Here is a 72089-nt window from a genome sequence, read left to right as displayed (position 1 = left end):
ACACATTCTTGAAAATAGTGCAACCATCTGTATAATAGAACTAAGACCAGCCCAAAGCACCAGCAGGATTCCATCTGTAGGCAGCCATGCTGGGAAGTGAAAATTGAGAAATACAGAGATGCATGTTTGAATCTGGAAGACTGTAGTAGACTAGATAGAAAGAAGGAAAGCAAGGCCAGCTTCAGTGGGTTTTGCTTCTCTCCAGCTGTCATCCAGCCAGGGCAGGGGGATGGGAATAACATGATAAACTTTTGTGGGGGGGATCTTATCCTTTTCCTTTCTTTATCACTTTTTCCTTTTGTGTCATGTCTTTTCAGACTGTAAATCATAGCGTAAAGGCTATTTTATATTTTTATATAAGCTACTCTATGAACCCCTTTAGCTGTACAACAGAGTAGACATTTTTGTTATTGTTGTTGAGTGCCTTCAATTCAATACCGATTTTTGGTGACCCTAAGGCACTGGGGTTTTCTTGGCAAGTTTCTTCAGAGGCGGTTTGCCATTGCCTTCCTCTGAGACTAAGAGAGTGTGACTTGCCGCAGTGCATGTTCATGGCTGAGGGGGGATTTGAACCCTGCTCTCCCGAGTCATAGTCCAGTGCTCAAACCACTACATCATGCTGGCTCAGACATATACTGTGGCAAAACTAATAAGAAAGAATATTCGAGCCAGAAAGCCCCATTGATCAGCAAGATCCTGTTCCCATACAGAAAGCTACTGGCTGCAATTCTTACTCAGCACTATGAAATAGAGACCACTCCTGGTGGCATACCCTCCAACATTTTGCAGATGAAAATGGGGGATATATGGCTAAGCAATATCAGAGCGTAGTTAAGATGGCAAAAGCAGATAATGAGAAAGGATAGAGTTCTTTCAATTCCCATACTTGAAAATCTTGCAAATTTAAAACAAAATTCTCACCCAACTGTCAACCACATGCAACTGCAACAGGTCACCAAAGCATTTGACTGCATCATATTGCCAATGATCCCCAGATGTCACCATTGCAAATCTTCAAAAAGAGATGTGTGTGTAGACTCAGTTAAAATTCATGATGGTGCTTTTGAAGCAGAGATCGGAGTGAGTGCCTACTCCTTCGACATGTTATCCTCCTGGAGAATGGCTCTGTAAAGTATTAATGGAGTATATCTGCTGTGGAGTGGAGTGTGTGCGTTTGTGAGAGGGAGGGAGGAAGAAAGAGAAGACCTTTAACCATAACAATTATCAAAGCAACATCTCTCTTTTATAAAGCCAGTATCTGCTGGATATTTCTCCTACTTTGTTAATTACAATGAAACAGTCAAACATCAGCCAGAAGCTGTGGTCTGACAATCATTGGCAGTTGTCATTGTAAACGCTTTTTAAATATAGTGAAGTAATAACATGGAACAGGAAGAGAAGGAAGAAAAACAACATTTTTGGGAAAGGTTTTGGGGGAGTGGGTAGGTTTGCTTGTTATTAGTGTGCCTTGCTGTGAATATCACTGGTAAAGGTTATTTGAATCCAGCAGTTCACTGCATTTTTGAACTGCTTGCTCCGATAAAGGCACCAGACTGTGGCAGGTGATAATAAGTTCCTCCTCCCATAAGATACTCATCTTCAGGTTAGACCCCTTGAGCCCAATGCGGGTACTATAATTTGCCCAGCAAGGATAACAGCAAAAGCTATCAACGGTTCTTCCAAACACAGTGCCAAATGATAGAACAGGGAAGGTTTTAACAATTACTCTAGAGAGAATACTGGTATGTCAGAAATGAAGGGCAGACAGCACAACCAGGAGGGGGAAATCCAGAGAAGCCTTCTGCATGACACATTTGAACACAAAGCTGTTAATATTTAATCTCTTGTGGCAGAGTTTGGTGGAAAGCAGGCAAACCATTTATACTACTCAGATAAAATAAAGATTTGTCTCTATTCTTTTAGACATGGGTGGTGTGTTTTTAAACACCTAATATTGTGCTAACGTTTTCAAAAGTAATGATTCCCAACCTTAACTAAAAGCGTGATCCCTTTATTGCCTGGAATAGGTTTCAAAATTTATTTGTACATAAATACAACATATGCAGTAGGAAAAAGGAAAGGCCACACTTACAGGTGAATTGACTCATGACTCCAGATTGCTTTCTGGGGTAAGCAAAATGAATAAACACACCTGGCAAAAAGCAGAAAAGGGGAAATCTTTGCCAGTTAAGATTACATTTTCTTGAGGAGAACTCCTTTGAATTACAGTCCCCCTGGTATTCTCTCAATTTCTCTTTCTCAGAGACACAGATGCCACCCCTACCTCTAATTTCTCTACAACATGATCAATATTACAGAATAATAATAATAATAATAATAATAATAATAATAATAATTTATCCCCCACTTCTCCAATGAGATTGATGCAATTTACAACATTAAAATATAAATACAATACAATAAAATCTCCCGTAAACCCACCAACCCATCCACCATAAACACCAAAATTAATAACAATAACTATAATAAATAATACAATTAAAATTGTTAAAACGAAGCAAACAAGGTAGTCAATGGGAGGTGACTGAGTCGTTAATCTGGGAAGGCCTGTCAGAAGAGATCCATCTTGACAGCTTTTTTTAAGCAGTCAAGATTAGTAATATACCAGATCTCCTCTGGCAGGCCATTCTATAACCTGGGAGCGGCAGACAAAAAGGCCCTCTGGGTAACCACAGCCAACCTAGTTTTTGCTGGCTGCAGTAAACTTTTCCCAGTGTTGCTGAGTGCACAAGGTGGATTGTATGGAAGAAGGCGATCCCGCAAATAAGCTGGGCCCAAGCCATGAAGGGCTTTAAAGGTCATAACCAACACATTGTATTGTGCCCAGAAACTAATAGCTAGCCAGTGGAGAGATTTTAAGTTCGATGTTATATGATCACTTCTAGATCCCCCAGTTATCAATCTGAAATGCGGCTCCTCGCTCTAGAAGGAGTGCCATAAGGGCTGCGGGATGGCTTTATGATGTCCCTTGTGTGCAGTGCCGTTTGGACACTACGCACAACAGACATCATCATGGTGCATGCCATCTGAACGGGTGCATGCAAAGATGGCAACTAGGGTTTCTGAGTATGTAAACGCTCAGTCCTTATCTTGCCCTAGTCCACGTACAGGCCAGCATAAAGTGCCAGTCTGTACATCCCCTCAGTTTGTAGCACTAAAGTAAGCCATAGACAAAGGGAGGAAGTGGGTGAAGGAGACAAAAACTGGGACATTTTAAAGTCAGTTGTAAAAATGGGATAGCACAGGATTAATCTGCACAGTCTCTGCCAAATGAGGACAGTTGAAGGATATGAAAGAGCTCTTCTCTGGTTCAGAGCTCAGAAAAGCTACTTTCCTGGACTCCAACTGGTAGAATTTCTTAGGCAGTTCTTGGAATCATAGCACCCAAAAGTATGATTTTGAATCTCTGCTCAGATTCCAATGCAAGCTAGAGAGAAACTGAGTGGATGCTTAGAATACCATAGCACATTCTCAGTGTTCCTCTATTTGTATTCTGAGCCAGGTAATTACAAATCTCAGGGGAAGCCATTGTTTCCCATTAGATCTTCCGCTCCATGAAGAACCCAGAGTCCCTCCTGAATTGTTCCTCCACCCTGCTCCACCTCTGCCGATGCCATTACCCTAACAAGGAATATATATTTAAAATTCCCCCCACATTGCTACACAGCAGGATATGGTATGCATTTTTCTTTATTACGGGAAAGAAAGGAAAATGGCCAATTTATTGTTGAAGTGGGAAAAGCTGACATTAGGCTGAGTTTACAAATGGGTGAACAATTCAATGAGAAAAGTAGGGCGTTGACAATTTTTTGATTCTGTTTTTTCATTGTTCTTCTTTGTTGTATTTTACTTTTTGCTGAGCATTACAATGCAAACCACTTTAGTTTTTAGAGGGGGGGGGGATGCTTTGATGGAAGCCAGTCACTGAAGTGCAGCTTTTGTGTTGGTAAGTATTTGGCACTTAGATATGACCTTTTATCTCCAAGCCAGAGTAATGAAACACTTCAGAAAACACACATATACACCAACACAATTGAAATTACTGACTCAGAGCTGTATTCAGTGGTTTAGTTTTTGCTTCCAAAGAGAGCTATGATGTTAGAATATCTATATTTGTCCAAAACAATGTCCTCAGTTATTCACTGCTTTATGTAACAACAGCTTGGAGGGGAATGTGAATTCAGGATGAAAGGCCAATTTGTTTAATGAAAAAGTAGCTCACACAATGGGGAGGGAGAAGTGGTTTAACTTGATAACAGTGATGGTTGGTGTCCTCTATCTCAGCAGGGCTGTAAATCTGTTCTGGATTTTATTCTGAATTTAAAAGGAGTTCTTTACTTTATGGGAAGCTACAGTTCAGCCCCCTGGCTGGCTCCATTACAGTATGGAAAACCCAGAACGGATTCACTGTCCCACTGACATGGAAGCAGCTAGCTGTCACTGGATAAAAATAGTAAGGCCCTCTCCAGACGGGCCCTTTGCGGTGCGTCGACGACATGCTAGGGTTGCCTCCGGGCGGCGCGTGCACACGCCCCACAACCATAGCACTTCATGCATGCACTGCCATTATGCATCGCCTTACACATGGCGCACGTAACCATTACGTTGCAGCTGTGCAGCTTCCATACAGAGCTGCGCAGCTGCGACGTATAGGTGCCGTCTTTGGTGCTTTGTGGCACAGGAAAAAGGAGCTGCTTTTTTGAGCTCCTTTTATGCTGCGTAGCTGCGACGCACAATTTGTATGATGCAGAGCAGCTGTGCAGCAGAGAGAGGCACCAAGGAGGCACCTCTTCTGGGTGGTCTGTACCCCGCCTAAATTATGCTTTTAATCCCAGTGTACAGATACCTTTTAATTAGGCTATTTTAATTGTTTTTAAAATGTTGTTTTATTGTGTTTTATATTGTGAGCCACCTTGAGTCCCTTTTTGGGAGAAAGGCAGGATAAAAATAAATAAAATAAAATAAATACAAAAATAAAAAGTTCTACACTTCAACCACTGCACCACACTGACTATACAAGGCATTTCCCCATTCACTCATAGTGCAGTGGCAGAGGAACATATTGCACACAGTGAACAGCCATTGGCTTCCAGAATGATGGGGAAGCTACCAGTCACTACTACGCCTATGATGGCTGCCCTTGCCTCTATCCACATGAGTCCAGTAGAGCTTTGTCTTCCTCCAGTGTTAAACTGAGTCTTTGGCTGAATGAGTGCAAAGGATGGAAAATAACCAAATCTGAAGTTCTCTGTTTCGCAAGCACAATAGAGATGCTTCCCCTTACATCAATTTCACCTCTTGCGGAGAAAGTTGGAAATCTATAGAAGTATTAATAGGTTTCTGTAGGATTAAATCCTACATCCAAAGAGTGCCATCTGATGGAGAATCACTATGTGTGATAGTGCAAATATTCAAAATCCATTACAAATACACTAGAGAGAATTAATATATCCATATATATGCACATGTAAATGTGTTCATGTTAGCAAATAGGAAGAAAAATGGCACTTATTTATGTAATGCTGCTGAGTAGAATATGTGTATAATATGCCAAACATTTTTAAAACTGATGTAAAATATTATATTCTTTTATCACCTAAGCATCTATCAAAGCACTATTCTGGGGAGACTAATGCTAACTAATAATTTAAGAAAGAACATGAAACAACACTTCTCCTGAAGAGATTCTTTGCACAAACTCAATAAGAGCTCATCTATACTGCAAAATTAAAGTAATTCTACATCATTCTAACTACAAAGGCTAAATGCTATAGATTTCTGGGATTTATAGTTTTATGAGCTAGTTAGAGCTCTGGTGCCACAACAAACTATAAATCCCAGGTTCTATAGTAGTGAGCCATGACAGCTAAAGTAGTGTCAAAGTGTATTCATTCTGCAGTGTGACAACAACCATAGTTGAGAATGGCAATATCCAGCAGATATTGCAGTGTTCTCTCCCTCCAAGGCCATGATGGTAGCAGTTAAGATGGAGGGAGGGCCTTTCATCTACATGCTTAATGTTACAAATAGGAGGACATTATTACATCACCAAGAGATGTGTTTTGTAACTTTATGAATCTGTAGGTACATTGCAGAAATGCAACAAAAGCTTGCTAGTAAACTGTGGATATATTCTTTCAGAGAGAAGGAAGTGTGTTCTGATGTGCTCTTGGTGTTTCTGATGTGCATCAGCTGCTCCTGGTGAGCATTGGGCACTTGTTACATGCATTGAGCACTTCTGATACACATTGGATGTATTTGATGTTCATCAGGAGCTTCTTATGTGCATTAAGCATTCTTGCTGCACTTTGGCACTTCCTAGTAGATGTAATACTGTCTGCTCCATTGGCAGTGGTGCTCTGGGTTCTCAGGAAGAGGTATTTCCCAGCAATATTACTCAAGATCCTGCATCTGCCAAGGACTTGATCTGAGATCTTATGAATATAGAGCATATGTTCTACTGCCAGGCTGCAGGAAATGTTCATCTGTCCACTGCCTGGCTGTCAATCCACTGTGCAGGCCCTTGGACATCTAAATCAGAGCTTGAAAAGTAATATACTTCAACCGAACCAGGACTTACAGTCTGAAGGGGCTTTAATTTTTCCCTTACAAGTCCTTATATTCTAATTCAGTTAAGGTTAATGACTTACTGATTAACAACAGAGGACATATTATTGTCGAATTATCTGTGGCAGCAGTGGTGATTTCAGGGGAACCTTTGAAGAGCATTTCTTAAGTGGATGAGCATCATCCTGAAGTCATATTTCTTAAATGTCTTGACAGGTGTGGCAGAATCAAAGTTATTCATCTCTAGAGTGCCTTTCAAGTAACTTTTTTTAAAAAGCATATGGTTGGTAGCATAGCACAGAGTCATCCTGAATCTACTTGGGCAGAGAAAGCTGTAATGGGAACATGTTTTGAGCCACTCTAAAAAGATATAAAGACCGACGTTGCAGCACTTATATAAGAGGAGTTTTTTATAAATGCTCATGAAAGTAGGGATGGTGGTTAGCTGATCATATTTATAATTACATGGTGGCAAGCTTGTTTTTATCCCTTTTCTTATACTGCTTTTAAAAAGTCAACCCATGAAGTGAAGGTGGAGCTTGTCTCAAAAATCAGCAGCCATACTACCTGCTATTGTGAAAACAAAGCATGCGGAGAGAAGCTGGGAGGGAGCCAGAGCATGGAGAGATTACTTTTTAGACCACAGTTCATAAAGCACTCTCATCAGTTTGCTGGCTGGGGGATTCTGGGAGTTGTAGTCCAAAAAAGGAATGCTTCCAATCTGGGAAGGGAATGACAGTATGTGATTTCAAATTGCCATTATCTTTCTCATTCTTTCTACATAATCCATTTTCAAATAGTAACTGCTGATCCATCAGACATGTTGCCTGGGATGAATAGTGTGCAAAATTAGGTAACTGGTCAGAAGGTGTCCTGCTCTCTTGTTAGTACTGCAGACAGTCACTCACAAACAACAAGGTTGTGAGTTCAGACCCAGCCAGGGGCTCAGGGTCGACAGCCTAGCATCTTTCCAAGGTCACTAAAATGGGTACGTACATAGACTCCTGCAGATTATTTCTTGCAGCTCTTATTCTCATTATTTGCATACCAATTTGTCATCTATACATTGATTCCATATATATATATATATATATATATATATGCACTTTATATAAAGATATAGTGTGTGGCTGGAGAATTTTATACCTCTCCAACCAAACAGCTAAAGCCTTTGTGAAAGTGGGTTCAGACAACAGAATTTAATTTTGCAAACGTTTCCAATGCTAACCCAGGGAGTGTGTCTGTGTCATTAACACTCTGGGTCAACACTAATGAAAAATTAATTACCCTGTGAATTAAACATTTCACATCCCCTTCTGCAGCTCTATCTCAGAGTCACAGCCATTTATATGATCCCTCTCCTATCAGTAGAATTGGCTGTTAAATGAGCTGGTTTCGGGATTCCAGTCCTTGTTCTTCCTTGTTATTACAGTTTGCCTCAAATGCTTTGCTTCATTCTTTTAATATTTTTTTCTTAACTGCTTTTCCAGCAGTTACTACAACCTGCCTAGTAAAAAACCAATAACATCATCCTCTCCCAATCTAATAACGTAAGAAGTTGCTTAATCATTTGATGAAGCAATTAAATAGTTATTTTAAAAACCTTCTGGGGCTCTCTTGAATATTCACTCCAGGGATACTTGGTCATCTGTGTCAAGTAGTATTTCCTTCCTTGGGGAATGAGCCATTATTTATTGGCATTCTAAAGGGCAATATGAGGTTACAAATATCTGTTATAATTCAACACTGCTCAACTGGGATAATCTAATGTCAGAACTGGGATGGGGAAGGGAGGAAGCATAGGAAATTGGAGGTCACTGGTGCGAGAAAAGGGATAATTAAAATATTTTTGCCTTAACTGGGTTTCTAAATTGAAAGGGAAAATACTACTGTACAGGTCCCTGGCAAGCATGGAAGCCAACCCACAAGATCAATTGTGTTTTCAAATTCTTCAAGCAAGCTGTTCACCTTGAGATGCAATTCTTTGATCTTCCAATGTATAATTGTTTTTAGGATGCTAATTCCATGGCTTTAATGACAAGTCCACAAACTGATGGCCACTGCATGTAGAGGAGGAGGAAGAGAGCCACCTCTCATGTGCAGTGATGCAGGAAAACAGTTTTAATTAAGACACAGACAAAGCTGGTACTACTTTTTGCTCTTGGTATTGGATAGATAGCCAACTTATTCAGCTTTTCAAAACATTTCAAGATGGTCTGACTGGGGGTAGTCTGACTGCTCCAGAGAACAGGACCCGGAACAATGGATGCAAACTACAGGAAAAGAGATTCCAGCTCAACATTAGGAGGAACTTCCTGAGAGTAAGGGCTGTTCAACAGTGGAACACACTCCTCCCTCGAAGTGTAGTGGAGTCTCCCTCCTTGGAGGTCTTTAAGCAGAGACTTGATGGCCATCTGTCAATGGGGATGTTTTAATTGAGAGTTCCTGCATGGCAGGGGGTTGGACAAGATGGCCCTTGTGGTCTCTTCCAACTCTACGATTCTATGATTCTATGAAAGTTTAATCACCTCTTTACAAAGGCTATTTCTGCACCCAAATCACCTCCAGTATCTTCAAAACCAATCCCAACCACATTTCAGTCACACACAGCTTTAGTCAAATAATTGCTTCGTTTCACCGCATTTGTAAGACAAAGGAAATTGGGGAGATATTTATGCAATAAAAGCTGTAAAGACTTGTTACGACTCTCTTTACAGCCATTTATATATGTTGGTGTTTGTACTTCATTACATTAAAGTTTTCCTTTTCTTCCCCTTTTCTTTTTCTTTTTTACTATAACCTTGAAATGGTGCCATGCCTTGAAATGCAGAGGCAAACAGATGCTTTTGTAAGCGTAAAGGAAGTACTTTTATTCTGAGGATAATTTTAAGAATTATCCTTTAAGAATAATAAGGACCAGTGGGGAATAGGTAAGGCCTTCCTCACTCAAAGTTAGTGTTAGTCAAAGGTGTAACACGGTCTTTAAAACAAGAAGTGCTTTGGGTAGAGAATGTCAAGTGATTAGGAGAAACCAATCACTACCTACTTCTTCCAGGACAAATTCCATCAACTGTTCATTTGGCCAAGAAGCAGGTTAAACTGTGACGCCCCTGCTGTCAAGGTGTATTGCGTTACGTTATTATGGCTGGCCCTCAAAACCAACATCTCAGACTAACAGACACACAACCTTTTAAGAAAAACAACTCACCTCCCTTCTACTTTCAGAGTTAATAAGCAAGGATATGCAGTTCTTAGTGATTTTCCATGCCAACTCAAACTCTTATCTCTCTGAGAAAGAGCAATGTGTTTTTCTCACAGTCAGTGCTGAATGTCTCATCTCTGTTCTCCAGGCTGCTTTTCCCAAAATAAAAAACTAGGGCTTCAGTGGGGAGAAATATATTGATAAACCAGTATGGTTTCTCAGCTAGACCAAAGAAATTTATCAACAACTGCCAGGGTTGATTGGGTTGGAGATGGACAACTCTAAATGTTTTGCATGAGATGTTCCATTTTGGCTTCTTCCACATATAAAGAAATGTACTGGTTTTAGGAAATTCTTATTAAGAAAATGAACTGAAAATACATTCTAGCACTAACATGTCCTGGGTTAGTCTCAATGACCTAAATGGCCTATCCATGGCCTGAAGCCTACTGTCAGTTCCCAATAAGAGTAAGTCCACTAGATCAATGGGAATTACTATGTCTTGACTTACTATAAAATAATGTATTTAATGGCTTCTACTTGGGACTAACCAAATATGGTTCTGGCCCATGTATTGAACAGCAAGCTTTGAGAGCCACTATTGGTGTTGAGTGCCTTCAAGTTGTTTCTGACTTATGGCGACCTAAGGCGAACCTATCATAGGTTTTTTTGGCATGTTTCTTCAGAGGGGGTTTGCCATTGCCATCCTCTGAGGATGAGAGAGTATGACTTGCCCAAGGTCACCCAATGGGCTAAACTGGGGTTCGAACCCTGGTCTTTCAGAGTCCTAGGCAAACTTTCAACCACTACATCATGTTGGCGCTCTCTGGGTGCCACTGGTCACCATTAATGTGCCCAGCTGCAGCATATTCACCAATCTGAATTTAAAAACAGAATGGTTGGAATCTGGACATAAAGCTGTTAATCTAGAATCCGTCAATCAGCGTAGGTGTTGAAACATCCCTATACAACTATGTCAGTTAAGGCTAAAAGGAGTTTCAGTCCAACAACAACTATCAAGGCCACATATTCCCCAGCTCTGCTACCTGCAATCCATTCTCCACAATCCTGCCTTTCAAGTGTCAGACAATTTTGCTAGCAGTTTATTTAGTACAGATTGGCATCTCTCAACAGAACAGAAAAATCAAGGGAAATTCACTTGCATTCCCATCAGAATGCCCCAAGTGTTCTGCTGATATTCTAAAACATATTGGTAAATGTAGAATTATTTTCTTTAAAGAAGTATCACCTCTGCATCTCTCCTAAAAATCTTCTTTGTGGTTTTGCAGGGATATCTGTGAAAGAAAGCCCCAATGGCAAAATGCCATCTTTGTCAAATCCATTGCACAGAAAGGATAGAAAATTTGCAAAATCCAGCTATCAGTAAAAAGCGTTGCTTTTCTGCATGCTGACCTTAAAATAACTTTTATGCCAGTGAGTGTCAGACACAGGAAAGGTTGCAGATACCCAGAGACTTCAGTCTTAATCCAGTATGTAGAGAGAAAATATCAGTGAAGTGGAAAAGGCAAAAATCAAATATAGCAAGGAGAGTGGCAGTAAAGCTAAGGAAGAGGAGAGGATAAGGACTAAAGCAATGGAGCTCATCAAGATTTCACTACAAGCCATGTCAAGTATTCCATTCTTCAAAACCTTGCAATATTATCAGGGTCAAGTTGAGAACAGTAGGATTTGGACATGTATGATGGTGAAAAGGAGTCTTTTAGGGATGGGAGGGGGTGATTCTAGCTCTTATTTGGCAAAATTGCAATAGTTTGTAAAATATTCAGATTGCAGTCTTGGAAAAAATCCTTATGTACCTGAATGTGCTTTTTCTATGGAATCATAAAGTTACAAAATATAGATTATAATGTACAATCTCAATCAATGTTCTTCACTGAAAAGAAAACCAGGTGAAATAAGCAGTAAAAGCTATGGATATAAACCACATTTTTGAACAAGAATACACCGAAAGAAAAGGAAAGGAAAAAAGAAAAGGTCTAGCCTAGCTATGAGGAACAATTGGTTTTACTTTTTCTCTTCCATTTCCCACGGTCACTGCCTGAGTCAGAGTGGATTGCTTCAAGCCTACTGGGATTCATCATGGGCTTAATTGTTCTTTGGCAAGATTGTAATGATCACTTTACTAAAGGAAACGTCCCTGACCTTTTCCACTGAGTGAAATGTGTCACAGCATCCTTTGGGATAAGTATTCCTCCAAAAGACGATTGTCTTTCTTTGTTCAGCATGCTGCTAAAACATTTTAAACAAGTTATTGAAAAGGGTTTTAGTATTTCTATTTGGGTTCCCCCACCCCAAGGGCTTCAATAACATTGCTGCCAAATAAATTGGCTCAGAAAAATTATCCAAGCCCAATGAAAACTGGAGAACTGTTGAGTTAATCTGAGGCCAGTTTTGGCTTCAGTGTTAATTGCTCCACTGCACCAAACACAGAAGCTTTCAGTCATCACCTCTACATTATCCATTTCCATTTCCAAAATGGTATCACTCACATTGGTACTTCACTGCCAAGAAATTGGAGAGCATTTATAAAAATGTGAATAATACATGTTAGAAGTGTAACAAACATGTGGGATCATTTTACTATCAATGGTGGTATCAGTTAACAATCAGTAGGATGATACAAAAAAAATTAGAGAGAAATAACATCGAGAATTATTCCTCTATTATTATTAATAGAGAATAATTCAGATCGATGCTAGATTTGGAAGGCAAAATGCAAAGACAGAACAGAGTCTTATTATGTTATATGATTAAAGCAGCAACTGTTATGCAAAATATTGCAAGCAGAAGATAACCCAATGGTGTATTGAAGAATTGTTGCCATGCAGGATCTAATAAGTGATCTTTCTGCCTTTCCCTCCCCTAATAAATCTTTGTTTGTTGTTGCGTGCCTTCAAGTCATTTCTGACTTATGGAAACCCTAAGGCAAACTTATCAAAGGGTTTTCTTGGCAAGTTTCAAGAGGAAGGGTTGCCATTGAGGCTGAAAGAGTGTGACTTGTCCAGGGTCACCCCATTGGTTTCCATGATCAAGCTGGGATTTGAATCCTGGTCTCCACATTCTGGCTCTCCCCTAATAAATCTAAGATCTTGGAAACAAACCAAGAAACTATAGTTTTTTTGTGGGGTTTTTGGGCTCTGTGGCCATGCTCTAGAAGAGTTTCTTCCTGATGTTTTGCCAGCATCTGTGGCTGGCATCTTCAGAGAATGCTTGCCTGGAAAGGAGTTGAGTATATATATATATCGACACACAGTATATGTATATCCAACTCCTTTCCAGGCAAGCATTCTCTGAAGATGCCAGCCACAGATGCTGGCAAAACGTCAGGAAGAAAGTCTTCTAGAACATGGCCACAGAGTCCGAAAGCCCCACAAAAAAACTATGGATGCCAGTCATGAAAGCCTTCAAAATCAAGAAACTGTTAATCACTCCCTTTTTTTATTAGCCAGCTTAATTAAGAAAGTGGTCTGCTGTCAGTCCATGTTTTCACTCTATTCATAAGGGAACTCTTTCATAAATACAAAATATGGTGAAGACTTCCCTAAAGGCCCTCTCTTGAGCTTACCTGGAGACCACTCACAGCTGTGTCTGTTTTTCTGGACCTTAACGTCATTTCCAATAAAGTGGACTCATTTACATAGAGGTTTGCCATATTTAGCCAGAAGGGTTTGAACTTCTTATCTTCTTCAGATACACAAAACCTGGCAGAGCAAATAATTTCAGCTCATCTAATCAAAAGATATGAAGAGTTCAATCTACTCCTTTAAGAGGAAGTGATATTTTGAGGCATGATACACGCAGGCCTGCAAGCCAAGTACAAAATAAACAATCTACATTGTATGTTGCAATTAATTGTTTAAATAAAGCTTGTTGGGTATTCAGAAGAGCTATATCTATGGAGGGTAAAATGAGGGCATTGCCCCACAAATTCTGCCCCTTAATAAAGATTTTATTCAGTCCCCAAATTTCACTCCAGAGACTGAAAGAATGAAAATTGTTCACACCTAGAACTCTTCTATTTGCTCTTCTATTACTCTGCCTATTCTATTCCTTTGGAAGCCTAAACTGTTATTTCTCAGTGACTGACTGAAGCTTAACATTACTGCAGTACAAGAAATTTGGGGGCTGAAGGGAAATTGCTTTGGTGGGGTGGGAGGAGAATTATTATTTGAGGAACAACACTTCTTTCTCTCCCCATATTTAGGTCCAAAACACGCTTCAGAAATAATCCCGTTTGAGACCACTTTAACTGCCCTGACTCAGTGCTAAGGAATCCTGGGAACTATAGTTTATTGTGGCACCAGAGCTCTCTGTAAGAGAAGGCTAAATGTCTCACAAAACTACAGTTCCCAAAATTCCCTAGCATTTAGCCAGGGCTGTTAAAGCAGCCTCAAACTGGATTATTTCTGCAATATGTTTTGGACCTTAATTGCAGTCCTGAAAATTCTTGGTGTGGGGAAGATGGTCTCACAGATCCATGGTGAGTCCCACTATTTCAGCCCCCTGGTAAATGCCTGGTCCAATCATTATCGATGCCAGTCGTGCAAACATCTTTAACCTTGTTCACAACTAAACATGACAAAACGAAAGGGGGGAAAAAAGAAAAGGAGAAAAAGACTCTGAAATAGCCAAGTGGGTAGTCTATTATTGTTAATCTCTGCTTTGCTATACAGGCCCTGACAGTTTTCCACCAAGACATATGTGTCCAGGAAAAGAAGGCAAGGAAGGGAAGGGAAAAAAAGATCACAAACAACAGTTGCCCTGAACTTTTGGAAGAGCGCCTGTTAAGTCTGCTCAGCAGTCCTGTACTTTCTGACAGGTATTTACCTAGTCTGATATAGTGGCAGAGAATGATGGATGCTTGATGGATGCTGACCTGAAGCGCACATTCCGTTGACTTCTCCAAATTACTTTCTGTTCTGCTGGAGATGATTCTGTATCATTTCTGGGAGTGCTTTGTAAACTATCAAAGCAGGAGTCAAAGAAGAAATTGGACGCTGAGTTACTGTATAATAATATTTCAAGGGGAGGATGTGAGCGCTTACCATATTATTGCACCATCTCTCTTGCCATCATGAATCACAAGCACAGAAGAATATTAGATCAGTATAGTCATTCTGACACAGCACATCTCTTTATGCATAGGTCCTTGTGGGGCCTGCTTGGCCACAGAAACCTATTAGGTGACCTTGTGCAAGTCACACTCTCTCAGCCCAAGAGGAGGGCAATGGCAATCCTCTTCTGAATAAATTTTCCCAGCTTACTCAAGGAGAGCGTTCAAAGGCTGTTATTTCTGCAGAGCCATTTTTATCTTCTAGGATTCCCTTACATAGGCAATCTACATGAGAACCATTCTGGTGTAGTGGTTTAAATTTGGACTAGGATAGTGGGAGACCAAGGTTCAAATTCCTGCTTGAGGATCCTCTTGTGGATCCATTTTCTCCCCACTCATCTCCAAATGCAAGGACAAAGCATTGCCGAGCTTTAGCTTTAACTGGAAAAACCTATGCTTCAACTTATGCAATGCTGTTCTCTTCAAATCACCTTAAGCACCTTTTGCCTTCGGGTTGTGATTTTCTTATCATTCTAAAAATTGATCAAAATGCAATTCACACATTTGAAGAAGGTGAGAAAATCTCAAGGGTGTTTAATAACTCTTACTAAAAGCCAATTACATCTTATACTCAAATCCTTTCTGCATTTGACTGGACTCTACAATAAACTGTCATTGTTCTTAGTTGTTCTCGTTGCCATATATGCAACATAACTGCTTATTTATCAACATGCAGACTCTTGTTTTCAAGCAGATGTAGGATTGGGAGGGAAGTTGAGCAGTTAGATTGGGACTACACAAGGATCATGAATACAGAACAGTTATGGATAACCTAGAGTTAAGCATCTGTAGCTGTGATACTAAATGCCGGCCATAATTAAAAGGCCCTATTTGTGTCACTAAGTACACCAGTCCCTTGGCATGAAGATAAGCTATGGAACAACTTTACTAAATAATTTCACTGAATGCAAAACATATACAGCTTTTCCCAGACTTCCCTAGAAGCTAGAAGTAGCTTCCTATTGGCTCTGATCACTGGATGGGACAGGACATCTAGCCTGCCCATTGGATGCAGTGGCCAGAAGGGACGGGACTTCGGATTGGCAGAAGCAGCCATGTGACTGGGAAGAGGCCATTCCATCTTGGATCTTCCCGCCCTCTCTCCCTGTTTGCTTCTTCAGGAGGGTCGTGGGCATCCCCGTCACAACTTTCTGGGGGCGGGAGTATGGGATGTGTATCTGGTGGGCATGGCTGTCAGTTATAGGGAGTCCCATGGCGGACCCAGGGGTGCTAGGATGGAGAAGAAGTCACCAATGCCAGGGTGAACTCCAGGGTGACAAGGGGCAGGATGTGGATATCTGGAGAACCACCCTTTCTGTCATCCCTAGACCCGGCTGTGACCAGGCAATGGGGATCATTGATCAACTGTCAGGTTGGTCGATGCCAGATCCTGACCCATGCCTTGGGCCAATCCCACCTGTCAGCTGTATTCAATGAAGTTGTGGCTTGTTTTCCTTCCATATAGTGGCTCTGTGTTTTTCTTATCTGCGATGCCTTCCCCTGCAAGCTTTATTCTCCACAACTGCAGCCCAGAATCTCAGCCTATATATCTCCCCCAAGCATTTACCTTTGGCAATTTACTAACTAGTAAATTGAATCAAACCTAATCATTCCTGCATTTGTTTCAGCATTTCTTGACTTTTCCATCATCTGCACAGCACTGTTGGTGGATTCTGTTTTCATGCTAGCAGATTTTGGCTGAAAAATCACACACAAAATAATATGCATTTTTCTACAGGGCATGCTGGCGTGAAGTATTTACATGCATTTGTATATGCAAAAATGTGCTTCTCCCTTCTCTTTCATTTGCATCTCTTTCATCATTGTCCATTCCTTTCTAAGGTAATACAGTACTCCCCACAGGCGTGTATGTAAGTAACCCTACATTACTCCTCCTGCATTTTAAAAGTCAGTGGGACTTGTTCTGTAAATTTGGAGGACAATGGATCCTTCCTGCTTGGCTACAGATTCTGTTGAGACAAGGCAGTCCAGCTTGAAAAGGATGTAAAAATCTGATATTAGTGGGAAATTCTGATATTACTGCATTCAGTGTTGGATTTTGCTGATATCCCTACTAGAAATAAGGTTAGAGACTCAAAGAATTACAAAAACTGTTTGCAAGAGTTGTGTTTCATGATAACTGTCCTGAATATGTCAACAAAACTGAAGAAAAAAATAGTTTACAGCATCTTAGCAAATATATTAGTGGAGTTTTTATCATGATGCTACGATACTAAGAAGGCACGTAGAAAAGACCAGATCAAATGTATTGATTCAGAGAACCCCTGATGCTGGTGAGGGAACAGTTGAAGTTGAATATTGATTAAAACAATTCACTTTACAAGAAGCTGCAATCTTTTTGGGAAGGGAAAAAAATCCCATTTATTCCATAGGAAATGGTATTTTTTTAGTTCTGCGTAATCTGCCTAGAAGAGTAGCCTTCAAAAGCCTGTTACAGAAAGACCCCAAGGGAAAAAAGGCTACATCTGTGATACCTATGGATTTATCATTTGAACACATCTTTTGATCTCAAAAAATGTTCAGCAAGTCCCACTGACTTTTACAATGCAGGAGGAGTAATTTGGTTTTTTTTTCCCTCCCCCTATCTTGAGGGTTTGCTTTGATGACCTATTGATCTACTCAAGTGGCTTCCTGAAACATCTGGGGCATACAGATATGGCACCGAACCATCAGAGCAAAAATAGGATTAAAGCTGAAATTCTCGAAGTGACATTTCGCTCAGCAAGATCTGAAAATGTCGGGCACTTTGCCTGCAACAAAGGCAATGCTGCAACTCTGCCAAAGAGGAGTTACAGTGATGAATCTCAACAGAGCTTGGAGCTCTCTTCTTGGTTAGTTTTCTGTGTCTTTTTTTAAAACCAGTTGTTAGGTGTGCAAAATTAAAAGAGCATGCTACAAAGGCACAGCCTTCTGCGTGATCCCAACAACTGAGGCACAAATGAATCAAAAAGAGGAGGTAGAAAGCAGGAGAGAGAGATCAGTGCTGAGAGAAACTGGAGAGAGGGGAGGAAGGAGACTTTGACTTTAAATGTCTAAAATTACTGGCATATTTGAGGAAAACAGAACAAAAAGTACATTTAAACACCCTTGAGCTGCCACTATATTTTCCCTGTATCACCAAATTTTGCTGTCAAGGGAGATGTGTGCAGCACCCAAAGTATCTTATTCATGCACTCTTTGGCTCATTCTGTTGTACAGCACTTGACAAACATGTTTGCTTTCATAATAGGGAGGAAGGACATAAGAAGAGTAGTGCACAGAGAGGCAGAGTAGAGATATAGTAGGGGTGTAAATCATTGTAAATTCCATTGCTAGAGCAAAAATTAGCAACATTACCATTTTTTCTCCTTGTAAGAAAGTAATCAAAAGTTCTGTTGTTTTCAAATGTTATTTGCACTTCAGGACTGATTCTGTGCAATATATATACATATACATATGCATGTTGGTGCTTTTGCACAGAAAATTCCTGCAGAGTAAATACCCTTTTCTGTAGAGAAATGTTGTTGCTGGCCCAGTGAAGGATTTCCTGTGCTGAAAATGTTGTTTTTTGCACACAAAAACCCAAGTGACCTTTTGGTAGATAGTAAGTCCTCTACTTCATTGATTGCAGTAATCCAAGAATCTTTTCCTGACATTTGAGAAGCCCCACCTTTATTTTTTCATTTTTCAAATACATTTCCATCCCTAGACTATATCAAAGAATATAAATGGGTATATCTGCCACCATTCTATTAGTTAGCTCAGGTATGGACAGGAAGGGACAGAGGTGATCTCATGAGAGGACATCCCAGAAGCAATGCCCCTGGAAGTTCAAGGGTAGCGACGTGGCTGAGAAGATTACATATGACCATCTCAGTTAATAGTCACTGATGACTCTAGCTCCCATGAATGAGCTTGGGGCTTAGAACTTCTTATCTGGTTCTCAAGCAGAGAGGGAAGAATCTCAAGATGAGAATGCTGCCTTGAAAACACTGTGTGTGTGTGTGTGTGTGTGTGTGTGTGTGTGTGTGTGTGTGTGTTCCCACAGCTACTCTTGTCTGTTGACTGTTTCTATTCAAGCAGAACTCTGAAAGTTTTCTTTGGCTGGCTTATAACTCCCATCCATTCTTAAAAATCAGGCATGCAAAGTTGTTGAAACAGCTGGGAAATGTGTGTGTGTGTGTCCCTGTTCAATGCAGTGTTTGGAAAACTGGATTTCCAACCACAAAAATATTTCCTCATTCATGCTAAACATAGGAGATCGACAGACTGCCCCAAAGGCTGGGCTGGAGCCATCCATTTTTACTCCCTCCACACCAAAAAGAACCCTCGGAAAATGGGTTCTTTTTGGTGCGCATGGTGGACGCCATTGGTGCACTGTCAAGCATCGATGACACAAGTGTGGTGCCGTGACACACGGACAACTGTGCTGTGCTTGCGTGATCATGGTGTCCTCCATGTGGACAGGGCTGGGCCATGATGGCTCCACATTCTTGAGCCCTAAAGTAGGCCCCAGACTACTGCTTTCAGGCAGTCTGTACTGGGCCATACTTGTTATTAATTGAATGGCATATGCTGAGCCTCTATGCTTGTTGCTTAATGTATCATGCTTAATGACATCACAAGTCTATCTGTTGTGACATCACCAGGAGATGTTCCATCTCAGATTTAGGTTTTGATCCTGAAATGACAGGGCTTGGGATGCTCCTGACCTACCAAAAGATGAATCACATGAATTCTCACCAATCCTCCGTACTGCATATATGAGCGTGTTGGGGTAAGATGCAACGAAGATGGTTCCCCATGCCTACCATCATTAAACCATCAACCTACCCACCATTACCTGCAGTACTTTGGGGCAAAACATGCCTCTGTTCTTTTGAAACTAAACCAATTTGTTCAGCTAGGATAAATGCATATTCCGCTCCTATTTACTTCTGCCTCCATTGCAAGACCCCAACTTCTGTCTCCTGAGTTACATTTTAGACATCATGTTCCTCTCTATAGGGCTTTACTCTCTTATATTCTTTTTTTCTTTTTGAATTGCCACACTCATTGATGGCTTACTTGACCAACACGATCACAGGTGAGAGAATACTAGAAATGAAACATAACTAATTCTATAGCTCATTTCCCCCCCACTCCAAATTCCCCTTTATTATTTCAGAATATAACTCAGTGTGTGAAGGGAAGGGGGGATAATGCTTAGGTATTTCAGACATACTCCATTCCAGAGATTTCATTTCTGAACTTTTGATCTGACAGCTGGATTGCTGTAGCAGATCATAGTTCACCTGTTTTTGAACAGAAAATATTCATCCCATCACGCTGAGCAATGTAGAGCAGAGCATAGGTGAGCAACTGCGGTTAACGCTTTTAATATTGAAATATAGCATCAACTGGGGACAAAGCAATCAAATGCTTGGGCAGAATTCATTCAGCTAAGACTGAATGAGAAAAAGGAAATATCAATTTCCTCCCATGCCCTAGGATTTACTAATCCTGCTGAGCTAGAATCACCTATACATTTTAGGAGAGATTTTCAACAGCGGCCTCTCTTTTTTAAACACTTTTTGAACACCCCCAAAGAAATATTCACCAGTTCATTGGCATTACTATGATGTGCTCTCTCTCCCTCAATGGATTTCATATGGCATCAGTAATACGATGCAGTCAAATCTAATTGATCCTCAATCAGTATGACATCCTCCTAGTTGCAATGTGATTTCTGATTGGCGAGGCTTATCTAAATGTCCAGCCAAAGAAGGAGAAACAAAGCCAAGGGAGCAGCAGCTACAACCCATAGTAATATTTCCAAAAAGTTAATATTTTTGTAAACTGTTATTATGGAAATATATTGCTACCTTAATAGAATCATAACATGTGCCCTTCTTCTGCTTGCAAAAGACCTTGAAAACTAGAGGAAATTTTGACACAAACCTAAATGTGCGCTTTAGCATTGCAATTATACTAATTGGATTTTTTTTCTTTGATTCTTAGCTGTCACATCCAAATGAAAATTGATATTGTATAAATTAATCCCCTGGACATCCTATTCATCCTTTTTTAGTCTTTCACAAGTGATGACCTGCTTTCTCCCCTCTAGACAGCCCCACAAAAGATTTCGCAGGGGTTAATCCATGTCACACATCTCTCATTATGTTAGATCATTTTAGACCCAGAGCTTTTGGTGGGGCTCCCCCCCCCTTTTTTTTTTTCTGGAAATCCTTTTCTGATATCATGTGCATGGAGGTTTTACAGAAGCTTTCAGAAATCATGCTTTTATAAAATTAAGTGCATAATTCATGTCAGTCACATCCCCAAGAAATTAATCAATGTAATACAAAAACTGAACTTTGGTGGAGGTAAGTATATTCTAGTTTCCATTTTACTCATATTTAAAGTTTATAGACAGAATCCCTTTGGGAATTTATACTCGTGTTCCTGGTCCATTGCACAATGGATGTACATTTTTACAGCTTTATATATGGAAGCGATAACATCTTTGCTGAGACCACTTCACAGACTGCCAGTTTTTCTGGACACAATTCGAAGTGCTGGTTATAATATATAAAGCCCAGAAAAGCTTAAGACTATTTGAAAGACTGTTTGTTGTTGTTGATGATGATGATGTGCGCCTTCAAGTCATTTCTGGTTTTATGGTGACCCTAAGATGACTCTGTCATGGGATTTTCTTGGCAAGATTTGTTCAGAGGTTTACCACTACCATCCCCTGAAGCTGAGAGAGTGTGACTTGCCCAAGGTCACCCAGTGGGTTTCATGGCTGGGCAGGAATCGAACCCTGGTCTCCAGAATCATAGCCTAACACTCAAACCACTACACCAGCATCTCCCTATAAAAGCCTACTGAAGTTTTGAGATCTTTAGGGGAGGACTTTCTCAAACTTTCACCATCTTCATAGAACCTTGTGATGAAAACATGGGAGAGACCCTTCTTGATGGCTGCTTCCAGGCTTGTCATCTTTCATTGAAAGGAAAAGACCTTTATATTAAAGGGGGCTTTTAATAATGTTCTGTATTTTTAAAAATCTTTTTTAAAATGATTTTATACTATTTGACATTATAGGTGTTTTTACATGACGGCTAATTTGTATGTTTTTTTAAAAAATATTGTATAATCTCAGGCAGTTGTATCTTGTTTTAACCTTGTTGCAAGCTGCTTTGGGAAGCTTGTTGAGGAAAAGGTGGGACAGAAATAAATATTGAAGTCTCCAAATCTTCCTTAAGAAAGCTTACCCTCAGTATAACTGTTGGTTGATAATAGATTTTGCTTTCACTGATGAGTAGACTATACTTTAACTTGCCAGAAAACATATCCAAGACTAGCCATTTTGGCCTTATAATAAAGTACAGTAACATCCAAGATGCACAAAACAGTGATACCTTTCTTGGACCAACCAAAATGCACAATATACATGTTGCAAGAAACTCCACTGGTTTCTTAATCAGGCAAAACATGTTAAAAATCATACAGGAGACAAAAACAAGGATGGTGTTTTAGCAATAGCATTTACATTTCTGTACTGCTTATCAATGAACTCAGAACCCTCTAAGCGGTTTACAATCTATAAGCCAATTGCCATTAACAAGCTGGGTACTCATTTTACCAACCTACGAAAGGATGAAAGGCTGACTCAACCTTGGAGCCTTGAGACTGAACTCACAACCTTGTGGCAGCAGTACCTGCATTTAACAACTGTGCCACCAGTCATAGGCCTGCATTTTGGCAAGATGTTGTGATTGTTGTCCTTAATTCAGATGGTATGGAAAAATATTCATTCAGGTGGGCACCTCCTCCTCCTGGCCATGTGGATACTGGGATATTCTTAAAATCCAGGAAATAAACTTTAAATTCCATTAGCAACACAAAAAGATATTCCCTTTGAGATCCAGAGCCAAACTGGATCTCAAAGGCAGTAGCTTTCTTTCTTTTGGGGGGGGAGGGTGTCCTATATTTTTTCCTGTATTTTACAGAGGTCATGGTTTTCTATGTTTGCCTGGACTTGCTTGTGTTGCAAAAGAAACTCATAGCTGGAAACAGAGTTTGACACTGGGCCTGCATTTTCTCATCAACCGTGACACTGACACCCCTCAGCATTCAGCCTTTGCAGTGGCTGCATTTTGCCTTAGGCAAATCAGAATATAATAAATAGAGATGGGATTACATTTCCTCTGCACCTCCTAACCATGTAGTGTCAAGTGTCTAACAGAGATCCATGCTGTGAGAAAATTGAGGCAGGGAGTGGATATTCACTTGTGGTCCAACTCCTTGGCCTTCCCTATGGGGCTAATCCTCCAATTAATTCATGTTGTTAATGAGATAAATGGTAGAACTTTAGGGCTGAAAGGCTAAGATACAGCCATCCTAAAAGCTTAATTAAACTCAGAGCAGCCTTCTGTTAACAAAAAGCGGTTTTCTGCCAATGCTATAGACATTAAAAGGCCCCAGAAAAGAAACAAAGATCACACAATGATTATTTTAATCTGGAGGTAGGAAAATGCACTTCAGGCTGAAACAGAATGCAGCACATTTGTAAAAGTTGTGGCATTCTTATCAAAAATGCAGTGGCTGAAACTCTCTAGCACCTTCCTCCTGTGCAAATTCATCATGGCCAGCTCTTCTCAGCTTGGAAAAGACCTTATTGTACCCATCTGCTTTGTTGTTGCATGCTTTCAAATGATTTCCTATTTACAGCGACCCTAAGGTGAACCCTATCACAGGGTTTTCTGGGTCCAATGCTCACTACACCATGCTTGTTCTCTACCTGCCTACCACACCACTGTTAAAGAACCTGTCAGATAAAAATAGGTGGCATACCTGTTTAGCAGCATCACAAATATGAGTTGAAAATACATGAGCCAGAATACTGTTGGCGACATACACAGAGATAATTCCAAATTATGCCCGTATGTGGCCTTTTTCAGTTGCTATGAGCAGATGTATTCAGCACTTACCCTCACCACATTATCAATAGCTGGTTGTCCCCCACAGCCATTCTGTGGCCAGGGATAGTCAGACAGTGCTCAATGGTTCAATTCCATCAGCTAGATGCATCTCCCTGGATCTCCCACAGATTCTTGAAGGACTTCCAGAAAGATGTTGTCATGACTATGCATCCAGTTGCAGGGACACAGCCAGATGTTACCTGTCCAGTCTCAATCCACTGACCATTGAGTGGCTGGAAAAGGGTAACTCATCTGCAGATCTGAGAATCTGATATAGCTATGCCCAATGAGAGGCAGCTTGCGGAAGTGGATATATTTAGCCTGGAGAAGAGAAGATTAAAAGGTGACATGATACCCATGTTTAAGTATTTGAAGGGGTGTCATACTGAGGATGGAGCAAGCTGGTTTTCTGCTGCTATACAGACTAGGACATGGAGCAATGGATTAAAGCTACAGGGAAAGAGGTTTCACCTAAACTTTAGGTAGAACTTCCTGACGATAAGAACTGTTTAATAGTGGAACACAGTGACTCAGAGAGTGGTGGAGTCTCCTTCTTTAGAGGGTTTTAAGCAGAGGCTGGAGGGCCATCTATTGGGGATGCTTAGATTGTGTATTCCTGCATGGCAGGGAGTTGGACTGGACAACCCTTGTGGTGTCTTCTAACTCTATGATTCTATGATTCACCAATGCAATCTAGGATACTGGGCAAAGATTCAAGCCTTGGCTTCGTTGATTTTGATTTCTTCTTTTCTAGATCAGTTACTTTCCATCCTGCTTGTGGGATGAAAAATGAATGTCCTTATCAAGAAAACCGATCTAATAGAATTCATTCCCACCCCTACTGGCATACCAGAAATCTTATCCCAAACATAATACTTCCAGGAAGATTAATTATGGTTCAGTGCTATAGTTGAATGTACTCCTGGCATAACCACTGTACCCAACACCCTAAGGCAGCCCACTGCAATTTTCATTATGGGGGAAGAGAGAAAAAGGATATTCCTTTTTGTTCAGGCATCCCTGGAGATCTACACTGTATATTTCTCCATCACAGCGAAACCTTGTTATTAACAAGCATCACTGATAACTATCTTCCAATATTCCATTACCTTTTTACATGTACCAAGTGGGGTTTTTTTTAAAATAATAATTTCAAAGCAATTCTGTGACACCCTTGGGGATCCCTTAATAAGGTTCTCAAGTTTGTTCTGTTATTCTAGCCGGTAAGTGTCTTTAATTCTTGGCAACTTTCATTTTGCAAGCTATAACTGTTTCTAAGTATAGGCTCTAAAGTGGATTCCCCTGAGCTTTCCCTAGACTGCCAGAGAAATAAGACACAAATCTAGCCACCAAATAAAATCTCTGACTTTACAGGCATTGATGAATAATTTTAGGCCATCCCCTATAATCTTCTGGGCATTTTATTAATGGAGGGATGCATTGGGGCTAGTGAATCTGTCAGTTTCAGTTTCTCTTCTCTTTTTTCCAGCCACCATTCTATTCTATTCTATTTCTGTATCAGTTTCTGCAATTTTAAAGGGTGCGTGAAAAGTTTAAAGGGTGCATGGCAGGGGGTTATAGTAGATGGCCATTGTGGTCTCTTCCAAATCTATGATTCGATTCTATGATTCTATGAAATTCACATGGATTTTTAATACACATATTTCCTTACACAGGTACTAGTGAATGCCTTAATGTAATGAACTGTACAACAGGTTACCCTTGTACAATGCTTTTGTTTATTGGAGGGATGGATCCTCTCACTATTAGACACATTTTGAAGCATTTCTGGTTCATGAAACTGCACTGCAGCTTATGAAGAATGCTGAATATCAAAGGAGAACTTCTTTACAGCTTGCGCTCTGATTTGCCACTAGTGCATCTGGTAAATTCTTACCCAAATGAAATTCTCCTCATTCCTTGGCTGTATTTTATGAATTGACATCTGACAATAGTCTGGACGGATCACAGCAGAACCAGGATTTGGGATGTATTACAGCCAAACGGAATGACACTTGAACAGGGGGAAATGGGCCTTTTGGCCCAGACAGGCAAGGCCCATGCGAAGAATACTTTACATATGCTCAGGAACTTTATTTTGATTAATACTTAGATTCCTCAATTGTGACAATAGATTCTGTGGCTTAGTCCAATTTCATGTATTACCTTAACATTTCCACCCCAGCTTTTCTCTCCTCTCCTTACTCATTAGATAATCTTCAGTTGTTAATGTGACTGATCTTCCATGTATGTTCAGGCAAAAGCAAAAAACGTAGAAATAACTTGTTTAATTATTGTCCAGATATTTTGTGCATCCATTTAAGACATAAGTGGAGTTCAAGCTGAAGTCCTATGTAGACCTATTCAGAGTTAGATTCCCAGTGGACACAGAGGAATTTGGTTCCTTGTAAAAATGCATTGGATTGGGCTGTAATATATCTTTTTGCAACAGAACAAAACAACAAGTACTGTAATAGCCAAGGCTGAGTGGAGACAGCCAAACAGCAATTTGGATTCCAATCTCTCAAGAATATAGGATCAAGAAATCAGTCTTGCAATGGAAAATGCATCTGTCAGAAACCCGCTCTTTCTTTCCTGACATCAGATGAATATGGCTGACAGGTATCCTCTGGCCACAGCAAGCCTGCCTGCTTTATGGCATGGTGAACCTGAACATAGTTTCTGTTCTCTGCAATGCACTGTTTTGATCAGGACAAGCCCAGCCATTAGGTAAAGTAAGAGTTTTCTTGGGGGGTAGAGGAGGCCAGAATGACAACAGCTGAGTGTGGCATGGGGCAATATAAATCTCACTCTGGTGGCTATAAATCTACTGGAAACTACATTGCAGAATTAATACAGTGTGACACCACTTTAACTGTCATGGCTCAATGCTATGGAATCCTGGTGTTCCTGGTTCCTGCTATGGAATTGTGGTGTTGTGAGATATTTAGCCTTCTCTGCCAGAGAGTTGGGTATTACAGCAAACTACAAACCTCCAAGATTCCATGGTATTAAGCCACGGAAACTGAAGCAGTGTCAAGCAACATTAATTCTGCAGTGTGGCAAGGAGTCTCTAACAAAGACAAACCAACACCCCAAAACATTGTTCCTATTGTCTGTCAATCTTGAGTAGCAGTGTACTGTAATGATTGCCTTGCTGGATTAGGACTGTGGGGAACAAGAGTGTAGTATGGGGGGAGCAAAAATGAGAGCATTGCTCCTCCCTGATAAGGATGCTCTCCCACCCTTACATTTTCCTTCAGGTGTCCTAGCAGTAACTTTAGTTCAGCATCCAGAAATCCAGTTTAGGGATCCAAAGAAAACGGGCAGATGGAGGTATGAATGGAATGCAAATGCAACCAACAGAAAAGTTCTATGTGCAAATGATTTTCAGTGTTTCACAATATAATGATAGAAATTTGAGGAGTCAGAGAATATTTCATTGGGGAGGCAGAATTGGTTCTCTTATTTTGGGGGAACCATGATTTCATTTTACAGTCACCACCACCCCATGCTAGAGAAGTGATTTCAAATTACCATTCATCTGTAACAGTTGTGCATTGAGCCTGTCAATATTACCACATTTTATATACTTACAGGATTGTCATAAAGATGAAATGTGAGGATGAACTAGAGATCCTAGCAGATTTGTGTTTTCCAGTATGGACTGGCCTAATCCACACACAGCAAACCAATTTCCAGATTTAAACAAAGTTACCATTCAGGATTTATACTTCTTTCAATGTTGCCAGATAATTTTCAGACCCAGCATGGCATAGTGTTTTCAGTGGATTCCAGTGCTAGAAGTCCAGGAGACTAGGGTCCAAATCCATGCTCAGCCATGGAAACCGGGAACCCAGTGGAAGCCGTGGAAACCAACTTGGGCAAGTCACACTCTCTCAGCAAGAAAGGAATGCAGTGGGACAAATGTCCTCTGAAATCTTGCCATGAAAACCCCAAGACAGCTTCTCCTTAGGGTTGCCATAAGTTGGAAATGACTTAAAGGCACACAACAATAATGTACTTTCAGGTGAAAAATAAATAAATTAAAATGCATGTGAAAAAATGTGTATTTATTTTTGTGAGAAAATGCATTCAAAAATATATATTTAAGATACCCCCAATTTTTGTATTTATTGGAAAAGATGTAAGTCAGTGTCCAAATGTTTTAGAACAGCTTTGTGGTGAACACATCTGAAAGTGACAATAACTGGGAAAAGAAGGATTTCTCTATCTCTAGAGAACCAGTTTGCTCCTTGGAGAAAAGGCGGGATTAAAAATGTTATAAGGATGTTATAAATTAATTTACAAACCTATAGTGATTAAGCAATGGCAGCAAATGTAGACAGTGTACAGGGCCAGATTTAAATATTTGTTAAAGAGCTATATCATAAACCACTCCAGCAGATTTTTATACTGTCCTAAATGTTGAAGATGCTACATCACAGCAATTCCGCCAATAGTTGAATCTGGGCATGTGAGACAATACTAACCTACTTCACTGGTGCAATTTCCAAAAAGAACTTGGTTAAAAATAATATAGTATGGATTTGTTATATGAGAGCAAAGGTTTAAATTTTTAAAATGCAACTGAAATGCAACTAAAATAAAGTAGAAACAAAATGTTGTAACAAACCAACCTCCTGGAGCAGACATTCATTTGAATAAAATCGCCTAAGCTTACAGTATGTTGAGACTACCAGCAGAGTACACAGTTGAGTGTGTCTACTCATCCGATCTAGCTTTTGATCAAGCAGTGGAAAAAGAAAGATAAACTGTTGGGATTTGTCTATAAGTAGGTATTTTACAGCCAAGTGGAGAGGGAAAACATGGAAGGGAAACCATAGTCGACAGCTCTGTCAACTACAAAATCCCTTTGATTAAGTGTCGTTTAAGGTTCATGGTATCTGATTCTGAATTTCCTCCGTCACAACTGTCTCTCTCTGTTTGAGCATATTTTTAGTTCTCTTTTTCCATTCCTTTGTTCAAGCTCAAGTCAGGCACATTTATTTTTGGAAACATACACTGTGAAGTGTCAGAGGACATGGATCAATAGGAAATACAGACTTTCTCTAAATTCCCTACTTCACTATGTGAGGTCACAGAGGACAGACATTAGGACTATATGAATTCCTTCTGGCTCCGTTTCAAGAGAACTTGGTAAACCAAGCTAGGGGTGGGGAATGGTATGGAAATTAGGGTGGCCAGGTCAGGACCATCTTAAGCCCTGAGAGTCCTGGGCCAAAGCCTGACACTGAGGAGGACCCCTTATAATAAACATTACAAGGAGCAGGCCCTGATGTACCATTAAACATGGCACATTAAATATCAACCATAGTTCCACAGAGTATGCCATTTTAAAAAAAAAAAATAGCCTAACATATAAGGAATATGGGCATGTGAACACACATACTCCTTTCAACCCTCTCACCTGGGGATTCCTTTACGAGAAAAGAGGATCCAAATCTGGACACTCAGAGCCAGGCCTTGAATCTGGGACCTCTGAGCTTCCTCCACTTTTAGGCGCATTAGCTTTCCACCTACAAGGGGCCCTGGGACATGTAGTTCACAAGGATCCTGATTCTGTATTATGAATTCAGTCAGCCTAGAATTACATTTCCCTGAGATTCTGCCACTGCAGCATCCAAGGTGCCAGTGGAAGAATAAATTGTTTGTTGATGTTAGTTGCCCTGAGTCAACTCTGACCCTGAGGATGAGACACCTCCAAGTCTCCCTATCCTCCACTGCTCTGCTCAGGTCCTGCAAACCCATGCCTGTCACCACGCCAACCCCCCGAATGAGTCCATCCACTTGGCATATGGCCTTCCCCTCCTCTTCTACCCTCTACTTTTCATAGCATTATTATTTTTTTCTAGTGATCCATGCCTTCTTATTATATGGCCAAAGTACTACAGTCTCAATTTTATCATCTTGGCTTCCAAGGAGAGTTCTAGTTTTATCTGTTCAAGCCCCCTTTTGTCTTTTTTGGCTGTCCATGGTATCCTAAGCACTATTCTCCAGCACCACATCTCAAATGTGTTGGTTTTCTTTCTGTCTGCTTTCTTCACTGTCCAGCTCTTGCATCCACACATGGCAATGGGGAATACAATGGCCTGAACAATTCTGACTTTCATCCTCAGTTGTATATCTTTACTCTTCAGGAACTTTTTTAGTTGTCTCATAGCTGACCTACCCATTCCTAGTCTTTTTCTTATTTCTTGACTATAGGCTCCACTCTGGACAATGTTTCATCCTAAATATGGGAATTCTTTGACTATTTTGATTTCTTTATTGTCTAGATTGAATTTATGCATTTCTTCTGTGGCCATAATGTTTGTTTTCTTTATGTTCAGCATTAGTCCTTTGCACTTCTATCTTTGGCCTTCCTGAGTAGCTGTTCCAAATATGTGATGTCTTCTGCCAATATTATTGTGTCATCTGCATATTTTAGGTTGTTGATATTCCTTCCTCCTCCTTCTTCTGAGTCTAACTCTGCTTTTTTATGATGTTTTCAGCATATAAATTGAACAAATAGTTTGAAAGGGTGGAGCCTTGCCTGACCCCTTTATCAATTGGGAACCACTCTGTTTCTCTGAATTCAGTGGCCTCTTGTCCTTTGTACAGATTTCTCATCAGGACTATCAGATTGTACTCTCAAACTGTATTCTCAGCTAAAAAAATATATCTGAAAGAAATCAAGCTCACATAAAGGGAGCAACCATTCTGAACTGGAAAAGTAATACTTCAAACCAGATGCATTTCAAATTTTCACAACATTCATAACTGGAAAAAGTTTGCTTACATTGGATATGGATAGCCAGACAAAAATTGTTCTACAAACTGCGTTCAGAAGATTTCTCAGTACTTCTGGTATTTCTTTTGCTCTTCTAGATTATACATGTTTTTTAAAAAAATAGATACTGAATAAATTCTACAAAGGGAATTGACTACAGCACCATCCATTAAGAAGTAGAAGATGAAGGAATGGAGGGACACTAAAAAGGGATGGGAGGATTCTCCTTGGATTCATTTGGAATTAGGATCAGCAAACCAGGCCCCTGACACCATCAAGATGATATTTCCTAAGTCCAGCTCTGGATTTATATCCTGGTCACTGCAGTGGTGGATGAGACCAAAAACAGATGGGTGGGACTAGAAGCATATTAAAGTTTAGGACAGGCATTTAGTCTTTTAGAGTGGAAATGTATCTTGCATTTACTGGGAAAGTAGAAAATGATATTGCCATGGAAAGAAGGCATGGCTTCCCGAGAAATCTGAGGGCAGAATGTAAACCCAGGTTCCCCATCCCTTGGTTAATCCCTGATCTGCCATGCTTTATCTGCTAAAAGGGAAAAATAAGCCTTCATCCTCCACAATTGGAGCAAAAGGCACCAAAATCTGCAGATGTAGTTGACATGTGCAATCTCCATTGACCAGACTTCCATTGTGAAACAGTGGCATGCATTTTTGAAATGCAGTGTCTCTCTCCATTTACCTGCCAGTGACAGGTGTTTTGCTAGTAAAAAAATGATCGGGGCTCATTCACTTGGATTGGACTAAATGACCTTTAGATCTGCTTTATCTTGACAACGTTTCAGTCCTAGGGCTCCTTCCTCGTCCTTTTTTTTTTCAGGAGCAAATGAAACACAGAAAAACAAAAATCAATTCCAAACTCTCAGTTTAAAAAATGCCAAGTGATAGCCTTTAAAAACAAACAACGCTGTGTCATCTTCTGATGGACATATTCTCTCATTTATGACCTGCCAATGGGCAAACTTTGCTATGTGCAGATATGATGCCTAATCCATATCCAACAAACTTCTTCTGTCAGCCAAAGCACTCGTTAATGATTGGATAGGACATTGCTTCCATAAAGAACACCACTTTTGATAGACAGTCTCAATACAGAATATAAATCACAAAGGGTTTGGAATGGAACTGACATGCAGTGGGAACTGTCCTTTGGCAAGCTTGTGAGATTTTTTAAAGGATTTATTTATTGTACACAACAGAGACTACTGCTATACTAAACAGGGACATCCAGACAGAGATTTTGCTAGCAATGAAGACTTGACATCATTCTTTGATGTGCTGAAAAGACAGACTGGCTTACAACCAACAGGAGTGATTCCGAACCATCTAAAGATGACTAGCACATGATGATGATGATGATGATGATGATGATGATGATGATGATGATGATGACGACGCTCATCACTATTACATTTATATCAAGGGGATTCAAGACCATTGTTTGCCATCTGGCAATTATTATAAGCTTGTAAGTGGATTTCTGGGTGGTGTATTTGTTTAAGTGTTGTTTTTAGGAAGCTGCTCGGTGCTTTTCAAAACATTTTTGTCTATTCCAGGAATAACCAAATCTGGATACAGCCCCATCTATTTAAGCTCAATGTAACAGCCATTTAAAGTATGTCAGTTTGGAAGTAGGATTCCAGTGGTGTATTGACAACTACTTCACATTGCTACAAAGCTTTATTAAGTTCATATTTTGATCTTGCGTCCCTACCATTACAATTATGTTTTGATCGCTCATTCAGTTCCATTTCATCCAAGCCATAAAGTTTTGCCTGTCCTGTAAACTATCAAGAGTGATGTTGCATTAGAAGATGCAAATGTTTCCTCTATTTCCATGCCTGAGAATCAAGTGCACAACCACAAGGGACAGTCAGGGGGATGGTTTTGTGCCACCATCAACTGTCTTGTTGTGTTCCAGTTTTGTTATGCTGCAAACTGTAAGTTTTAGGTTCAGATATTTATGAGCAGGCTATAGTCTCCAATATAAAACTAGGATCAGGAAATGTCATATTTGAGTGTTACAGATATATTTAAGATTGCACACCGTGGATTATACTCATTGTGATTCAGTGGTTTTCAAATTTGCTGCTTTACTGCACTCTTAAAAACTTATTCTCTCTTCTAGTCATATGTCATCAACCCCACCATTTCAGGAGCTGTCGGATTCATCTGCTGTTGCTTCAGCTCTCACTTCTCACTGCCTTGCTGATAGAGTGAAACTCTCAAATGCATACAATTTAAACTTCTTTTATTTTCTTACATTTTCAAAAAAGAAAATCTTTTTGAAGTTATAAAGATTCATTTGGAAAAACAGTTGTTGGGGAGAGCAGAAAACAAAATCTAAGATAACCTCTAAATTGAGGGGGGGAATCTCTAGAAGTCTTGAGACTTTCTAGTTCTCTTTGTTTTGATTGTACCTTTCATTCACAAGTTAAATCCAGTCTCTTTCTTGAAACATCCCTTGTGTCTTTCCCTTGTCCCACTGATCACATGTTTTACATCCAGTCTCATACAACCTTTCAAACTTTCACCAGTTTCCACTTGCCCCTTCTTAGTTATTATTCAGGAGCAATAGTCATAGAGCTGGTGTATTTTTATACTACTTCAGCATTGGAAGCCTTTTGGTTTAATGCGCCTCTGTCCCTTGATTTATCTCTGCTGAATCTGTGTCCTTGCAAAAACATCTATGTTTACTTAGTGGCTGCCATCTTTACCACTCCCAAGAAAGTGCAGACAGACAAGCAAGTACAGATACATTATATTTTGGTAAGAATAGAGTTCATTTAAACCAGAATGGGCCCCATCTATAACACAATGAACATGCTAATTCCACACGCTCAGGTTTACATTATTCAACTCCAATAGTAGCAGTTCCAACATTACACATCAACCAATGTGTGTTATACAGTCAGCCTTCCATATCCACGGATTCTTTATCCATAGATTCAACCATCCAGGGTTTGAAAATATTAAGAAATATATAAATTCCAAAAAGCAAACCTTGATTATAGATAAGATATGCCTTTTTACTATGGGTTTTGATATTCACAGGGGGTCCTGGAACCAAGCCCCTAGGTCCCACTATAGTTAGTTGCAGTACTAGAGCTTTTTGACAGAGAAGGCTAAATGTCTCACAAAACTACAGTTCCCAGAATTCCATAGCATAGCACCATGACAGTTAGTAGTGTTAAACTGGATTATTTCTGCAGTGCAGATGCAGCCAGAATCAGTAGTCCCTTTCCATTATTTTTGTTTTAAAACCCACAGTGTTTTCCACTCCATACAATATAAACTTCAAGGGAGAGCGCAAACCCATTCTCAGATATTCTTGAGAAAGAAGCAGTTGAAAAAAGCGTTTTGGTAAGCAAGGCAATAAAGTGCAAACAAACAAACAAACAACCCATTCCATCAGATTGTTTCTGCTGCTTCTTGCCAGGTATTGAGGAAAATATGAAGCATGTGGGGGCAGAGTAAGAAGAGATGAAGCTATAACATTTAAAGATTTAATGGAGTCTCAATGATTTCCTGCAGAAAGAATTCTGATATTGGTTGCTCAAGATGTTAGAACTGGAGAAAAGTTCTTTATGGGGGGAAACCAGCCTCCGACAAAACAGTTTGAATAGAGAGAAAATAACAACCTGAGTTATCTTCAGACAGGTGGGAAACTTCATTATGCAGAGGCTTTTACATTTACATACATTTGTGTATGCCTACCACTGAGCTTCTTTTAACATTTTTGTTACCTTAAGGAAATAAGCAGACGGAAATGATTCTTCTTTTGGAGGAGGAGGCAAAAGAGGGAAAGATGCTATTAGTTTTACGTGTGGCAATATCTTTTCCTTGTCATGCCAATACTTACTTTAGCAGTTCTTCTTGACACTTTGTCTTATTAACAGGTCCATTTCTCTTCTTAATTCCCCTGTGGATTGACAGATGATCGGCAGCGGGATATGTTTCACCAAAAGGTTGTCTTCGTCGCGCCTTGGTTAGTCACAATACCTGCATGTTAAGAACCCCTCTCAAATGGGAAAACGTATCCGTTTGCATTGTGTGCATGCACTGAAGGGCCCAAGGTGGCACATGAAAAGAATACTTGCAAATATTTTTTGCCCTTGAAATGGTATCACAAAACATTAAGACAACCCATTGAAAAAAAACAGGCAACACACATTAGATTCCCAGCCCCAATTTTTTAAAGTGTGGAAAATTTTGGATATGAATTAAACAGACAAGTACTTTTTGTCCCATTAAATACAATGGCAGAGTAAAATAGTGGCCTTTATATAAAACGGCAAAATCAAGGTTTGCTTTTTGGAATATATTTAATTTTGAATGTTTTCGAGCCATGAATGCTTGAATCCATGGATAAAACAATCCGTGGATATGGAGAGCTGACTGTACAGTTCCCAGGATTCCATAGCACTGAGCCATAGACATTAAAGTGGTGTCAAACTGGATTGTTTCTGCAGTGCCTACACTGTAGAAATAATGCAGTTTGCCACTGCTTTAAGTGTTGTAGCGCCATCCTATGAAACCTTGAGATTTGTAGATTTACAAGGCTCTAGACTTCTTTGCCAAGGAGTGCTAGTGACCCATAGAACTACAAATCCCAGGATTCTGTAGGATTGAGCCACAGCAGTTAAAGTGGTGTCAAGCTGAATTATTGCTACAGTGGAGATGCACCCCTAGAAGTATCTCTCTTACAACACTGTTCTCCTTAGGGTCATCATGTCAGAAACAACAATATCACAGGACCAGTAAAATCCATATAAAATATAGGTGGCAACTACAACTGAGAATGGTTTGGTCCTTTCAGCTATCCTACCAATCAGAGTCATGTTCATTTTCAAGGGCTGCAGCTGCTTATTTTGAAGGCAAAAACCACTGGAATTCTTTTCAGGACCAGAAATCCTTTGAAACGGAAAAGATTTGTATCTTTGTATACGTTGCAGGGCTTGGGGTCAGGTTTGACTGAGTCTCCACATCAGCCATTTCATTCTTTCCTGCAGATGGTAAACCCATGTGATATATCTTGCAAATAACCCAGCCTGAAGGTGACTAGTATGATATTTTTGTTTCAAATCTGATTTGCATTTAGATGCCATTTAGGAAATATTTTTAGCCTGGACCCGTTTACCATTTGACTTTGGGTGTGACCTAGCTGTCTTCTTACTAGAACACCACAAACCCGAGGCTCCAACAATAAGGCACTGAGAAACAGACTAACTATATATATATATATATATATATATATATATATATATATATGCAAGCCACAAATAAGTATTCAATACTGGCGACAACAACAACAAAATCAAACCAACAGGACTTGATAGTTATGAATATGTATTTATGTACACCAGTGGGGATATTAATTATTTGAACATTTTCCTGGGAATAACAACTTGAAATTCATCACCTAACCCAGTATGTCATACATATTAACAAAGACAAATTTAGAACTCATTTGAATATTTTGCAGTTTTGCCTTTAAGAAGTCTTTTGTTTCAGGGATGATGTCTGCAAAGGGAGAGGAAACAAAAGCCCAGCAAATTTTTATTTTTACTCAGATGTAGGTACAAGGGAGACACTTATAAGAAAGGTATTTACAAGAAGGAAGAAACCAAAGAGAGGTCAGCATGTGTGGGAGAGGTGAGATTTTCACCATATTATACACATACACAACCCCCTTCCAGCTAATAAAAAAACATTGACAGCTAAAAGCAAATCGGCTTTGAATGCACCAGAAAGCACAATAAAATCGAAGCTCTAAAACAGCCTATTTAGATAAAACCACACTGACAAGGAAAAGAAGGACTCCAGTAAGAACCCTTGGCATTGCACTTTGGACCAGCTGCCATTTCTAGACTCTTTTCAAGGGCAAAACCACATGAAATGCAGTACTCTAGCTTGCATCTAGCCCATTGGCATCCATTAGCAGTAGCTCTCCGGAGTCTCAGGCAGAGATTGGTCTTTTGCATCCTAGCTTCACCTTAGGATCACCATAGATCAGAAATGACTTGAAGGCATAAAACAACACTTCTTAGTTGATCCTTTCAAGCCCCTGAGGTCAATTTAAGGTGATCTCATTGTTGTTGCTCTGCAAAGAGTTATTCATCGTGGTTATGCTATCTGAAATAACAGCAATAATAGTAGCTATAGAATTATAGAATCATAGAAATGCAGAGTTGGAAGAGACTGCAAGGGCCATCCAGTCCAACCCCCTGCCATGCAGGAAATCTAAATCAAAGCATACCTGGCAGATGGCCATCCAGCCTCTGTTTAAAGACCTCTAAGGAAAGAGACTCCACTACACTCTGAGGGAGTTTGTTCCACTGTCGAACAGCCCTTACCGTCAGAAAGTTCCTCCTAATCTTGAGGTGGAATCTATGTTCCTGGATAGTAATTGCAGTATCAGCATCATTTAGAAGCATCATTCAATGTTCACACACATGCCTTCAAAAATGCATTGACTAAGGAAACAAGGTACTGCTATTTCAGTATTGTTTCCATTTGTAGCTATGACTCCCTTTAATCAAACTCTAAATGGGAGAATCACACAGATAAGCATTCATCAAACAAAGATCATGATTTGACATTTGTGTAACTGCTTTGCTGAATTTACCAGCCCTTGGGGGTTTTTTGCTGTGGACTGTGGAGCCATATAATAAGTATTGAGCAAGGATACTGGAACTTACACTGCAGTTTATTTCAATCGATATTTCTTTTCTGTTCTCTCTCTTTCTTTTTCTGGATGCCAAAGGCTCTTCTGTTGTATTCATCTTGGGCAGCCTCTGAAATGAGCAGCATTTAATAAATGTTGGCATGTGAAATGATTACTCTCCCTCTCTCCATATACACATAAATCAGCTAGATGAGGACTCATCCACCCTATTTTCCTGCTGAACTAAAGCATTGCACCAAGTTGGAGAATGTTAGGGAAAGAAAGCTTTGGTAAGCAAAATAGTCTTCCTACTTTATTGGGGGGGAGGTGGTTACAGTCCCCAGAAAAGACAAAATATCCTAAAAGCACCAAATCCCATCTGATCTTGGAAGCTAGCTTTCTCTGCAATAGGATCATTCAACAACTTTATAATACACTGGTCAAAATGGTAGCAATGTATCTTCCAATGGGCTTATCTTTCAGCATAATCTTTGTCTCTTTCAACTCATCATGCTAATATTAGCGTACCTATACTCCACAGCTTGCACGGAAATTGACAATGACCTTTCAACGTGGTCACGCACAAAGAATAAGTCACTGTTTAAATGTCAGATGTATATCAGTGAAGAAAAATGGCTATAAGGGATTCTCACAATTAAAATCCCATTCAGAGACTCTCTACAGCACCTTTTTTGTCACAGCATTATAGATTGAAAATAATTGCATAGGCTCTGTTCATGTTTTATGGCCTGTGGCTGGATTATCTCTGCTCATGATGGGAAAATGGTTTACACTGCTATGCAGATTCTGGAAAAGGATAGGAGGAACTGGCCGTTGCTATGGCTTTAGTTTCTGCTGTTCATATTATACCTTGTTGCTGTTTTTATTTACAACCACAGAAGTCAGAGTTTGCCTCTGCAAGGCAGTGTGCAGTAGCAGTTAGCATGTTTTACAAGGCAAAGGGTCAAATCACTGTTCGGCCATGTGTTAAAATCAAAAGCAGAAGTCAATATAATTTTCACTGTGCAACTGTTGCTCATTTCTGACATTTCCAGATCTGAAGCAGCCGATGGAGGTGGCTAAGGGCAAAAAAACTCAAAAATAACCTCAGCCTAAAAATTGCTCCTGCCCTAAAATAAAAGATTAATTAAGTTATATTATGATGGCAGCATATCAAGTAGTTTTTATACAATTGCATAAGGAGGTATCCAATTCCCTCCTTATAGATGTATTCCCACATCTGCTTTCAGCACAATGGGCCAAATTAATGGCCAGTCTGGCATGAAATCACAGCTGTGCCTTCCCTGCATACAACCTGGAACAGTCGTTTATCACACTATACTCTTAAAGTGCTACTATTCCACTTTGACTCCTCTAGCTGCCTCCTGTTGCATTCTGGTATTGGCAGTTTTAAGGAGGGGTATTTAGAATTCTCAGGCAGAGATCTGCCTGAGAATTCTAAATACCCCTCCTTAAAACTGCAAATCCCAGAATGCAACAGGAGGCAGCTAGAGGAGTCAAAGTGGAATAGTAGCACTTTAAGAGTATAGTGTGATAAACATCACTGCAATGACCCAGAATGACCACCAGAATGTTTCCCTCTGGGAAACTATGGCCTGTTACAGACAGCCAAAATAAAGCTGCTTCGAGTCACAGTGGAGGTATGGTGTTTCAATGATGCATGTGTCCTAAGAGTCCAGAAGCCACACCAAAGCCACGCTCCAGTCCTTAGGGCTGGAGCGTGGCTTTGGTGCGACTTCTGGACTCTTAGGACGCATGCATCATTGAAACACCATACCTCCGCTGTGACTCGAAGCGGCTTTATTTTGGCTGTCTGTAACAGGCCCATGGCTGCATCCATACTGCAGAAATAATCCAGTTTGACACCACTTTAACTGCCATAGCTCAATGCCAATGCATTCTGTGATTTGTAGTTTTGTGAGATATTTAGCCTTCTCATCAGAGAGCTCTGGTGCCACAACAAACTACATTTCCTGGAATTCTATATCATTGAGCCATGACGGTTAAAGCAGAGCCAAACTGGATTATTTCTGCAGTGCAGATGCAGTCTTTGTCCACAGAACTTTGTGCTCCGGAGAAATGAAACAGAATCATGGCCATGTTTCTAAACTACAACTATAAATGTAATTAAATATTCTTTAAAACTAATTTTCAAGGAAGTTATAACTATGTGATCTTAGGGAAGCCTCAGATGGTTTGCATCAGCTTTTTTAAGATTGATCTACCTTTCATGTTAGTTATTATAACTAAACAAGCAATCATTAAAACAAGATAATGTGTGTGAAGTCATTCCTCCCTTGTATATTTGATCTATGCCACACCTTTCCTCCCAAGAGCTCAAGGCAGTTTACAATCTGAAGAGGTTGAGTTGGTTGTCGTCATCACTGCAATTCAGGTTGTATAGCATCTCTCTTTTCCACCATATTCAAAACCTTGGAAGGGAAAACCATTCTTCGCCCTGATGGATTCTTTACTGCCTCCCATCTCTTAAGATTCTGTGCACTGAACTAACAACTGCCTAAATCGTTGACACACTAACACTCACAGCCATCAATGTTAATCTGCTTGGGGGATTGCCTGTGGCACTCAATGCAAAATCTGTTGGGGGTTTTTTTAAGATATATTTTCTTCTCTAACAGAAAAGGAACTTTGGACCTGAGGATATGGAGCTCTCTGGGAGAAGGAGATGGAAGGAGTTATGGAATAATTATAGCCCACATTTGAGCTCACCAGGAGGCAGTTTAAGCAAAGGGTATAAGAAGAAGGAGCTGCCAAAAACTCCTCTGAACATTCTTTGTCTAAGAAAACCTTATGAAATTCATGGGGTTGCCATAGGTAGACAGGGAATCTGAAAGTACATACATATATACACATACACACAGGATAAGAATGTAAGATCAGCCTATAAATGTCTCTGGTCTCCAGTTCCAGTGGTTCACCATATAGGACAGCATAATGGTGGTTCTTGTCCAAACGTTTACTATGGAGTATGTACCAAGTTACAGCCGTTTGAACACACTACAAAAAAGAACATATCCAATTGTGGCAAGTCCAAAAACAAATGGGATTGTATGAACAGAATAACATATCCAGAACATATAACATATAGAACAATATAACCAAAACATATATACAATACATGAGTGAGAAGGATGCTACCTGAAATAATGTAATAATGAATTCTGATCAATTGGTTTGGAAGGAAAGCCTCTGTTTATGTATACTAACGTATTAAAAAAAGGAATATGAGACTAGTGAACTTGTTGATGGCATGTAAGACAATTAACAATGTCAGATGGTGGAGCTAAATTCTGCCATCAGAAGTGACCATTAAAAATGTTTAAGTATAAGTTGGAGTTACACTTGTGTACATATACCAACAGGATGCTAGTTCCCTATCTCCTCTAAGGCTCTCCCAAGCTTCCAGATGATAGGACCACTTTTGACACACATAAGAAAAAATGAGACCCATGTTACGCTGATCTAGAACAGACACTGACTAGATCAAAGTCCACTTTGTGTCTGCAGCTGGTGATATTTATATTTTTAAAAAACCACTCTATTACTAAAGTTTATGAAGCAAATTTGACTGGCTTTTGTGATTCTTTCCATCTGTTGCTGGTTGAATCAGCTCCCATAGCTCAGTATACACAGCCTACATCCAGATATAGCAGTTATTAATCTCCCAGAGAACTGAAAAGTGAGGTTGAATTTAAGAGGAAGAGGCACGTTATTTGTGCTGTGTGATGTGTAATAAGTTATTATAGATTTTTTTATACCAATCCACCCAAACCCTGCTGTTGTCTACACTTAAAATTGCAGTTCTCCAACAACAAAATTGGTCTGACTGCTTGCAAGCAGTCAGGTCAATGTTTATGCCGATTGAAGCTTTGGAATGTACAAAATGCAATTATGCAATTTAGAATGTGTAGGCTCTCTTATTTTACACATACAATAAAGTCTGTAAATATTTGATCTGTGCTTCCTGCAAAGCAGGATATGGCATTAATGCTGTCTTTAAAACTCTCTATGGCAATGCCTAACTCAACTTCCTGATGGTATTTTTCCATCGTGTCACATTCACTCTTCCAATTATGCCACCTATTAGTACTCAAGAGTCTCTGACATTTTTAAAATGGCTTATTTAGAAGTTCCCTGTTAAAAGAGAAGAAATGTTCAGATGCCTCCAAGATCTTCAGTAGGGCATGAAGGCAACAGAACCAACATGGCACAGTGGTTAGGGTGCTGAGCTAGGATCCCATACCCTCTAACTCTAACTTGGCAGATAGAGTCCCCATAAATCCTCTATGGTACCACATCTTCTGCTGCTTTTAAAATGTCCCAGTTCCTCTTTCCTCCTCTCACTTTCCCCCTTCATCCTCAGCTGACTTCAGCGGCTGCAAATTTTTGACACTTTGACCACACTCTGATATTGCTTGTCCACACATGTCCCAGTTCCCATCTGTAAAATACTGGAGGTTATGGGGATCCAGATTCAAATACTCGGCTATGAAACTTTCTGAATGAGAGTTGGACCAGTCACTAATTCTCAGCCTAAACTACAGGGTTGTGAGGATTAAAATGGGAAAGAAACGCAAGATAAAAGGCAGGATTTAACAAATAACAGCCTTCCCTCACTGTCCACCTACCCACTCCAAGCAGGCCTTTTAATTTGGGCTCTTGGTCTCTAAAAGGTTTGCCATCACTGATGTAGAATGTTGAGATATGCAGCCCATATCACATATGAATATGAGATATGCAGCCCATATCTCCCATATTTTCTCCCTTCCTGCTATAATTAATTAATTAATCTATCTATCTATCATATTTATTATATTTATTTGTACCCTGCTCTTTTCCTAGGACTGGGACTCATATGTGCAACTCACTCCCCAAATCCTTAGGGGTTGCTCTCTGTTCAGCATCTTTGCTCAGCATCTTATCCTTAGCCCCAACTGAAATTATGTCTAAAAAGACATATTATTGGACTAGCTCACATTAATCCACCTGCTCTTTCCTGTCCTCTATTTGTCTCCCCTCACATTCAGAAATCTGAAAATATGCAGGGGTAGCCGTGTTAGCCATTTAGCAAATTCAAACAAAAACCCACCAGCGATACCTGTTCTCTGGAGAAGCAGAAAACAAGCTTGCTCCCTCCGCAATATCACATCCCTTCAAATATTTAAACAGGGCTATCATATCATCTCTTAACCTTCTCTTCTCCAGGCAAAACATCCCCAGCTCCCTAATTTGGTCCTCATAGGACATGGTTTCCAGACCCTTCATCATTTTAGTCGTCCTCCTTTGGACGTGCTTCAATTTTCTCAACATCCTTTTGAATTGTGGTGCCCAGAACTGGACACAGTATTCCAGGTGGGGCCTGACCAGAGCAGAATAGAGTGGGACTATTACTTCCCTTAATCTAGCTACTATACTTCTATTGATGCAGCCTAAAATCGCATTGGCCTTGTTAGCTGCCACATCACACTATTGACTCATGTTCAACTTGTGGTCTACTTGGACTCCTAGATCCCTTTCACATCTAGTTTCATTCAGCCTGGAGTCCCCCATCCTATATCTGTGCATTTCATTTTTTCACCATAACCAATCTGTGCCTTTCTGTACCTTACATTTCTCCATGTTGAATTTGGATGACAGGAGGCCATCATTCCTTGGCTGTGGAGATACCACTAGAATTTCTGTATGGGCTGCTTGCCTTTCCAGGTGAGATAAGTGCATGGGAATCGTTTTATCTCAGGTGGGTGTGGAGCTTCAAGAAAGGGGTGAGACTTTGGGACAGGAGAGGAGCATCCTCAGACTTTCAGAGGTGCCCCTTCCTTCTCCTATTCTAGGGAAGCCATAACTAATCTGTGCATTTCTGTTTTGCTTCCTTCTTTGAACTAAAATGAGAATGCTATCAATCTTTCTACATTTTTTAAACCAATAGTTTAAAAATCTCTTCTCATAGACAGGGGAACACACACTGTGTTTGAGAACAATAATCAGTGTTCGTTGCAATTAAAGAAAAGAAAAATATGAGAATCATTGAACACTAATTAATTAGCATTGATGGAAATTAGGCTCTCTTTTTCAGAAACAGAAAGTCGTTCCAGGTAGCCCAACCAGAATGACGGCAATGAATAGCTTAATCAGTGAGGGATTTAATACCAGAAATGGTCACATAATTATTGCATGTAATCAGTTTACTGAGGCCTAAGTATTTCATGGTTGCATATGGAGCTACAAATTGAGCTTGCCATCTGTCTGGAGGTAATCAAGAATGTCTTGATTTGATGAATACCTCGAGATCCCAGAAAGAGTGTGGGAGCCAATTGTCCCAGTCTGACAATGAATAAACACAATATGATCACTGTTACAGAGGGTCCCAGGATTTGAATAAAATAAAAAGCAAGGATGTCTTTTGGTTTGGCATGTGTATTCCCTCCCCCAGACACAGACACAGACACACACACACACACACACACACATCTTCAGCCTCTGCTTCCCTTCAGTCTTCCAAAACTATAAATGCAGTTTCCTGTGGTTGTATGAAAGCTGGTAGGAAAGACTAGACCTCTTTGGGAAGCAAAAAGAGCAGGGTTTTCAACGTTCTCCATTGCCATGTGTATCCAGAGAAACTGCAGCAGGAAAAGACAATTGGAGCTAATTTACCCAGGAGTGCATTCATACTGCACAATAATAGCAGTTTGATACCATTTTAACGGTCATGGTACCATCTTACAAAGTCTTGCATGTGTAATTTGATAAGGGACTGAGAATTTTCTTCTGCATAGCTCTAGTACAATTGCCCTCATCTACAGCACTACTTCTTTCTAGCAAAGAATTCTACATCCCTTATTGAACTACAAATTCCTGGTGCTTATTCCCACTTACATTTAAACCAGTTTCAGATTTGACTTTGCTCCATGTTGGTAAATCAATTCCAAAAGGTCCGTCATTCCCACTGTGAAAGTGGATCTTTTCATTATGTCCTTGTAATCGCTTCCTTTTTGGCACGATTGTTATCCCCACTAGTTTGTGCCACTTCAAAATGCATGTCAATCATCTGTGCCTCATCAGAGGGCACTGGCAGAAACTGAGCCTCTTGGCTGGGCATCACTTAGGAGGTGCTTCCCCCAAAGAGGTGCTCAGGAGCACAGTGCTACAACCCTCACTAGGCTCAATGGCATTTGTAGATTTTTTTAAAAAAATAAATTAATAGAAGATTTGATTTATTGGTTTTACAACTACTTGCCTTTACAAGTACAGTCGGCCCTTCTTATACACGGATTTTTTATACACAGATTCAAGCATCCACAGTTTGAAAATGTTAAATATATATATATAGGACAAAATACACAAGGAAAAGAGGATGACAGCAGGTTCCAGTTGCTCCTTTCTTCTTCAGAGGCCACAGCAGTGGCAATTGGTATGAAGAGATGGACTCTGGAGTTTATCAGACAAGGGAAATTGGAAGTATAATCCAATGGCAATCTGAACGCAATCATGGGGTTTCATGTTATTGCTTGATAGACTACCACACGCAATTTCGGGCAATGAGAAGTCAGTCCAAATGCAATCATGGGGTTTCACATTATTGCATGAGAGGTTATCACACGCAATTTCAGGCAATGGCAAGCTATTTTCAGGGAATGGGAGATCAGTTCGAACGCAATTCAAATTCACGTAAATTTGTTGAATTAGCGAATTCACGTGAATGCATTCTGGCCCCACTTTCTTTTCATTCAAAATTAAGAGAAATTCCTCCCATGTAATAAACTCCTCTCACCAGTCGCTGGAATCAAGACATGATGCAGCTCTGCCTCATTGTTGTTCTCTATTGAAATGCCTCTTATTTATTGTCAGTGGCCCCTTTAAATTAAAATATTCCAGAATTTTTGGTCCCTTCTTTTGCCTTTGCCATCATTAGAATATGGTCCCCAGGCCTACTCTAAAATGAATTCTGTCATCAGGCTAAAACAGGTTGCGCACCCTTTCCTTACATGGGTTATTTTTATAAATGGCTCTATACAACATTTATTTTTATACACAAAAGCACACAGTCACATGGACACACACTTTGAGACTTATTTTACTATACTTCAGTGGTAGACAGGCTGTCACCACAAGCTTATCACCTTCTGATTTATTACAGCTAACCATAAAAAGCATTTAGCCATTTCGTTTACTTTTCTTTTTATCTCTATTAAAAACCACAGAGCAGATGATTCTATAGCAACCATCCTGAGAGGATTAACAGCAACAGAGAAATGTATCAGAAATATGAAATTAGCCTTCCATCACTCATCACTCTCTTCTTCATAATTTCCCTCTGAATGCCAGGAGGATAGAAATGGAGTTTTCAGGACAAGATTCTAGTTTAACAACACTAATAGATCAATATTTAATGTTTTAGTGAAATTCTTGGCATAATATTTTCAAGGATTCATGAACATAACACAGTAGGGATCTCGAGGTCTGGGCACCTTCAGAGATATTACATGATCCAATTTCTTGTTATTCAGGTTTCATTTAAAAAAAAATAACATGCTATGGCCCATTTGTGCAAAGTCACTGAGATAGCTAAAACAATATTGGTTATGATGATGAAGTTTCTAAAGCTGATGAGCATTTAAATCCTGACGCAGGATCTCAGCTGCTTATCTTCTTGGGAGAAGCAGAAACCAGTTAAAACCACACTTGCTCTCCAGGCAAAGACAGTTTGTGTTCGTCTTCTGTCCCCTTAGACAAAAGCAGGAGGAGTAACTCCAACCAGCTTCAGGCTGCGGAAGATTTGTCACAAAGCTTTGAAGAAGGTTTGAAGAGCAATACCATAGCCATCTTTAAGATTGGTCTTATCCTCATCCTCCCCCACTTCTCCACCTCAAATCTATGTTTTCCAGAAGGCAGCTGTGGGAAGGAATCCGGTCTTCCCTAATGTTGTTACAACTTTCTTTCATCTGGCTGCTTTCCCAGGAGATAATTCTACAGACCCTTATTCTAAACTGCAACATTTCCAGCTGGCACTTCTATTCTTTCCATTGACCAGAATGCTAACTGCATTCTAATTGATTGATTAATTGATAATTTAAAAAAAACCTTTCATATTCATACGCTCTTGATTGACACAAGCTCACATTTAGCTGAAGTTATAAAACCTTTGCTGTTATCAATGGAGCAATCTCTCTTGCAAACAACAAGCTCTAGTGTGTCCATGTTTATCTTGGGAGCCCCCCCCCCCTAATTTTTTGGATATATGTCAACTCCTTCCTTGGCTGCTTCAGGGTCCACATACTTTGTTGCTCCAAACTTCACCCAACAGTTGAAATGTCAGTGGAGGGCAAAAAGTAGCCAAAATGACCCCCATCACCATAATGGCTTTTGTGGACACTTCAGCTCAGAAACAATTTAGCATATTGTGGAAGGGGTGCAGTGGGAGTGTAATCCTCCAAGGGTTTTGGTGGATATGGAACACTAATCTCCAACCATTACTCAGTCCAGTTTTAAAGCTACCTCATGAACAAAAATCCAACCACCTCCTTGGCCAGTGTCACATGCCCAGAGATTTGTCTTACTGTCTGATATTTCAGGAAGGCATCACCATTCTCAGAGGCTTCAGCCAGCACCCCAAGACCTGGCAACAACCCTATGTATATCCTGTTGTTTTATTCCAAGATTTTTTTTTAGCTCCACTTTTCACCGAGGGCCTTCTGAAACCTGGTTTGAGCCCTTTTTCCTCGTATGGTGTAGTTCTACCTTTCAGCTTTCAACAGTGGGGGTTTGACTTCATAAGGTCAAAGCAATGCAATTTTGTCAATTAGAATCAAATAATCAAGCTGGAAAGAAAGCACTCCTTGTAGAAACGAACTTCCTCGAGTCATCAATGAATAATGCATATGCTTCAGACTTCTCTGGCAGGTGAGTTCCCAATTAAACATGCAAAGCTATGAGAACCTGCTTATTAACAAAATCCTGTCCCCACTGGATTAATCTTGTTCATACCAGCATAGAGACAAAGTAAGGATCAAAAAGTTATACTGACAATAATTGGGCTTGATGGAATAGTATTTTGCATTTCTTGCAACTGTTTTGGGGGAATCAAGAAATCCTTGCCTTGTTGTAAATACTGTTAAGGGTTTGACTGCCTCACTTATTATGAATGGGCTTGTTGCTATGGTTTTTGATAATCTGGCACCTGAGAATAGAGAACAGGAGCTTAATAGTCCTTGACATCATGGAATCTCTCTCTCTAGCTTTTGGAATGTCATATACCCCAGATGCGCAATTCTCCCTGAGCATTTAATCTGTGTATCACTCAGTTTGCAAATGGAAAATCACATGAATACAAGCTCTTCCATACCAAAACAAAAACAAAAACAAAACCTGTCAATAGAAAGTAATATTGAGACTGGTCCTGGCCTTGGTTTGTCTCCAACATTCTAGGTGTTGGCTAACATGTTGTTCAATATTTATGCAATCATAACCCAGATTTACAGTTAGTAACTACTGAGATTCACATTTGCTGTCATTAAGGAGCAAATGTGACCCCAATAGCCTACCTCTTAAGCCAAGCAGTGCCCCCACTGAAGGCTTTCTGAGACACTGAGTGCAGATGGAAGCACTAGAAAATGAGAACTGCAGTGTTATCCCAGTTGCAGGGCATGTTGAGATACCAGCTGCGGACGGATCTCAAGAGGTCCCTTCAGCTGCCTGTCTCAATAGGCTCTATGACTGGGAGAGCACTGCAGTCATCACCTTTTTTATCAGTGCCTTGAATAATGGAACAGAGAGCATGCTTATAAAATTTGCACATTACACCAAATTAGAAGGAGTAACTAATACCCCAGAGGGCAGGATCAAATATCAAAATGACACTAACAACATTTCAACAGAGAGAAATGTAGGAAACTACACTTGGGCAGTGAAAATGAAAGGTACAGATAAAGGATGGCTGACACCTGGCTTGACAGCAGTACACGAAAAAGGGATCTAGGAGTCTCAATGTACCACTGAGTCAGCAATGTGATGCAGCAGATAAGAAAGAGAATGCAATTCCAGGCTGCATCAATAGGACTATAGCATCTAGATTGAGGGAAGTAACAGTACCACTTAATTCTACTGTGGTCAGACCTCCTTGGAATATTGTGTCCAGATCTGGGCACCACAATTCAAGGATGTGGACAAGCTGGAGTGTGTCCAGAGAAGAATGAGCAAAATGGTGGATGATCTGGAAACCATCCCTATAAGAAGAAGTAGCTTGGGGAGCTGGTTATGTTTAACCTGAAGAAGACATAGTAGCCAAGTTTAAATATTTGAAGGGAAGCCATATTGAGGATGGAGCAAGCTTGTTTTCTGCTGCTCCAGGGATTAGGACACAGAGCAATGGATCACAGAACGTAGAGCAAAGCTACAGGGAAAGAGATTTTAACTAAACATTAGGAAGAACTTCCTGACAGTGAGAGGTGTTTGACCGTGGATTATGCTGCCTTGGTGAGTGCTGGAGTCTCCTTCTTTGGAGGTTTTTAAACAGTGCATGGCCATTTGTTAAGAGTACTTTGTGTAGTTCTTCATGGCAGAGAGTTGGACTGGATGGCACTTGTAGTCTCTTCCAACTCTGATTCTGTGATTCTTTGATTCAATGGATACTTGGATACTTATATGGTGGGGCACTCCTTGGTTTAAAAGGTAGAATGGGGGGGGGGGGAGTGACATCAGAAGTGTCTACAGTGAAGGAGTTCCATTGTAATTGCTGCATCTGATGATGCAGGATGTCAGATACAACTATTTAACTGTTTATAACAGCTATAATGTGAGGGAGAAAGCAAGTCTACATTTTCCTTGGCATCGTTTTCTATTGACAATTAATTAAAATACATGTCCCTACATATCCCTACGTATATTATGTATATCCCTACATACATTATGGAATTTCAGGATGGTGTATAAATAAAATTTGGAGCCAGTAGTGATGTAATGGTTTGAGAGGTGGAGTATGACTTTGAAGACCAGGGTTTGAGCCCCCCCCCCCCCCCCCACTGGATGACCTTAGGCAAGTGACACTCAGCCTCAGGGGAAGGCAATGGCAAATCTCCTCTGAACAAATCTTGCCAAGTAAACCTCATGATAGGTGCCCATTAGGTTTGCCATAAGTCAGAAATGACTTGAAGGCACACAACAACAACAGCAGCAACAACAACAATAACAATGTTGTGCTTGCATACATGTGCATTGTTTGACACTGGAAAAGCTTCAAAGTAGGCCACAAACAAGAATTTTTAAAAATTGTCAAAATGACTCACATAGCGAAAGCAAGCAAGCAGCAAGATTATGAAAAAAAGAAATAGATTAAAGAAGGTCTGTAACAGAGGGCATAATCCAAAACAAAACCAAGCAAGTCGAGGCAATAGTAGTCTGTGTAGCCAATAAAAAGTCCATGCAATTCAGGAGCTGCAGAAAGGACAGGAAATTGATATTAGAGTTGTATATAGCTTGGTGTTCCCCCATTAGTCTGTGAGATCACCTGACAGCCATCAGGGTGGCTGTATTTATGACTAAACAGTATCCTGGTGAACCCCACAAAACCTAAACAGAACTTCCTTGTTTGCAAAAGGATAGCAGTGCTAATAGTAAGATCCCCAAATTGGAATCTCAGCCAATCTATCTAGACAATGCACTTAGCACATTTAGAAGATGTGCTTCCGCAAGTGGTAAAAGACACCTGTTGTTCTAGCATGCATTTTTGATACCGCCCATATACTGAAAATGAGCTTGCCTTGCTTTGTGGTTGTTCACTGAGGGGCAAGTAGGATTAATTTGCAAGTCTGCTTTCAGGTGCACATATCTAAGGCCCATTGTCAGAATGAAAACATGGCAATCTCAGGGATTATGCATTTCAGAACAATGTGTATCTTGACCCTGACTGCTATCTTTTGTCAAAAACTGGCTACTGAAGGATACATGTTTTTATATTCTCCTTGGTGCCTAATACAACTAAGCAGATTTAACAAATGCACCATCAGTCTTCTACATTTTCTCACAAGCAAATTGATTCCATAAGGACATTCTACCTGAAGCATCTTGTTTCTCAGAAAAAAATTGTGTGTAAGAAAGCCCTGTTGTTGGTAAGGATATATAATTTTACATTTTCTTCTGTTGGTAATTTGTTTTTATCATCCACCACCACCATCATTTTCCTCTGTCTTTTTACTTCCATAAGTTCCTAGAGGCTGACTTTGGCTGCCGAACTAATTGTGAGTGTGTAATTGACATTAACAATATTGTAATGACGGCATGTTTTTATTCAGGTGGGGGGGGGGTATTGTTGGCATTTGTTTTTAAACAACGGATATTGCTTTTATTGAAATTTGTGAGTAATGATTTCTCCTTTTTTTATCTCCTCACTCCTTATTGCTGTAGTAACATTATGATATGTAACCAAGAGCTTTACAATGTAATTTTACCTTGCATGATTATTTAAAAATAAAAGTCAAACAAATAAAAATAATCAGCAGATTATCTAATGTTTTGGTTTGTTTGTTTAAAGAGAACAGCAGCTAAAGCATCAATTATGCAAACACCGAAAGCTTGCATTTGCTGTAGTATAGCTTTGAACAGGACAGGGACCACCAGGTCTCAAGAGAAGTTACTTTTCTGTTGCTAATGGAGTAGAAGTTTTATTACCTGCATTTCATTGCCCTTTGTCCCTGGTCCCTCTAATGGTCAAGATAGAAGTGGCCTTTATATGCATCAAGATCCCTCTAGAAGAACAACTACACCAGAAACAATATCTGATACAAAATCTAGGCCTGTGACTCTATCATTGTCACTTTTCTTCTCCTGTATAGTTTTTAACCTCTTTTGTCCAAAGGAACCAATAGAGCTTTGAAAGCTTGCATGATATATTTTGTGCATTTTGGTTCACCAATAAAATTATTGCTGTTTTGTGGATTTTGGATTTTGCTGTGTTTTATTCTCATGTGGCTAGCAGCTCCTGCAGATGTCATTTCTCTTATCCTGATCTGTAGCACATGAGAAACTCTTCAACTGAGACCCTGATAGGCCGTAATGGTATGGAGAGATAACATCAGACATCACCAGGATGACAGAGCTCCATCATTTTGGTTACATATGGCAATGCAGGATCTCAGCCCTCATATAAGACATTGAAAAATTATATATATCAAGCCAACCATAACATAGCATAACAAAAACACTGGTGTGGATCAAGATTCCAGCAAGGTTATATCAAGTTGGGAAAGAGAAATGATTTTGTTGGATTGTCAATATTATTTTTAACCATCCATTGGTGGTTCTTGTTTGCTTTTCTTACCATTTTGCATCTTTTCTGACTCTGTCATACAACTAAATTCATCCTCATGTGACAAGACTGTAAGGAATTGTCCATGGTGTGAATTTCTTGCCCCAAGCTGAAATGATTCCTGGTTTTAGAAACCACTGTGAATTAGAGGAGAGATGCGATCTAAAACATCCTTCCCTGGCTTGGTGGGCTTGAGATGTGATGGGCTACAAATTGCATAATTCATTGATACCAAAATAAAAAAGAACATTAGCCATTTTCTGTTACAGATTGTTTTATTTAAAAAATAATCATAAGTATAGTAACTCACAGATTTTTCTTCTTCTTCTTCTTCTGCAGGCTTAATATAGATATCAAAGCAAGGTAGTACATAGTACATCACAAAGATAAGGTGGTAGAACTAAAGTTTACTGCCATATCTGAACTGACAAACCATGGCTTATAATAATACAGAAGACTAGAATCCCAAACCATGGTGTAAACTGGGGTTTCAGACTATGGTTTTTGACAGTTGTGGTTCAGTATGATGTCTGAAATGACAAACCATGGAAAGATGGAAAGTCAAATGTGGTTTGCATTCCCAAATACAAGTCTGAGCACTCAACGACATTTGTGTATTTTCTCTTTTATACTTGAAACAAGATGGCAAAGCAGAGACATGAGATTCTAGCACCATTCTGAGCCATTCAAAAGGAAAGGTCAGAATAACATGGAATAAATAGTACATTAGAGTGCGATTCCACAGCCTGCAAATCAAAAGTTTCAAGACCTTCAGTACAGATAAGCCACTAACAGCTCCCAAACCAAATCTTCCCCTGAATGGCATCATCTTCCTAGGTTTCCCACCATACAAACTGACATAAGCAATTTGTTTAATAGAACTGCAGGAAAATATAAAGAAGTCTGAACCCAAGCATCCATTTTGAGTCTTACAACTGAATGGAGCTTACCATTCCTCCATACAAAACCCACTTCTGGTTACCTCTAGTTCAGCAATAATTTAGGGCAGCAAGGGTTTTTGTGGTAGGTCATTTGTATAAGCTGCTACTGTTTTTTTGAAAAGGGAGTCAAAAGACTTGCTGATCATGCAGTCATCAAACAGTAGACCAATATCTCTCTTCTCCCACCCTGGCATTATAGACATGTTGCCCACCATAAATCCATCACCATAGAAGAGCAAAACCTTGTACTGGCATATGAAAGTTATGGTCTGGATGGAGATGGTTTCTGAAGTGGCACAGGCACACTTATTCTTCTAGTAGCATAGACATGTGGAACCTTTGGGCCTCCAGATGTTTTGAACTACAGCTTCCAGAGTTTATTAGCATTGTCCATGCTTTCCAGGATTTCTAGGAGCTGAACATCCAAAACATCAGGAGAGGCAAATTTCCCTGCAACCATAGAAATACTGGTTATTGCATAGAATTTGCAATTGTGACAAGTCATTATAGCTGAAACCACAGGTATATAGGAGAACTGTTCACAAGAGAATTAAAAAATGTTATAACAAGGGGATTAGTGGGGAAACAGGATAGCCACCCCCCACCCCAAAAATCCATAAATGTTCCCCTTTATAAAAAAAAACATTTGTTTGTCTTCTCTTGATTAAAATACAGATGCTAAGTTTGAACAGAGGACCAGAGGCTGGCTTTCCACTTCTGATAACGGAAAGGAAGAGCCAGTGCCAACCTGGTAACGCCTGCTTAAAACGCATTATGCCCATGATCATGAACTGGAGCTAATCCCATTGTTTAATCCCTTCTAGTTGAAAATTAAAAAGTGGAAACAAAATTATTAATTAAAAGGCAGCAGAGCAGCTATAATTTAATAACTATAATCTGTAAGACATGAAGAAAGCCAAAAAGCAAGAAAAGGGGAAAATCTACCCAAATATCCTTACTTGTCCTCAACAGTACTTTCTCAAATTCTGAATAAGAGTTCACACTTTGAATATACAAGCCCAAATCCTACTCATAGTCTCAACTAGAGCAGCCCAACCGAATCAACATGATTGACCTATGTGTGGACTCACCAAAATTGATTCAATGGAAATACTCGACTTGGTACCAAGCAATAGGATCCAGACCAAGGTAGGTTAGGGAACCCATATGTCATTAGACTGCAGATCCCACCATGTCCAGCATGCATGCTCAGTGGATTATGGGAACTGCAATCAAACCAGCGAGGTGAAGGGCAATTTTAAAAATTCTTGACAAAAGAGGTCATCTGAGAAAGCCTTTAATAAATTACCATACCTAATGAAAGGTTTCACCTCCAGCATGAGAACGTAACACAAAGAATATGGATTTCTTCCCACCAAGATTTCCTAATTTCTGCAGTCTGCTGGGCCAAACTACTGTCTTTCCCCCTTTGATAAGCTAAATACAATTTCATCAGGCAAATTGTCTGATGAAAAGAACACAAACAACCCATCCAATATTCCTGGTTGTAAAAGTCCACACAGCAAGACAGCAGCTATGATAATTTTGTGCCAGTTGTGAAATCTGTGGCATGTGGGCAAACTGTGCAATTCATGCCATTTGTTCATGGAAATAGGGAAACTCTTTCTGATACCAGCAGAAACTGTCTCAAAACTTTGCAGATCATGAGAGAATAAAATAGTTTCTCAATCTCACACATGAGAACAAAACAGTCACATTTTTATAAGTATTAAAAAAATGATACAGTGGGCCCTTGCTTTGGTTCCAGAACCCCCAATGGACACCAAAATCTATGGATGCACAAGTGCCATTATATATAATGGGCTGGTAAAAAGTTTTGCTTTTTGGAATATTTGCAAGCTGTGGAAGGTGGACTCTGTGGATGCAAAAACTGTGGATATGGAGGACCGGCTGTATATGCACAAATACTTTATTTTTTAAGCCATATTTGTATTAGGTTTTTTTTAATTAAATAATAATAAGAAGAAAACAGTAATTACATCACATATCACATTATGTCTGCATAATGTTCTTTCCCCACCCATAAATTTGTAAGATCAGTTTTGTAACTGTAAAGGATGTGTCCTTTCTTTTCACATTTTAGCCATCTTGCTTGCATGGGTTCTCAATTAATGCTAGCTGCAAAACCTTTTTAAAATTCCAAGCCTGCTAGAGATGAAGCAACTGTTTACAGTATAAGAATGTGTATAATCCATACTGGGGATTTGGGGTCCTCAAGGATGCTATTGTAGGCAATTTCACAGAGCCACATGATGTACTAAAAGCATTCGATTTCTGCATCTGGATCTATGATGAAGCACAGAGATTGATGGGCTAAAATTGAGGCAGTCTGGTAACTACACCTCTGAGGAGACCCCCAGGAGTACCATTTACTCCCAAAGTATCTGTAAATAAATTGCACTCAACACGCTGTTGACAGACCTCCCCATGTTTGTGTGCAGCAAAACAGCAGCAATTTACATCTCACTCCAACTCCCCCATGAGGTTCTTTTAGTTCAGGGTGATATACCTCCCTCCTCTTCAATCCCACAGTTTTTCCTCTGTACCTCTCAGCTTTTTCCCAATATGCAGTTTAGATCAGCCTCTCGGGGATGTCCAACACATGTAGATGAATCACATGGTACAGACCACTTGGGACTGTACCATTCAGGCTGTGGGATGGGAGGGGAGGGGATTGAAGTAATCACCCTGAATAACAAGTATAAAAAGAAAATACCATTCTCCGAGACTACACAAAATCCCTTTGCTGACATACTAGTTTTCTATGTGTGGTAGTGGTGGTGCTGATAATGATAATGATGACGACGGTGATGCTGTGTAGTTGCTGTCATTGTTATTGTTTTAAAAGATGGACTTAAATAGTGGTTGCATTTGTACTATTTGTGTATTTGTAGTATTCATTAATTGATCCTGTAGAAGCCAAGAAGTACACAACTATTCTCCGGTAATGTAAAATCTTGAGAAACTCCTTCAGATGATGTTACACTACAGCTCCCAACATAGCCAATGGTGGGGAATCATGGGTGTTGCCCTCCAAAAATACCTGGATGTAGGGTTGCCAGGCTGAAAACTGGAGAGGGTTCTTGTACCTTTACTGGTTGTGCTGCTTACCACCTGATTTTATGACAAGGATCACTTTCTGAAATTTCTTCTTCTGCACAATCATTAAAGGTGTATGAGCCCTCACTAAGTTTTAATGCAGTAACCTTATCTTGTTCTCATTCCTGCTGTAAATGAACATTGGCTGAAATTCTACATGCACTATTTACATGTCTACCTTAGTTATGTGGCTAAGTATTGTCTCTCAATTTCCAGCCCCGATCATGACATATCAGGCAGCTGTGCTGTGAGTAATAGGGGCCTGTTCTTTTGATTGAGACACAGCAGATTGACATTTCCACCACAGTTCCTCCAAGGAGCAATATACAATGCAACAGTCATAAGCAGGATCGCCACTGCAAATCCCCCTTGCAGAGGAGATCAGTTATGGGGAGCCAAAGGAAGGATAGAAATCAGTCTGCTGTGTCTTGATTGAAAGGAGAACAGATCCCCATCACTCACAGCAGCTGCTTCTTAGTAAGTCAGAATTGGTGGACTTTTGAAATTCCCTCCTATTCCCTCCACTACTGAATACATAGGGATTGTGAATATAAATCCTCATGAATGCACAACTCTGGGTTACACATTCATAACTGCGACCATGGATTCCAAACATGGTTTTCTCCATCCCTGAGATATACACACAGCACCAAGGTGTGCACACACTTTTAATCACTTCTGTCATATCGCCTGTTGAACAGGACTTGGAATGGCTAGGCCAAGTGGTGTATCATGAGTGTCTTGATCGTTATCACACAATTAAAGACGACTACATTGCAATGATTTATGCTGCCCTTCATGAGCTTTGCAATTACTTTAATAAAGATAATGGGGTACAGATAGCTGGAAAATAATTACTCAAGTGTAAGTAGTTATTAATGAATAATAAGTGCTCGTCAATTAAGGATCAGGAAGAAGCTAAATGGTGCTGGCAATCATTTTATTGCAGATTCTAATTTTGATTATTAGGTCAATGGGGCTTCAGCAAGCCATTGTCGGCTTGGAAAGAGAGGCTACAAATTTGACTAAAACAAATCACATTTTTAATACAAGAGTTCTTTCAGCAGAGGATTCAACTTAATGCATCTGACAGCCCTTTAGGCTCTCACCCAGGCATGCTGTTATTGGGAAGCGTTAGTAACATGGCCATTTTGTCTGTGCAAAGACATTTTAATTGAAAAATCATTTGCCCATCAATTCCTATTCCACAAAGGGAAGGGAGGAAGAGAATTGGTGAGGGGGGGGGGCATGGTGGTGGTGGAATCTGCATGATGACCATAAAACAATTTGTTCATTTGACTCACTAAATCACCGAACATTATGCTGTGAAGAAAATTATTAAAGCAAGTTAGCATTTCCCCTGCAAAGTAATTACGTTATTATGCATTTCATCCACACAGATACTTCTACTGGGGAGCACATTCATCTTGTTGACAGAACGTCTATACACATTGGATGGAAAGGCATTTTATATAGTTGATGCAATTCATTTTGTTCACAAGACACTCTTAAACATAAGCTAAAATTTTGTCAGCAGGATAGTTTTTGCCATGGAACAAAATTAATCTTGTTGGCAAAATCTGTGGTCAGAATTAGTTGGAAGGATGATGAAGAAATCGGTCAAGCATCTAGACATCTGGGGCCAACCAAGACATAATGTCTCATTGCATTATTATTATTATTATTATTATTATTATTATTATTTTACACTGAGACTTAAAACATATACATGAGTGGAGTGTCATATGGGGAAGCAATGTGCTGAATTATATCCCTGTGAGACATTTCTTTTTTCTTTCTGCAAAAACTACCCAGCTTGGGAAGAGCATATAGTACAGTCCAAAGGGAAAGCATTAGAATTCCTTCTGTCTCAAACAGTGGATGTCATCCAGTGGCTGACAGAGGCATGTGTAACTGTGATTTGTGTATATTTATGTCTCTTTCTGGACTGAACACAGGAAGCTATCTTTAGACTTTTCTGGCACATGGTTTGAGCATTGGACCACAACTCTGGAGAACAGGGTTTGAATGTCCACTTGGCCATGGAAACCAACTGGGTGACCTTGGGCAACTCACAGTCTCTCAGCCTCAGAGGGAGGCGAAACCAAATATCTTCTGGACAACTCTTGCCAAGAAAAATCTGTGATGGGATCATTGAATGTCAAGAACAACTTGAAGGCACACAACAACAACATCCACATGCACAACCTCCCTCTGATTTCTATCATGTTCCAGGAGAGGGGGGGGTCACTGCTCTTGCTGTTTAACAGAGGGGAGGAAAAGGAGGACGATGCAATTCAGAGGATAAAAATATGAGTATTCTGGACTCTAAGGGGAAAGAAAAAGAGAGTATACTCCATTGGTGAGTATACCCTCATTTGTTCCCCTCTTCCAAGCTGAAACGCACTGTTTTTTCATCATCTGAACAGCAGCAAGGATAACTTTTGGGGCTTGGCAGCTGTGGGAGTGAGAGGAGGACAGAGAACAATGTGGACATAGCATTATATTCCACCCACTTGATGTAGGAGCTTGGCCAGTGTCATCTACTCCAGTTTGTAGCTGTCTTCCTTCCAATATTCTATTCTTCTGTCCTTGCAAAAGGATTTATTATATAAAAAGTCCATACAGCTGCTTTGATTAGAAATGTGAAAAGTCAAAGGAAACATAGGTGCAACTGAGCACCAGACTTCCATTTTGTCTTGTAGTGCTGCCAGGGGAGAACTGAACCCAGTCAACATCCAAACCAAACCAAAGTGTGGTAAGTTTTTAAAGCTATAGATCTTTGAAGGGCTATCGCAAAGAAGAGAGTGACAATTTCTTTTCTGCTACCTAGAAGGTAAAACCAGTTCTAGCCAATGGTGGCTAGTAATTCTGATGTAAGTGAGGCAGTGAATCCATTTTGGATTTTGGTCTGAATTTTAAAGGAGCCGACTGAGCTGCTGGAGCTATATCAGAGATAAAGTTCAGCACACTGAATAACTTGGTTAAAATTCAGTCTAAAACCCAGAGTGGATTCACCAATCCATTGACATGAAAGCCACCAGTCATCACTGGCTATAGCAGATCTTGAGTTCGAGAGAGGAATTCATAGATAGATCTGGGAAAAGAACATAGACTTGGAACAATTACTAAGGAAAGTCAAGGAAAACAGTGGAAGGGCAGAATTATAGCTGAACATAAAGAAAACAAAAATAATGACAACAGAGGGGCTACATAAACCCAATTTAGATAATGAGGAAATTGAAATAGTTAAAGACTTCCTGTACCTTGGATCAAACATTGAGCAGAATGAATATTGCAGTCAAGAAATAATAAGTCTAGGAATGGGAAGGTCAGCTGTGAAAGAACTAGACAAGATCCTAAAGTGCAAAGATATACCACTATGTACTAAAGTTAGGATCGCCCAGTCCATTGTATTCCCCATTATTATGTTTGGATGTGAAAGCTGGAGTGTAAAGTAAGTGAATAAGAAGAAAATTCAGTTGAGATGTGATACTGGAGAAGAGTGCTGAAGATACCATGGACAGCGAAAAAGTCAAATGAATGGGTCCAGATTCCAGGGACCTGGAACAGTTCAAGCCTGAACTCTGCCTAGATGATGAAACTGAGGCTGTTGTACTTTGGTAACATCATGAGAAGATGTGACTCACCAGAAAAGATTTTAATACTAGGAAATATAGATAGCAGCAGAAAGAGAAGAAGACTGCACTCCAGATGGATAGACTCAATCAGAGAGGTTGAGGGTATGAATTTGCAGGACCTGAGCAGAGCAGTGGAGGATAGTGGGGCTTGGAGATGTCTCAGCCACAGGGTCGAAATGAGTCAGGGCCAACTCAAGGGCAGCTAACAACTACAACAAGGTTTTGATTTAAAGTTAGGAGCAAGATCTTGACATTAGGAGTTCTTTGACAATTGAGCCAATTACCTAAAATGATGAGAGGGTCTTCTGTGATGGAGATCTTCAAGCAGCGGCTGAAGAAACATATAGTAGGGATGTTGTAGCTTTGAATCCGTAGCACTGAGGGAGTGACTGGGTAAAAGACTTTGCAGCTCTACGATTCTGTGGTTCAAACAATCTTTGGTAAAGCTATTCACAAAGTATTCATTTATTCTGCTTTTCTTTCACCTGGCTGGTGGCAAATACTTCCCATAATTAACTTCTCCACAGATCTCCGGTAATATCATCTGCATTCTTACTAATAAGTAAAAGAAGCATGAATATCGAAAGATTATGGAAGCTAAGTATTTAAGTGCTATGAATAACACTTGCGTTGTTTTATTTTATATGGCAATGAATAATTCATTTTATTCTTTAAAGATGACATTAAGTGGTCGCTGGCAGTACCCACACTGGTAGTCTGAGGTTTCATCTCTGCAATTTACTGAAATATATATATGTGGAGAATATTTTCTGCTTTCCTGAATTTTAAAGGTCCACATGGGTTAGTTTATTGCTTCAAAGTTATTTACTATAGTTTTCATGTTGGGGGAAGAAGAAAAAAATATACCAACAACATAAAGAGGATAAGTACTACCATTATGGTTGCCTTTGTTGTGTCTTTACTCTCTTCCTCTCCTACCAGTGAGGGCAAGGACAGGCTGAGGCCTCCAGCAAGGACTAATCATGTTCAGAGAAAGGCAATAGTACAACCACATCAAAATCTATAGGATTGTTCTTGGAAGCAGAGAATGTTCCATCTAGGGAGGCTTTTAAAACTCACTTGTTATTGTGAGCTATCAACTTGGGCTTCGACTTAACAGCGTTTTCTGTCCAGGAAACAGCACAGAAATAATTATACCTTCATGGCGGAATCACAGGATAATCGTGACGTCATGCAACATCATGTGATCATCATTGCATTATCGCACAATAATGATGGGAGCATACTACTATGCTCCCATCTTTTTTGCCGGTGAGATAATCTCCTATGTCAAAGAAACTGTTTGTTGTATTAGATAGTTTGTTGATTTTGTCATATGTAAATACTGTTGGTTATGGTTTGTTTTATTGTTATAATGAAGAACAAGAACAAGAATAGGAAGCTGCTGCTGCTGCTGCTGTTGTTGTTGTTGTTGTTGTTGTAGATGTTCTCTGCAAGATATATCTAGAGCTATAATTCAAGAAAGTGGAACTACAATTTCCAGGAGTCCATACAACAAAACTATACATACAGGAGTATACATACTCCCGGCCTATATTGAGCATTAAAAATGTGAAATCCTGGGTTCATAGAATCATGGAATTGTAGAGTTGGAAGAGACCACAAGGGTCATTCAGTCCAACCCTCTGCCATGGCGGTAATATCTCAAATATTATACATCAATGTAATTTCCTGCCACCTGCAACCTGTAAAAAAAGAATTAATTCTGTTATCCCATGATTCAGCCATCTCAATTTGATGCATGTGTGTACTAACCATGATTGATGAACTACGAGTGATGCACTATGAGTGACAGAAAAAGCCCTACCTGACTGGGAAGCATCTACTTGACAGAGAGAAAGCTTCATTTGTCTTTTCTACTTTCATGTAGAATTCAGTGGCACGTAAACTGGTTTTATAGGCATAGATATTTGGCTAAGGTCTAACCTCTCTGATGGTCCACTTTAATAAAAACTCATCTTTAACAGCATGGTCATTAGTTATATCAGATGTTCAGACCATCTGGTGTACAGAGGGTTTCTGTAAGTATAACCATCTGTTCCTTGTTACTCTATCATTGGAAGTATTATGACAAAAGGTTAGACACCCAAATGGCTTAGCAGCAATCTAAAAGCAGCAATCTAAAAGCTTCCTCTTCACGTTGGTAAGGAATGTCCATCATAGTCAGAGGAATCCCAAATCAGATTTGACAGATGTGGGATTTGTTCAAAGTGCAGCTGGGCCCTCCTAAAACTTCAGGATGATTCTGAGATTTGAAGGGACACAGATACACAGGGCAGCAAATCATTCCTCTACCTGGTTCAGACTTTTGTCTATTATAAAGCGACTGAAATGAGCTAATTATTTACTTTGGAGAAAGAGGAAAGTAAAGAGTTACTGTGGAAAATGCAATTATAACTGTAACTAACATACCAGGGAGCTATAATGATAACTGGAGGCTTTTGTGGCCCATAAAAGCTATAACTGATTACTGTTTAAAGGTAACTTTGGCGGGATACAGACCGCCCTAGTTTGCTGCGTGAGGGAGCCGCAACGGACAAACAGCACACCTTCCTCGCGCAGCAAAAAGAAGCCACAAAAAGCGTTTTTTTTTCCGGTGCCGTTGTGACGTCGCAAGGCGCCAATGACGCACTTGTGGCATCATAGAGGAGCCTAGACATGTGGACGCTAGGCGTCTGTCACATCAAAATGGCGGCGCCCCTATGTACAGGGCACCGCCATTTTGACACCCTCATCACGTGCGAGGGGCGAAGGGCGTTTGAAAGCGCCACCCGTCGCACGTGACAGGGGCACCTCATAGCGCCCGTTTAAATAGGGCCTTTATAGGGTTTTCTTAGACACATAATATTCAAAAATGTTTTTCCATTGCCTTCAATGGAATAGCGACTACATTTCTATACCACTTATCAGTGAACTAGCACTCCCTAAGCGGTTTACAATGTGTTGGCCAATTGCCCCCAAACAAGCAGGGTACTCATTTTACCAACCTACAAAAGGATGAAAGGCTGAATGGACCTTGGAGCCCTCTTCTAGGATTGAATTTACAACATTGTGGCTGCAAGACTGGCATTTAACCATTGCGCCATCTGGGCTCCATTATGTCACCAGGGCTCCTTTACAGTTTTCTTTTGTAAAGAAACACCATTCCAGCTTGTTACTGATAAAAGCAATTAATTAGTGAACGAATTAATTTCAAATAACGCATTGTTCTGAAATTCAGGCCTAGCAATCACTTTTCTAGACCGTGTGTATGATACACTACTAACCATTCACTGCCTTTTGGATTACTCCCCATCCACACAAATTTTCCTCTCACTGTGTCTTATATATTACTCTTGTCAAACTTAAGGCTTCTCGTCTTTTATCATGGAAGGAATAATTACTGTTACTCATGAACCATTCAGAATAAAACTGTTTGTTATTAAAATTACTCTGGCTTCCCTACTCTTAATCGAAGTACCTGAAAACAGTGTCTCATACGTGACATGTTATAATAAATGGCTTCTTAAAATCTACTGTTATCCTAACCCATTTTATTACATTTCCACAGATGTTTATTTTAAAATGTAATTTAAAAAATCGGGACCTTCGAGGGAGAAAGCTCTAGGAGATATATATTTAATTGCAACCTTTTACTTTAGAGAAAAAATATTCATATTGGAACAGAAAAGAATGCAATTATAGTAAAAAGGAAAGAGGTGATATAACAAAGGGAAAAAGCAGGTTGGATTCAAACTTTCACTGAGGCCCAGACTGCATCTGCAAAATGAATGCAGTTTGACACTGCTTTAACTTCCATGGGTCAATGCAATGGAATTCTGGCATTTGTAGTTTTATGTGCTATCTAGACTTCTCTGTCAGAGATCTTTGATGCCACAACAAAGTACAAATCCCAGGATTCCATAGGATGGTACCATGGCCCTGTCTGCACAGGCCAAGGGCAGTCCAGGGTATCCTGGCCCCAGAGCTGCCCCATGGGATATGGCTCTCCATTCCCGCTTCAAGGTGGCTGAGCCACCTTGCACATCTGCCACAGGTTGGCAACAAAAGGTACCCACTTCCATACCCTCCAACATTTCACAGATGACAAATGAAATATTGGCCAAGCAGTGGCCAAACAATATCAAGGGCCAAGCAATCTCAGAGTGTGATCATGATGGCAAAAGTGTCCATACAGAAGCCTTTATTCTCTTGTCTGCATGGCCAGAACAAAGCAGCACACAACTACTGTTCAATAACCTGTGTGCAGAAGACCCAGTCAACATACACAGCTGAGGGGCAAATTCCAATGTTCCCCTCTATGAATTTCTCCTACACAATATGCTCTCTATGCAGCTCAGAAAGGTGGGAGTGAAGGTTATCTGTGCATATTTAGCCTGCGATACAAACCAGTGAGTAATTCATTAAGGATGTCCTTAAAAACAACTTTTTAAACAGCCAAAATCTGGAAATCTGAATTAAGCAACAGCTCCCAGTGACATCTCACAACTTCAATTAATGCTGTGTAATATATATTTTTTGTTCTTGTTTAATCCTCCTTTGCAAATTACCTATTATACAAGATAATGGGAGAGAAGTCAAAACCTTGTTTTAGTGGAATCAAATTATTGCTTGTAATTATATACATGAAAACTCCCCACAAAATCCTTCAGTCACTACTTGGTATATCCTTTTTGTGCACAACTCTAGGTTCACATCTGCAGAAGAACATCAAGACATGTTCCTCAAGGAAAACAGTTCGAAATGAGGGGAAGGTGATGGAAATGCAATCTGTCCTAGACTGTCCAATCTTCTAGATTTCAGGCAGAACTTATATATATGTCAAAGACATTGTTGCTCTGAGAGATGAATTAGCTTTGCAGATGACAACACTTCCCTTCCTGAAAGCAGCCTAAACTCTCTGGTCTCCCAGGCATTTGGTGATGAAGTAGCTCTGAGTGCATACAATTCACCAACTTCTTTTTTATTTTAACAAATTTCATTTCTGTCCTTAGGATAGGGTCCAGATCTTGAGGCTATCAATGACAATAACTTTTCCAAATTCATAATCTCCAATTTGATTTGAAAACCCCAAATGATTTTCCCTCTGCAAACACATGCAGCAGAAGGAGCTCAGTGGTGTCTGAGAGCAGTGGAAGAAAATGAGAAAGGTGAGAGGCTAAGGGATTACCATTACAAGCAATGCTGGCTCCAGTGTTCTTGTTTTCCCTCATACATTTTTAAGGAAGTAAATTGGTTGCCGCCATGAGTAACAAGGTTCTAGACGCCATCTTTACAATGGATACCTCACAGAGAACAATGGTTCATTAAACTGTAGCATCATTTCAGAGAACGTAGAGCAGTGCAATGGCTTGAGTACTGGATTGAGACATGGGGGGTCTGGTTTCTAGTTTCAATAATCTTCTGTCACATTGAGTGACTTTAAACTAGTCATCCTCTTTCAGTATGGATTGCCTCAGAAGATTATTGTGAAGATAAAGAGAGGGAGAGCAATGTATACCATCTCTCTGGAGGAATAGCAAGATACAGCTGGCACTCTGTATCTACAGCAGTACAGACCTCCCTCACTCCACAGAGTCAACCATCCATGCAAAAACTTTGCTTTTGCCATTTTATCTAGGGGATCGCATTCTGTGTAAGGTACACCATTTTAATATGCCACTGCATTTAATGGGAGTTGAGCATCCACAGAGTTTGGCATCCACAGGGGGTCCTGGAACCGAACCCCAGCAAAAACAAAGGACCACTGTATGAATGCAGCCAATAAATACATAAAATAATAGATAAAATAACATACTATGAGGAGAAAGGTATCATAAATTGCTGCTTCTCTTGTACCCTGGCCTCCATTTAGTGTGCTTGGGTATGTGTGCACATGTGTGGAAAAAAAAGCTGTTCCAAAAATATCACCTCCTTTACTTTTGTCTCTGATGTCTGTATGCCAAATGGAAGTTCAGCAAAAAGGAGTTTTCCACAGTATGGATACACAGGGGAAAACTGCATCTAATGAATTTCTCTCTGTGCAGAACCATGCCACAGAAAAGGTGGTCACCCTTATGATGAGTAACACCTCTGTGTTTTTGAAACACCTGACCTTATTTTAGGGCCAAAAAGACAGCTGAAAAACCTACAGGGTTATCAAAATTTCAAAGCTCCTGAGACGGAAGAAGGTCACAGCTATTGGACTTCAGCCATTCTCCAAGAAGGAGGGGAAAATAAAGTTCACATTTCTCAGCTCAAAATAACGACCACCGCACGTTCCTTGGAGCTGGTTTTCCTATTACTCATGATGTAGACACTGTTGGTCTGCTGTCAGAAATATTCAGTGTAATTTATATGACAAGCACTTAGATTCGTGCTATCAGTTCTCCTAGCAATATGTAAGCAATATCGCTTTTGACAAAAGTGTTCATAAAAGGTGATGGCATTCTCTTGGGAGCCTCTAGCCTTTGGGGAAGGAGTGAAGATAACAGAGAGACTCAAAAATAGCTGCATGAACACAGTTAATGTCCAAAAAGATCATAGAATCATAGAGTTGGAAGAGTCCTCAAGGGCCATCCAATCCAACCTCCTGCCATACAGGAATACACAATCAAAGCAGCCCCGATACATGGCCATCCAGACTCTGTTTAAAAACCTTTAAAGAAGGAGGTGTATTAGGGCAAATGGGTGGAAGGCAAGCAGGGTTGGACGATCCTAAAGCAAATCAGAGCAAATTTCACTCTTGATTTTGTTTTCCACTGGCACTGTCTTGCCAACCTTATTTTGAATAGTGCAGTGAGATTAGCCAACGTGGTTTAGCAGTTTAAATATTGGACTATGACTCTTGGGACCAGAGTACAAATCCCTGTTCAACAATGGAAATCCCAGCTGCACCATAAAACTCACCTTGGGCAGGTCACACTCTCTCAGCCTCATCTGGACAAATCTTCCCATGAAAGCCACATAGGGTCACCTCAGGAAAACCATAAGTTGGAAACTATTTAAAGACACACAGCAAACGACAACAGTGACTTCATGGCCTCCTGGAGCATTACATTGGTGGTTGCCCATTTTCCAGGGTTATATTGTAGTAGGAAGATAAATCAGACAAAATCTGCCACCTCCAATCAGGCTATTTCTCCATTTCTTCATGACCACTGCTTGCATGGCCTATCTTCCCTGCTTCCAACACCTACACCAATGAAGTTACATCAATGAGGTGCATCATCAGGATTTTAGCCTGGATTCTGTGAGCTGTAGTTCCAAAAAAAAGTAGCATCTCCAGCTTCTGCAAATGCCCCTGCTCCATAGCTGCTTTGAACTAAAGAACTAAAAGAGGTGGGGAGAGTTAATCATAAATCACCTTTGTCCCATCTTGTCTGACCCTTTACATCATAGAGGTGAGCTTGCTCGTGTAGCTTTGCAAGCACTTGTCAGGTTGACATTTTTTGCCTGAGTGAAAATGTGAGCACTGGCAATTACAGAGGGGAACTTGGGAATGCCCACCTGGCAGACAAACTACAGCTTTGCCAAGGCTTTAGTCTCACCAGAGATGCCAAGAAACCTAAGCTCTCACAGCAAAAGAGCAGCCCTCTTGGAATGCAACCAGGGCCCACTGCTCCATCTGCACTTTGTTGATAATGCCAAAGTTCACATCAAGGCATGTAGGCTCTGAGGTTGCCTTGCACTTGCCTGTTATTACAGATTTCATGGGCTCAGAAGTTGAAATTGCTCAAAAATGGATAGCAGGGCCCTTCTCATATTGAAACCTAACTCAATCGCTTTTCCCCAAGTCAAGGTGCTAATCGCAGGAAATATGTTAAGCGATTTTAAAATACTATTGCCACAAATGTTGGGATCCTTGCCAATCATTGTTTCAGATGTTGCTTTCCACAGTGCCCCATTAGCAAAGATTAAATTAATGACTCCAGCTGCATTGCCTCCCTGGTTGACAGAAAGAATTTCTAACATGCCATAATGTACTACCGTACATTCAGTGTCCTCCGTAATAGGCTTTAGGAATGTGAGGAAAGGCTATAATTCAGTGACAGAGCACATACTTTGTATGTAGTTCATCTTGGGTTCAACTCCTGGCATTGTTAGTAGGGTGGGCATCCTGAAATCCTCTGGAGAGTCACTTTTTAATATTAAATTTATTAAAATTATACAATAAAGAAAACAATAAAAGATGGCAAACAGAATATTACAGTTATAAAAGTGGACATACAATAGTGCTACACTTATATAATCCTATACAGACTGAATTGTTTGATAAAATCAGACCATAATGACAAATGGCAAGATGGTGGGTGGACAGTTATATAATGTGTGTTAACAAAATCAATAGAGGGAAGCCATTTTTCATTAAAGGATTCTTGGTTTTGTTGTACTAGGGGCTGAAACAGACTGGCACCACCCCTGAAAGAGTGGATGGGCGGCCACGGCAACTGAATGCGCAGCCCCACTCTGGCTTTTTTTCTGGCACAAAAACAAGGCACAAAATGCTGCTCCTTTTTTGCACTGGAAAAATGACACCTTTTCCGCCGCCACTGTGGCTTCTTGGTGCTCCTGCTGTGTGCGGCATCTAAACACCACACCGCCAGAGCATTATACAGCTGCCCCTATGTGGGTAGTGGGACGGTGTGATGCCAAATTCACAACAGCAGCCAGGCATATGTTGTGCCACGTCCCCACACTGCCAGGAAGCCGGCATATTGTGCTGGTCTGCATCGGCTCTAAATTACATTTCATTTTATCTGATGGCTTCTCCATCAGCCCTATGGACAGTGTTGCCCTATGGCTTCTCCATCAGCCCTATGGACAGTGTTGCCCTATAGCTTCTCCATCAGCCATTGGCCCCAAACTCTTTTCCACCAATTATCTAGGAACACAAGTCCTGTCTTTCAAGCTTTAACAACTTCAAGTCAAACTGCTGTCAAGAAAAAAACTAATCAGCATTCTGTGCCTTAAATGTTTATTACCCATAGTATAGATTGAAAGTAGCAATAAAGCTGGGCAGAAGTTGATTTTTGTTTGTTTGTTTAGTAATTAAAGCAATCTGAGAGAGCATGTCATGCCAAAAGGAATTAATTTTGGAGCAGTCGATCCACATATAGTTATATGTCCCTGGGACAGGGCATCCCCTCCAGCATAAGGGCGACATGGATTTTACCATCTGTGATAATATAATAGGATTCTGTACCACTTGTGAACCAGCTTTAAAAAATTATCTCTGGTCAAGGCTGATCAAGGTATAAAAACAGACATATAGGTGATAAGTCTGGAAAAAAGTCCCTTTTTAAATTTACAGCAAGTTCATAGGTGTGATGGGTCAGGAAGTGAAGTAGGGCCTGCTTGGTGGCTGCTCTCAAGATGTGGAACTTCCTCCTTAAGGAGGCCTGAATGCCTCTTTCCTGTCTGTCCTTCTATCAATGGCTAAGAACATTTTTATTCCAACAGGTTAAAGGTTTTAAATGAAAGAGCTTTTTTAGATGGTAATGTGTTGTTTTAAATTGTACTGTTTTTAAACTGCCTTTTACTCTCTTTAAAATGCTTTAATATTGTTCATAGTTTAATTGTGAGCTTTTATTAAAAATTTTATTAAACCATGCATATATTACAACTAAAACATATAAAAACATAAAAATGCAAAAGACACAAAAAATACACAAACATAATTATTCATAATAACAACTTTCCCCCCTTAGGATGGAAAAGTGCTTAGCACAATGCTTGACATTTCTTCAAGGGTTTATGTAATATACTGCAATGCAATCTGGTTTATTTGAATTAGCTTAATACTTCCCATCTAAGCCAGCATGGTGTAGTGGTTTGAGTGTTGGACTATGAATCTGGAGACCAGGGTTCGATCCCAGCTTGTCCATGAAGCCCACTGGGTAACCTTGGGCAAGTCACATGTTCTCAGCCTTTGGGGAAGGCAATGGCAAACCTCCTCTGAACAAATCTGGCCAAGAAAACCCCATGATAGGGTTCACCTTAGGGTCTCCATAATTTGGAAATGACTTGAAGGCATGCAACACACAAACACCACCCTGTTGACTTTCTAAATTATTTAATTTGATCTCCATTTATTGCCCCTAATTGATTCTTCTTATTTTCTACTGTTTGTTTGTCATCTTTCTCAGCTAACATCTTCCCTTATTTCCCGCTTTTCTAACTCCATAAAGTATGTTATTTTATTTAATGTTTAATTCTGTAAATGTTCATATGGTTAACAGCTGCCGTACTCGTTATCTAGTAATAAGATGCAACAGCCATGGAAATACAACAAGATCCATCCCTACTTTTAATGGTGTACGGCAAGGATGTGTACTAGCACCAACTCACTATGTCTTACCTGTTATTATGATGCATATTTATTAGGATGCCCAGTGCTCAACCCAGTTGTTACCTAGTGTGCTTGGGAATTAATTGTTTTAAGGATATTATTTGCTTTGGTGGATTATAGTGGTGAATTGATGTTATAGTAAACTGATGGATTAACTTACTTTTAAATGTTAGAAGGAATCGATGCCTGCCTATATATTATAAACAAAGGGTCAACTCCATGATATGAGCGGGATTGAGGATATATGTTATGATAATGTTTATTAGCAGATCAATGTTAAATTGTTTTACAGAGTGTGTAAAAAGGATTATTGTGTGCGCTAAGGCAAACTGACAGTCAATTCAGGGCAGGTTAAGACACTGGATTATTTGTGAGTCATTGAGTTGGGTTGCTATCGCTATGAGAAGAGAGACATGTTTATAGTTCTAGCCATCTGGAGGATATCCTGTCTCGGAGGGGTGCAAAAACGGAAAACAGACTGTGTGAAAGAATGAGATGTTTGGGATTTATAGTGCAAACAACATGGTAAATAATAATAATAATAATAATAATAATAATAATAGGACAAACAACGTGATGATGGGAAATTTGCCTTGGTAGGAACGTCTGAATTAAACTGAGCAATGATAGATGTGGTTGGACTGTGGTGGTGGGTCCCCCCAAAGAACTGTATAAAGAGGTGTGTTACTCGTTGTGCTTCAGAGAAGACAGTATTCCAAACCCATTACTGTCTCTTATGCTGTCTTATTTTCTTCAATAAATTGTTCTGAGAAATACTCCAGAGCTTGGTTATTGGTGAGAGGAGAGCTTGCTTAGCAGTAGACGTGGCAAGAACTATATGTGCCTGTTTCTTGGCTTGGTCCTTGGTGGTGACACTCACTGTGGTATCATATAAACATTCATTACATCAGAGATTTCTGGGTCACTTTCCTCATTTATAACTGAGGAAACTCTCAAATCAAAGGTTTTGCATTTGCACATAGGTACACACACACAGGTGTGGACATGCATTTGTTTACAATTGACAGCAAAGCCAGAAGAAATGAATAGGATTACCAGCAAGCATTGTTTTCTGCACAAAACACGCATTTTCATTTAGCTACAGATAAAGTCAAGCAGCCTCCTTGAAAAAAATGTTAACAAAGACAGACGGGGGGGAAGGGGAGAGAAAGAAAAAAGGAAAATCAGAATGTTTTTGTGTAGCCTCTTGAATACATCTAGGCTAAATCACGTTTTTCAAAAAAGGGGGGGGAGACCAAATTATCTGGTGTTTTCTTTTCCAATCAATTATTTAATTACAAAGATTGTCATGCAATAAAGTTGTGAAAACCAGAAGGAAACACTTTGGCGACCCTTTTGAAGGGTAAAAATACAATTATGCATTGTAATGAAACCTTGCAGAGATCGCCTCAGCCAGTGGTTCAAAGCACTTAGATTTGCTTTCAGAGACGCATAAACAATGCCAAAGAGCCTTCTCCTTTCCTCCTCCACCATCATCAACACCTCCACCCCTTCCAACACACACACACACACACACACACACACACACACACACACTTGTTATGTCAGTCATGGTGTCCATACAGAATCCCAAAAACAAAAATCATATCTCGCTTGATTTATTTCCATGGCTGGCAGACAAAATTGCAGGAGCAGAGTGTCCTCTACTGGGGAAACAGACCTCGATTTCTCACCCGAAGGTAAAACACAAAACAAAAAAGGAATCCCCATGATACCCTTGTCTCCCCCACCACAAAAAAAAATCCAATTTGACCCATCAATCATTACTGCAACCGAAAAAAGATCCTTCTTTATAACACGTAAAAATAGCAGAGGACGAGAAAGACCAGCCTAAAGATATTACTGCATGGACACTTGGCGTTTCCTTTTTTGATTAATGGCCCAATAGCCGCCACTTATATAAATTCACTATAAGTGATCTTAAAATGTTCAACTTTCTCATGCATGCCATCATTATTGAAAAGGGCCGATTGGACCATTTGTCAAAGCTAACTAAAGAGACTCTTGGCATCAAATGTCCTTTATCATGGTTTTTATCACAGTCCAGATATAACACGCACCATCTGTAATTTCAGAAAGGAACCTGCAGTGCAAAGCTAACATTCCCTGCGTATTTGGACAGTACTGATTTCAAAGGAACCCAGAAAAGGATATCATTCAGCTGGAGGGGGGGGGGGGGGAGGAAGAGGTCTGATATCTCATAACTATTTTTGAAGAACAATTTTTAAATAGCAACCAGAAGGCCGAGCTGTAAATAAATAAATAAATATATTTCTGCCACTGTTCTGTTCTTTCTTTCAATTTCAT

The sequence above is a fragment of the Sceloporus occidentalis genome, unplaced genomic scaffold, assembly GCF_023333645.1.
Source record: "Sceloporus occidentalis isolate IW3139 unplaced genomic scaffold, rSceOcc1.0.p SCAF_10, whole genome shotgun sequence".
NCBI lineage: Eukaryota > Metazoa > Chordata > Lepidosauria > Squamata > Phrynosomatidae > Sceloporus > Sceloporus occidentalis.
Note: the sequence above shows the minus strand (reverse complement) of the source record.